Source organism: Calypte anna, chromosome Z, assembly GCF_003957555.1.
Source record: "Calypte anna isolate BGI_N300 chromosome Z, bCalAnn1_v1.p, whole genome shotgun sequence".
In the NCBI taxonomy this organism is placed as follows: domain Eukaryota; kingdom Metazoa; phylum Chordata; class Aves; order Apodiformes; family Trochilidae; genus Calypte; species Calypte anna.
This window is the reverse complement of record NC_044274.1, coordinates 66,227,087-66,299,175: the sequence shown is the minus strand read 5'-3', so window position 1 is coordinate 66,299,175 and position 72,089 is coordinate 66,227,087.

The following is a 72,089-nucleotide window of genomic DNA, read 5'->3' as shown; positions in this document are numbered from 1 at the left end:
ACACCATCATTGTTCAAGAAAAAAAGCATGATCCATTATTTCCTGAGCTCATACTGCAACCTCCCTTCCAGGAAGGAGGGAAAAGTCAGGGACCATTTGACAGAGATGACTTAATGGGGTGTATCTTAGGCTGTCAATACAATTGTCTGACATCTCTGCAAAGCCTCTTTATCACCTCTGAAAACCCATGGGGGTGATGGGAAGTTGCAGATGACTAGAAAAGTTTAATTGCCCAGCTATGAAAAAGCGAAAAATATATTGACTGAGACACTACAGCTCAGTCAGTCACCCTTCAGTCTGTGGCAAGGTTATGGAACAAGTCATTATGGAAGTTCTTTCCATTTGTGCCAAATAATCACAAGAAGAGTAGTGTAAGGGTATTTTTGTACTAATAATATAGAAGTATTTCTGGCTTTGAATATGAAACATGTAAAATATCCTGATAGCTGACAAAATTTAGTAAGAACAAAATAGCTAGAATGAGTTAGGATGAGCTTCTGGATTTATATCTTTTTTTAATATCTGCTATATATTTGTTTCTCATTCATTGTCCAACTAGTCTCTTTAATTACAATGAGAGAAAGCAACTCAGCTTCCCCCATTTGGAAACCTTATCAAGGCAGTTGGTGTTCCTGACAAAGCTTAATTTGCTTTGGTAAGGGCTCAGTGGAAGAAGGGGAAATATTTCTACTCTTGCTGTTGGAAACTCAGACTCTAGAAGTTCCTGAATTTAATGAAATTTTGGGTATGACTGGTCAAAGTGTTAAACAAGCCTCTTAACAACCAGATGAAAATGTATATTTTGATTTTTATTTAGTTTGCATCAGGTTGGTTCAAGAGCTGTTGTAGGGAGGTTTTCATGTTTGCTTGACGTATTTCATACAGAACTTGCTAGCTTTGAACTGCAGGAGGTGGCTCTATTTTCCCAGCCAAGAATGAGATACCTTGCTAAGTGAAAAGGCAGAGTGAACTGTCTTTGAGACAAGCACATAATGTGTTTGCTGGGATTAAATTCCTTCTGGGCCTCAGCAGGAGACCTTGACACTTTTCCCTGATATGACTCAGTCACCAGGAGGAATAAAACCCTATTTTTCCAAGTTTTTATCGAATGCAACTATTCAACCATACAGTCATTACTTTTATATCTTTTGAAGATGGAATCAGAGAACCATAGAATGATTTGGGTTCCAACCTACCTGCAATGGGAAGAGACACCTCCCACTAGACCAGGTTGCTCAAAACCCCATCTAATTTTGTCCCTAGCACTTGCAGGGAGGGGGAAGCCACGGCTCCTCCAGACTACCTGTGCCAGTGTTTCACCACCCTCATGATAATGAATTTATCTTAATGTTTACCAAAATCTACCCTCTTCCAGTTTGAAACCATTATCTTTTGTCTAAACACTGCATGCCCTTGAAAAAGTCCCTTCCCAGTTTTCTTGTAGGTCCTTCATGTACTGGAAGGCTTCTATAAGGTCTCCCTGGAGCCTTCTCTTCTCCAGGCTGCACAAACCCAACTGTCTCAACCTGTCTTTATAGGAGAGGTCCTCCAGTCCTCTGACCATCTTTGTTGTTCAGCTCTGTGCTCACTCTAACAGTTCCATGACCTTCTTATGTTGGCAGCTCCAGAACTAGACACTGCTCCAGGTGGGGTCTCACAAGAGTGAAGCACAGGTAGGGAATCACCTCCGTTGACTTGCTGACCATGCTTCTTTTGATGTGGCCTAGGAGATGGTTGTCTTTCTGAGCTGCAAGAGCACATTACTGGTTCATGTTGAGCTTCTCATCAGCCACTAATCCAAAGTCCAGTACCTTTGGGTAGCTCTTAATCCATTCTTCACCCAGACTGTATTTGTGGTTTTGGTTGCCCAAACCTAGGTGAAGAACCTTGCATTTGCCCCTATAGAACTTGATGAGGTTGACATGGGCCCACATCAGAAGCCTGTCCAGGGCCTTCTGGATGTCTCCCCTTCTCTCTAGAGTGTCAGCCACACACCTTCATGTTATCAGCATATTTGCTGTGGAGTCATTCAGTCCCACTCTCTGTGTCTCTGACAAAATTTTTAAACAGCTTCAGTCCCAGTACTGACACCTGAGGAACTCCACTCATCACTGTTCTTTTTTTGGACATGAAGCCATTGGCCATCCATTCATTTCCTTATCCACAAAGTAGTCCTTTCATCAAATCCAAATCTTTCTAATTTAGATAGAGACCATGATCTTGTGTGGGACAGTGTTGAATGCTTTGCACAAGTAGATGATTGGTGGTCAGTTGTCCACCAACACTGTAATCCCATTGAAAAAGATCACAAAATTTGCGTGACCAGGATGGAGACTCTAAAGTGTTTCTATGTGCATTAAGAATTAAGATACAAAATGCCCTCCACTTTTCCAGCAACACTACTGTGGTAGCTTTGAAATCCACATACTAGAGGTTTTTGGTTTACTGAGTGCACTGAAGTTTGCACCTTTCATACAACCTTGACTCAAAAGTCATCAGAAGTGCAAAGGAGTGGCAAACATCTTGAACTATCATTTATATGAAATCCTTGGTTGATAAGAGTTACTTGGGTATGGATGGGATTATCCCGAATTTGAATTTTTAGTTCAGTCTAATAGAGAGTGTTAGCTATCACAACCCAGGAACATGGGGTTCATCACTAATTAACTATAGATGAGACTCTTACAGAACAAAAATTAAAAACATAGGATTTTTAAAGAGGCATAAAAGTCTCCAGTGTTATTGCAATTTGGAAATACTTCAGAGGGTAATAATCTCAGGCATTTTAAACATCTGCGATTTAAGCATTGAAGTTGTGATTGCTGCTGCTTACTGACATTCACTGAAATTATTGAGCCTGTAGATAGAGAATATACTGTACAAGATGCTCACAACTGCAGACGTGATTTTAAATGAAATTGCAAGCCATTAGCAATTGCTAATGAAAACTGAGCTAGTGTATGGTGTCCATTTTATTGCTTTTTGTAGTCATTCTTAGAGGTGATGATTGTAAGTCGTATTGCAGAAGGAGATAAACCAGTACAATTTGGCATTCCTTATGTGCTCAGTGCAACTGGCTGACTATTTTTTTTAGTAGTCTTATAAAATTATGACAGTATTTAGAAACAAGGTATTCCAAAGTATTTAGGTTAGGAAGTTGAATGTGGGAATTTTTTATAGTGCAAATCTTAGAGGGAACTATTCCTGACTTAAGGAGTTCTTCAGATTTTTTTTTCAGGAATTATTTTGTTCCTGAAATAAATTGGTCTTTTAAAACATATTCATTACAACAGAAAATGAGAAAGAGTAAAATAAACTGAAAATTTAGCAGAATACTTTACTTGAGCTAAAAAGCCCCACACTTTAGCTTTAGCTGGTAATTTTATCTGATTGCTCAATTTCACCTTTTAATCCTGCCACTTGTTTGGCCAAGTACAGCTCAGAATAGCCTGGTATATATCTCCCATAATGTAGCTTTTAGTCTGTTTTAATGGAGTATCTTATCATTACTTCAGAGGATTTGGAAAAAGTGCATAGTTGTTATAGCACCTGCATGACCAAATAAACCTGTAAATACCTTGTTTGCCACCATTAAAATATTTGCAGAAAAATAACAGTGCAGTGAGGACCTTCCATTCCATACCTCTGATTATTACAGTGCAAATAATTTTCTTTTCTTCGGATTCTATGTTGTTGCAAACAGATGGGATCAAGTAAATCCAGTTTTCTTGAGGCAAAAACTCCTAATGTTTTTCATTTCTTCTCAGCAAAGTACTACTATCATGGATCTGACCTGAAGTCTTTACGTGTTCCCATTAGCTTTAAAGATGTTTCGAGCTGCAAAAGTGTTAAATTATGTTATTGAGTCAAGGTCCATAAGCACATGTAACTGGTGTTAACATCATTGTGAGTAAGATGTTCACACTCTATGTGACACTGAATTCTTTCTTGTGATCTATGATTAATTCAGATCAAATATTTATTAGGGCCAATGCTTCCTTGTGCCAAGAGTGAGTTATAACTGAAATTCTTTGAGGTATTTGTTAGGAATGTGTGAAGTAGAATTATAAATCATATGGTACTACTGAGCCTGGAAAGAACAAAAATCTCAAGGACCATTAAATACTAAATGGAATCTTCCAACCTTTAAAATGTCAGCCATAAGTTTTTCTGAAAGGGAATGGAAATATCTGGTTTTGGTGAAATCTTGTGAAGGAAGAGCTTTGTTTTCCAGTAGGAGGTTTTGTAATTTCTGTAATAAAGCCATAATTATTACTTATATAGCATTAAAGAGTCAATATTGTATACAGTTATTGCTTGCTTTCTTAATTAAGTAAATGCTGGTGAAAAGAAGGAGATATTTCTTGCTTTTAATGGTGCTGCAAATTAAGCAGATGTAAATTACTCAGACAAACTCATCATGTTTTAAGGTACCAAGACATAAAGGGAGAACATATTCCTTCCACCAATGTGAAGCAGAGACAAGTAATTGTCTAGGTAAATAATTGTTTATCTAGAAAGGCAAACACACACCTGATGAAGTGGAATAGCAATGTGCATATTGATGAGATGAGAAAAGGTCTTGCACTTCCTTCTCCACTGAATTGCTCCTGCTGTGTGTTTGGAGCTATAATCAATCTTACGGTAAAAACTTCTCTTGTTTATGCTTTCTGTTAATCTTTTCCTGTGTTTCATCATTCTCAGTATGAGCATAATGAGAGGATGATGAGTATTGGCTTCCCAGACCATTGTGTGGGTAATTACACTAGAGATGATGGAACACTTTCCTTAAAACTGTCATACAGAGATATTTCTGACTTCAGCCTGGGAAGATGATCAGCTGGAACAGCTTGTGGATCTGTAGCTAGAGTAAAGAGGAGACTCCAACGTGATCTGAAAAGAAAACAAAAATACTTGCTCCAAATTACTATAGCCTGAAAAATTTAGCTTGCAAATACTTAATCTTTAGAAGATGATGCAGTAGTAGGTAGACTTTTAAAGACTAAGAAATCACATTTGATCTTGAAAAAGTGTTGGTGATGGGTTATAGAAATGTCTATAGCAGGCTTCTCGTTGTCATAGAATCACAGATTTGCTCATGCAGGAAAAGACCTTCAGGATCATCAGATTCAAACATGTCTTAACTATTACCTTACTTCTGATAACTCACCATTATATGATGTCCCCAAGCACCACATCCAGATGACTCTTAAACACATTCAGGGATGGAGACTTAACCACAGAATCACAGAATCATCTGGGTTGGAAAGGACTTGTGGGATCATCAAGTCCAACCCTTGATCCACTGCCACTGTGTTTACCAGACCATGGCACTGAGTGCCACATCAGCCTCTTCTTAAAAACTTCCAGGGACAGAGAATCCACCACCTCCCTGGTAAGCCCATTCCAATGTCTGATCACCCTCTCTCTAAATATTTTTTTCCTAATATCGAACCTATTTTTGGGCCTCCTTCAGGGCCCACAGGTATTTTTTTTCAAATTTGAGAAATTCATATGCCAAGCCTGCTGGAAGTCAGAAAAATTTCCATCTCGGCTCAAATCTAGTAGCTTATCACTCTTCCTTACATAGAACCATTAAGCTGCATGTGTTTGTGTTAAGACATTGAAAGCCAAATGCAGTTCTGTATTTTGCATGAACTCTGCTGCTGTTCCTAACACCGCACAAGGCTGTGAATGTAGTGGGAAGGTGTAAAAGCATTTTCCTACATAACATGCTAGTTCAGACTAAGAATATCTGGAGATACCAACTTGAGTGGCAGCGTAACTAACATCTTTTTTCTGCAGCAGCATATATATTTCAGTAGAGATACAGCACAACCTCTGTAAATGCCATTTCAACTCTACAGAACACCAGAAGTATCCACATGAACAATTAATCAATGAGATACAAACAGTTTTGACATAAAGCTTCTTAGAAACCTTATTTGTCTCATAGAAATAGCCTCAGGAAAAAGGATATACACATACATTTTTATTGTATTGCTTTGTTAAAACATTTTACCAACTTGAATTTATTTTTTTCCATGGGATTGTTATTTTACATGTATTAAATGTCTTCACTGAAAAAAAGACTACACTAATAATTCTGTATTTCATAAATGCAAAGGGGTATATAAAATCTATTCCAAATTCTGAGATGTGGAAGCCATATTCCTGTGATTTTTTTCGTTTATTTTTTCATTTGATTTTTTTTATTTTACTTTTTTTTTGATAATTGAAGTAAAAAAGTTGATCCTTAACTTCCGTGCCGTCTATAATAACAATCATCCCTTCTGCTCAGTGATTTCACACACAGCCTCAGGATTAAACTCTATTTCACACATTCTTTTCATTATAGTCTCTTTTCAATACAGCATTTGAAAATCTGCTTTGTCACAACTATAAGCTCCCCTTAAAAATTAATCCTTTATTTGCTATGTTTCTATGTTTCTTAAATAAATATTCAGAATAGTATTAATAAAGCAATTAAAATTTAGGAAACTTTGTATGCCATTGTAACTCACATACATCCTGAGACGTCAGAAATCAGACAGACTCTGTCTGACGTTAGATGACCTACATTAAACTTCATTCTTTGAAAAATAAGTGGTATCTGATTTGTTCCTTCATCATGTGTTGTCACTGTTTTAGGAAAATACAATTTTTGTGATACAGTCTGCCTTTTATAGGAATATCTGACATTGTATCCCAGAGGCATAACTGACCTGCTCAGACATGTTTGCCACTGTTCAGCAAAAATGCATTTTTTTAACTTTCAGTCTGAAGAAATACAGCTTCATGCAAGTCAGAGGGTATCCAGCCTCAGGAGCTTATCAGACAGTGTCAATTACCTTGAAACTTATGTATTTTTAGGGTAACATATGCTCTTTGTTAAGGACACTGTGAGGTTAAAAAGCAAACACTGTTTAAACACAAGGCATTCAATCCATTTTTAAAAATAAACATATCTAAGACTAAGTAGTCTAAGGCTGGGTTTGCTGTAATTACAACCTTACAAAACCTTATTTTCTGTTAGACTACCTATACCCTGTCAGTTTTACTATAGAAGACAGTATTATTCTTAGTGGTGGCACTATATGGATTTTGTTTTGTGTGGAATAAAAGAGGAAAGAAATGTGGTTTTGATGGAGAAGTGTTCTTGTGACTCTGTACATCAGTACCTAACTTACACAAATTACGAGGAAATCCGTAAATTTGAGACTTTTCAGATGAGATTTTTCTTGGGGACATTTTGCCTTTTCTGTTCAGTGATGTGGCAGTCAGTGGAGGAGAACTCCAACCTCAAGTCCTTCACTGCCTCTGCAGGAGGGAATTAACAAGGATTCTGAGTGAACATGGATGTGCAGTCCAAGACAATGACATGCTTAGACAGGAGAGAAATAGGAGGTATAATCAGAAGTGTCAGCCCATATTCGAGTCTCGAACCAAGTCAGGTTTCACATACAGAAATATGTGAGAAAAATAACAAGTGGTACACAGAAGCAGGAAGAAGAGGGAGGAGAAGGAAAAGAAAACGAATAGGGAGCACAGAACTCTGCACTGCTAGCAATTGCTAGTCCTCTGCTGATATGTTCCCCACCTCATCCCAAGGATGATCAGAAGACTAACAAGAGTATTTCTATTTAGTCTTGCAGTGATACAAACCTGCAACCATTCAGCCAGAATACAAGCCTTTTTTGCAAAGCTGGTCCAAGATCTGATGAGGTACAGAAGCTTTGTAGGACGCTCAGGGTACAGGAGCTGCACAGGTATTGATCAAAGAGAGCTGCAGAGGATGGGGCAGGAAACCAGCCCTGACAGATACTTGTCAACATGGTCAGTCAGTGCACTACTTATATATCCGGAACTTGCATGATAGTGATTTTTTGAGGAGCTCAGGAATAGCCAGCAGGTGTTGAAACTCAGTTCTTAAGTCTGCTCAGTGATATCCTTACTGGATTGTATCAGTCCAATATCAAGGTGACCTATGTGCCTTTTGTATTCTCTGGACTCAAAACTCCAATAATAAAGAAATCCTGAAACACATAGCCAAGGAAATACCTCTGGCACTTGACTTTTAGAGTAGGGTTCTGGTCATAGCAGCCTGTTTGGGTGAGGGAAAGGACAGAGATTTATCTGACTTACTGGTTGGCACACTGTGGTCACAAAAATCCAGAGTGACTTGTATTTGTTTCACAGCTTGATGACAGGGAGTAAATGCTCTAGATAACATGAACATTGGCCAACAGGCTTCTGGAAGCTGTTGGCTAAGCAACTCTGCAGTGGTTGGTTAGCCTTCATCCTGCAAAGTGCTATGGACATTCCTGTCTGAAGCCCCCTGCCTCAAGGCCAATGGAACTACCTTTGCAAGGACAGGGTTCTGCTGCACTGCAGAGCCAGCATTGTTTCCTAGCTAATTTAAAATTAATCTTAATATCTCTGTTGTTTTCCTGTGGGAGAAAAAAGTTGGCAGGTAAAAAGCCTCATGCCTAATGTCTTTGCCATTATATTTTTCCAGGGAGATATATTAATATGTATTAGGAAATCTCTTGCACTGGCTGGTATAGCTAAGGGTCTGTCACGGTGTCCATAATTTTAGGAAATTATGACTTTTTCTAAACCATGAAAATTCACTTCAGGCTGCAATTTGGCATAGCAAGGTACTAAGCTAAGAACAAATTTATGAGCAAAAACTTAAAAATGACCAATTTCCCTGCTTTTGATTTACTTTTCTGAAGTAGAAAAGTAATATTCATACGTGTGTGAGTTCCTATATATTTACTGCTGCATTTTTGCAATTCATTCATTCAAATTTTGGTGGCGTATAATTCCATAATGGAGTCTAAATTACTTTTCTAGTTGAGTTTCATTAATTCTTTTCTTTCCAAGAACTGCAAGAATTTATAAATAGAAAGTATCTTATTTCTATGTGGCCATTGTCAACATTTATTCCTTCTAAAGCTCCAGAAAGAAAAAGGTAACTTCTCTGAAAACCACAACATATTAAACATAGTGCAGATCTGTAGTTGTCTAGGCACATAATCACATAGATTTTGTGGTTTTATTTTTTTAATGGGTTTTAGTCAAAAGCACATTGAAAGTAAAGGGAGGTTTCTCTTTGTCTCTTAAGGAGAGATGGTGGTTTTGTTTTATTGCTCTTCTCTTAGCTAGAATTCACCAGGTCCTCTAAACAAGCAGCAGAGTTTGTGAGACCAGTACCCTTAAATGAAACCTTGCTGCCTTAAACCTGTTACATGCTCAGGGATGTAACATCTTGGTTTTGTGTACTGATTAATTCTAATAGAAAAAGACAGTTTTTGGAGTTCAATAACAGATTTTTATCTATTCTGCATATGTAATCTGGATCACCCCACTCTTCCTTTCTTAAAACTACCTGTTTCCAATTAAAGTGATGATATTGATAATTTTTCTTCTTTTTTCAGCTACTCTTTTGGGAGCTGTTTTTTTCTTTTTTTTCATAGTTCTCTACTTGCTTTATGAAATTTCTAGAAAAGAATTAGTGATGGGGATTAATTTGGGACTCTTGCCAACTAAAGCAGAAGCCATATACTTAACTTGCTTAGTAAAATAAATTTTTCTTGAGGTATTCACAGCAACATCCATAACATACTGGATAATATAATTATACATAATGTATAAAAATACAAGTATTTTTCAGATGAAGGATGATAGAAAGAAGCCCACAGCACTCCTGGGGCACTGAAGATGGAGCTGGTCTTGATGTTATCAATAAAATGTCAGGTTTAATTCCATGAATGGTCATGACTACCACATTTATGTATATTGCTCAAATGACACATTTTACATGTATAATGTCTCTGCTTGAAATAACCCAGATTTTAACAATACTGAAAGACACAAATTCTCGCACTTGCAGTTCTATCATCAGAGAGCCCTGTAGGAATCGTTGGCTTCCTTTTCACTAAAACTGATGCACCAGCATTCATCAGCACTCTCGAGCTGCCAACATGGCTAATCCACCATTTCTTTATTCTCTCCAGCAGCCATGGAAGATGGTGGTATGCAATTAGAAATAAACTTTTAGAAATTATAAAGTCTTCTCTGATTAGTGGGAATTAATGTGAACTGAGAGCTTCAAGCTACTGAACAGATTCCAGTGAAAAATGTTCTTGAAGGGAACTTGGTACCTGACTGGAAAATGGACATGAATAGTGATGAGCCTTGGATTACCTCTGTGGGAAGTTTCTCCAGCCTCTGAGCTGTGGGAGGTGTCTGGTTTGTTTTCAGTCTTTCTCCAGAGTGTTCACACAGACTTTTGAGTGTTGCTTCCCAGACTGAGTCACACCTGGAAGACAGACATCATTTTGAGGATGGAGTCCTAGGGATGCTGGCTTGTCTGTGTGAGCATCCCTGCATTGTGGGCTTCCTGCAGTAGTGGGGGAGCAGTCCAGGGCTTGGCACAGGTGAGAGTGTAGGACTTAAGGTTTAGGTAAGCCCAAAAACTTGATCAACGGGACTAGAGTATTCCTTCCCTTCAGAAACCAAAGTACTGCATTGAGCACAAAACTTTTCACTCCAGACCTGTGTGTGGGAGCAAATCTTTCATCACATTTTGCTGTTCCTCTAGGTTCAGTTTCTGTGAGATATTTGTGTTGCACCACTAGACTCTGGTTCAGCTCACAGGTCACTAGAGAACCATGAAGTCAGCTGCTGACACTGCTCCTCCACTGGTTATTGTGGCAGAGCTTTTGTGAAAGTCGAGGGAACAGCAGGATTTCTTGGTATTTGCTGTACTTGCTGCCCTGTTGCAGTAGTTCTTGGACTCCATGTGTCACTGGACAACAGGAAGTCTGTATATAACCACAGCAATCTGTTTTAAAAATAAGTAGGTGGAAGAGTAATTATGAGACAGTGAAAATACTTCCTGAAAACACACCATCAAAGCAAACATTTCTCAGATGTTTTTAGTTTCTTTTGTTAATGAGGTTTCTGTCTGGTATTAATGTGCTCTCCTCAGCCTCGAGATGGCCCTGGAAAAGCTGCCGTTCACACAGGCCACATATGAGATTAAAGAAATTTATTATTGCCTTGCACCGAAGTTCCTGGAAAAAAATATTGCAAGGAAGTCAAGAGGGCCTAGACAAACCTTTGGGGAAGTACTTCCCAGAGCATTAGGCTTCTAGTGCTGTGGGCATTTTTCTTAAAAACTTTGTATTGCTCATCCAAAATCATGATCCTAAATTCTGCAGGACATTTTTTGTTTTGTTTTTCTCTTATTGGCAGATGAAGAGCTTGATGGGTCCTTAGACCTGCTACATGATTCACAGGTGCTGGTGGCTCTGGCTTGTGGAGCTGGTGGCAGCTTCTTTCCCTCCATGGGTGCACAGGACAAGAGTCAACCTAGGGGCTGAGGACCTGAGCCCCTGGCCCGTCAGCTTCTCCTCAGAGATGCCTTCTCCTTGCTCTGACTCCACACAGGATGGCAGACAGCTCAGCCTGGAACATGAAGGGCTGAGCTTCAGACTTACCAGGAGCTGAATGCTGCATGGATAGATAAGAGTTGGGGTCCCATCATGCCTGGTGCTTCCATGTTTCTGCTCCACCACCAGACCTACACATCCCTACCCAAGGAGAGCCCTTCTTCTTCCCACATCCCTTTTCTCTCTAACAGGGCTGTCCAGCTAGGTCTTAGCCAGCCCTCCTCTGAGCATCTCACTTCACATCACTTCTCACCGCTGGTGTAATTTCCCTTTGCTAGGCAACTGAGTGAATGGGACTAATGAGAAGTGCTTCCCCAAGGGAAAAAAAATCACCTTGAGTTATTCAGTTATTCTCATTTTTCTTCTTGTAGTTTTCTCTTATATAATTGGGGTTTTTTTTGTTTGTTTTCTTGCATTCTTCTTCTGCCAATTAACTAAGAAAAGACAAATAATATTCCATCCCAGTTGTTTACTTTTGCAATCATTTTTTCCCCCTTTTTTTGGTTTAAGGAAGAAAACATAAAATAATATTGAATTCCCAAAACTCTACCACAGAATCACAGAATCACAGAATCATCTGTGTTGGAAAGGACCTCTGAGGTCATCTGAGACCTTAAACCACTGCCACTGTGGTTCTCAGACCATGGTACTAAGTGCCACATTCAGTCTCTTCTTAAAAACCTCCAGGGACGGAGAATCCCCTACCTCCCTGGGCAGCCCATTTCAGTGCCTCATCACCCTCTCTGTAAAGAATTTTTTCATAATAACCAACCTAAACCTCCCCTGACAGAGCTTAAGTCCATGCCCTCTTGTCTTACTGATATCTGCCTGGGAGAAGAGCCCGACCCCCCCTGGCTCCAACCTCCTTTCAGGGAGTTCAGTTTCACTTCCCTGGACCTGTTGGCCACCCTGTTCCTGATCCAGGCCAGGATGCCATGGGTCTTCTTGGCCACCTGGGCACACTGCTGGCTCATGTTCAGCTTCCTGTCAATCCAGATTCCCAGGTTCCTTTCTGCCTGGCTGCTCTCAGCCACTCTGTGCCCAACTTGGAGCTTCCCATGGGGTTGTTGTGGCCAAAGTGCAGGACCCGGCACTTGGTCTTGTTGAACTTCATCCCATTGGAATCAGTCCAGCTCTCCAACCTGTCCTGGTCCCTCTGCAGAGTCCTCCTGCCTTCCAGCTGATCCACACTCCCCCTAACTTAGCGTCATCTACAAATTTCCTAATTGCGTATTCAATCCCCTCATCTAAATCATCTCTGAAGGTATTAAACAGAACTGGGCCCAGCACTGATCCCTGGGGACACCACTCATGAGTGGATGCCAATTGGATCTTCTGCAGTTAACAGCAAATAATTAAGGTGAAGAAAGTACAAAATGCAATTTATACATAATTAAAAGAAGCTATAGGCAAACACATTTGCATTAAAATATATAACATAGATATATGCAAATTATAATTTTAATTATGCAGGTGTGAGAGGTAAACTGAAAATGCCTCTGTTGATATCAAATGTCACATTACTTTTTTTATTGTGCCTATTTGTTTTACAATATGTGTGTCTCTGTGTGTTTAGATTTTTCACAGTTCTCAGCAACACATTACTAGCTACAGAAACACACATGCGTTTATCTTTGGTTTTATGGTATATTAATTGTTTTACTAAATGATGCATTTCATTAGTACATATAGAACAATGCTTGTGTTTCAATTTTCTTATACTTTAAATGTATTTTCTGCTTCCAGCTTCTGCCTTCTTTGAAGCAGAAAACTAGTCTCTAGAGGATACTCACTTAAAACAGATTAATGTACAGCAAGAGGAACAAAGCTATTTAATAAATTAATCATAAAAAGATGGTTAATAGTCAGATGATATTAAACAATATGTTTGATTTAGGACATTATTTCTCTGAGATTGTCACATTTTTTCGTTAAATATTTAAGTCCTTCTAGAAGAAGCAAAAGATCAAGGTCAGATTTAAAACTGCTTCAGACAAGATGCAAATGCTGTTTCACCTTTCTGTACACCCAGCTTCTATCAGCTAGTGGATTCACTTTCTTCCTCTTCTCCACTGGTTTTTAATAAGATTTACATTAAAAGACATCCATTAAGGGACAAACCATAGGCATGTTAAGGAAAGTAATGTTACATATCACATACACTGAAATTAGATATGTGGGAACTGTTTTACCTCATAAACTGATGACTTGCACTAGCAGCTTTGAACTTGGCCAGCAACTGGCAACTGCATTTTGCATTGCATATTAAAGGACATCAAAAACTACCTGCTGTGAGCTTTCTATTATTAGAAATAGCAGTCTCTCTACTCAAAAAGGATGACCACTGCTGTATTTTATAGAACATGCACCTTGAAAACCTATAGAGACCAATATGCTTCCATGCTATCTATAATTTTATAATTTTCGGTCACAGTATGGCCCATTCCTTGAAAAGATTTACTTTAAAATAGATCAGAAAGGTGTGATCACTTTAATTCCCAGGCAGTGCACCAGAGATGGCAAGATCAAGATGCAGTTTCAGGAGGATCAAGCTGTTCTGCTCAGTGCGTCTTTTCATCAGTTTCTCTTGGTCTCTAGACAACTGATGGTAAAGACAGTATCAGAAAGGTGCATAAATATTACTGCATTCACAAACTGGTTTAAAATGCTGAATTAAGGGGTACTTGGGCCCTTTATTTTGTTTGACATTATTTTCCACCTGCCTTCCATCCCACCACCACCATTTCTGTAGCACTATTGTTGCCTCTTTTGTCTTTTGTTTCACCTTTTCCCAGTGTTTTTATACTCCAGTTTTCTCCACATTCAAGGTCCCTTGTCTTCTGTGTCATTTGATTTTCACTCTCACTTTTTTTTTGTTAAGAAGTTTTTCTTTCTTAAAAACATCACGTCTCTGAAATTGAATGTGATTATATCTATATTTTATGATATATTGATGTATTGACATATTTACAGTAATGTATAAGGGTCTCCTGGTCCAGAAGAATATCATGTAACCTTTAGATCAGTTGGTATAGCAAATTTATGAGAAATCTTTTCTGAACTCCATGAAGGACTTAGTTCTCAGTCAATTCAGGGTAATACACTGTGAATGAAAACACTGTCATATACTGGATGCATGGGCGACTAGGCACTTCTCATCTCCCAAAACACAGGTTGGGGAGGAGGAGTGTCTTTTTTTCTTTCTTTTTTAAACTAAATGGGAATATAGCCAGTCTTGCTAGCTATTTTTCATTTTGTGTTACTCTATTGGGCCATCTTACACACCCATCATTGTTTCCAAATGCTGTTAAATTTCAAATTGGAAGGAAGGGCAGTTGTGGATAAAGTGTAAAATAAGTTCCCTGGCAGAATACTTAACATCTGTTAAAATCAAAAGTATTATGGAAGGCATATAAACATTTATCAGCTGTGAGGTTTGGAACCTGGCTTTACTCAAGCTGGGGAGGCCACATTTGCATGACTGCAGTTCTTCACCCCCACCTCTGGAATGGCTCATAGAGCAAAACGCAGGATAAAGAACATGGCAATGAAAGAGATACAGGGACCAGAAGATAAAAGATCTTTGCAAAAGCCAGAGATAGTACAGCAACTTGATGCTTCCTGAGAAAGTAGAAGATGCAGCAGAATCTCAATGAGGTAAGGGTGTGCAGATGCCTAAGCAGCTATAAAGCTGAAATAAACAAGTGCTAAATGAAGAATTTTTTTCCCTTTGCTGAAGTTTTATCACATAAATTCCAGGGGGATAAATAAAAAATGGCTTTTTTTGCAAATTTCTGTATCAGACCAGGTGAGATACTGTGTGTTTTCACATATTTTTCTACAATTAGTGCTGTGTCTGCCCATCTCACCAGGTCTTTCTGTTTTCCTTCCATTGCATCCAGGACTTGCTGTGGGTGAACCCCCACCTGCACAGTGCTCACTGCAGCACCCAGCACCAGAGAGGGTATGACAGGTAAGAGGATGCTGCAAATGCAACTGGGGAGCCAGAAAGTGAAATAAATACTCCTGAATTTGTCTTTTAGAAGCCTTTGATATTTCTGTCCTCAGTTATAGCAACCAAGTCCAAAGCTGCATCAAGGTTCTCTGTTGCTAAGTAGATCAGGTGAGAAACCTGCAGGCATTTTCTCCAGCGCTGTTTCTCAGCAATTAGAGCATACAATGCTATGTAACATAGACCCTTAAGTATATGTTACTATGTACATTTAATTACACTGTGTAAGTACTATGCACCCTAAATTATACATTACTGTGCACCACAGCCTTTCCCCTGGATGGACAGTGTCTGCTGTGGAGTCAGGACCATGAAGAGAGAATATGGCTGGGGGGACAGTAGACATCTCAGATCCATACATTGTACAGTTAGCTGCCAACAGGATCTACACAGTTTCCCATCCCAGCCTTGGGATACTGCTTCGTTCTTGCAACAATTCCAATGGAAGTGGCTGCAGAAACCCTCTTTAAAATGCGAGTGTAGTGTTACACGTGTTGCCTGAAAGACAGAATCAATGCAGACTTCAATTATAGTACAGGTATCTAACAGGGATCTTGTTGCAGGTGGTTTCTGGTTTTTATCCCAGTTCTGTAGCTAATTTTCCTTCTTATTCTCAGGTGTCTGCACAGATCTCCTTATTTACAACAGAAGTGACTTCGAGCCTGGTAACTTAAACATGTCATGTGAATGCCCAGTTTACCTGGCTTCCTGGGTATGCAGAAAAGAGAAGTATTTATCATCTCTGCTTGTGGCCTGATAAGGAAATTAAACTTCACTATCCTTTGGGATTTAGGCAAGTTATCATCTACAGATTTCTGGGCTTAAAGTGTTCTCCAAAGAACAAATCAAATCCTGGCCATGCCAGAGCACAGCCTGAGGTGAGGCACTCATTTCTGCATTAGAAACTTGCATGAGGTCAGGCTCAGCTCTGATTTTGAAGACATAGGCAGGCAAAACTAATAAGCCAGAGAGACTGCTGCAGTCTCAAAACAAATGGAGCAGAAACACAGCTGCAATGTGGCAATGCCAGTGCCAAAGTCAAGCATTTTCTTTCTCTTTGCAAAAGAGAAAGACTGTAGGTAACTGCTTTGATCATGGAGTTTTGCAGTTTAGTGGTCACCTCTCCAGTTTCTCTTGCCACAGCAATGTCTGAAGGATCAGGGAATTATTCCCTTTTCTGTGCTCCACCATTTTACTCCCTCAGCCAGAACCCTGTTGAATTATTGACACTGTCTGAATGGTAGCACTTCTTCTACCACAAATCACCACAAATCCATGTCTCTTCTCCCTTATATCAGTGTTTCTCATGGGCACTTCCAGCAGTCACTCCAGAGTAGACACAAAGTAATGGAGTGGAGAAATGCACTAGAAATTCTTTTTAATAGGATCCAATCAGATACATCACCAGGTTAGAGAATCAGGGTAGTGAACCTTCTGGGAGAAATATTACACAGGGAGTGATGAGATTATGAAAGATTCACCTGAAATTTGCAAGCATTCCTCAACAGCCTGGACCAGGGTCCTGGTTAAGGACCTGAAGGAAGGGCTTTTAGAAGGCTGTATTAATACTGGCTAGCTACTGGACTTTTTGTTGATATAGAGCTTTAATTTACTTTTATAATACCTTTTGGTGTTTTTTTGGGGGGGATGGAGCCTCAAAGTATTTGTGCAGCATTCAAATCCCTTCTCCCCTTAACTTGTAATTCTTTTTTGAAAAGAATCAAGTTTAAGTGCAGACTGAGGCAGCAAATATTGATGTTAAACCAGAAAGTTTCTATTTTCAGTGAGCTGACTGTATTTTAGAGCGTTTTGTCCTGCTCACCAGACACTGGTCTTGCAAGGTTGCATTCTCAGTAGCTTTCTACCACCACTCCCACTCTTAGTTGGTTTCAAAACACAGAAGACTGCATTTAGACTTCCTACACAGGGAACTGCATGTTGCAGATGTACATCTGCAGGGAGGTAAGTGATGCAGGTTCTTCCTGTTTAACTCACTTGATTGCTCAGTCAAGTTTGAATGCCTCCTGTATGGTGGGTTTCATGAGGGGTGAAGGGAATAAAGACCTTGGTAACTCTGAAACCAACAGAACTGAAAAAGTTTACTGGGAAAAGTGCAAAGAAAAGACTGTGACTTCACTGTTGAAGCCTCTGGTGTAGAGACCTCTGGGCTGACTCTTCTCACTGACAGCCTTACATAACCTGTGAGGTTATGACTTCAGGGGTCCCTCTCTGTCTGAGAGTTTCAGAGCTCAGCTGAGAGATAAGCAAGGACCAGGACTGACTCTTTACACCATAGTAAACAGGATTTCTCAAGCAACTCCCTTCTGTTTTACCTCTGGGCCCTTTTGTATAATCCACCTTTTACATGATCCAGCAAGGACAGTTGACCTCTCCTAGAGAAGAAATGAAAGTCAGGAGAACTTGTTCTTACATAGTATCAGGCATCACAGATGCTTTGTCCCACAAGATCCTCTTCTCTACAGGAAAAGAGAATAAGTCCTAAAGTTTTTCTTTGGACATATTCATTAAAATAGGTTTTGGCATATTGTACTTGTTTATTACATTTAATTTTCTGGCACGGTGTGATTAAAATAAGAACAAAATGATGGAAGGTTATCATGCCTCCACAGCATTCCTAGGTTTTGACTTTCAATATTGCAGTATAATCAGCCCTTTCCTAAAATGAGTGATAATTGCATGTTATTTTTCAGAATAATCTGTTGTTTAGAACACCTGCAATGTGAGCTTATTCTGGATATGGATGAGACAGGGTGGGAGGACAATTCATCTTCAATCACTTTTAAAAATTATCATAAATCAGTTAGGTGGAGAACCAAGCTTCCTACATGAGTGGTGCTAGCCTCTAAACATAACAGAAAGGGTTCAGGATCTAACATTATTGTTGATTTTGAAAGAATCACAAAAATTTCATAATCTAATCCCCCCAGTAGAACTGATAGCTAGGCAGGAAAATTGCAGTAAGGAATCCTTGAGCTGTAAGCATGTAGTTTTTTACAGTGGGAGTGAATGTGAATGGGAGCTCAATGTCTCTGTTGATAAAATGAGAAAAATGTATGGAAGCCCTTGAGTCTTATGAATTCCAGGAAAAGAAGTAGTCCAAAATAATGTTCCCAGAAGAATGGAATTGGGGTCATCCAACCTGACAAGTTTTTCCATTTAAGAATTTGAGTGGAAATTGTAGACCATGAGACACAAAGATAACAGTTTAGATGAGGTGGCACTATGTGAAGTCTTATTAAAATGGCAGTTAAAGTGTGAGGAAATATTCTGTTTCCCCCATTTATCCATGGTGATTCATGGGCGCAAGCCAGCACTTTGAGAGGAATGACTATAAAAGAATGTAGAGAACAATCTTTCTGAATGTTATCTAAAGAGCAAAAGGCTCAGATTGGCAGCTGGACGGAAAAAAAACCTGCAGTCTATAGGGTAAAAAATTCTGAATCATGAAATTCTTCAATTTCTGCATTTTTGTTGAGTTCTGGGTTAAAGACCCTTGCCTTTTCATGTTTGAAATTCACAGATAATATAAAATAATTATAACGGGATCACTCTTCTTTTGTTGAAGTGTTGCAGTCTAATATTAATGATGAAGAAAGATGTAAGATGTAGGGATATTTTGCTGAGAAGATGAGATTTTATTGAGATGAGGCATTTTAGGGACCACTGGAAATCTCTTCATAGACTGCCCTTCAAAAATACTTAGTAAGAAAGCCAACACATGTTGATAGATCAGATTTTTCCAGCAAAGTGGTCCTAAAGAGTTGTTTGTCTGAGCAGTTCTATGAACAGGGGCCACTGGGCACCTCCCTGGTCTCCAGATGAGGAACAAACAGTGGAACATAGGAGGAATTCCAGCTGCCATAATCATCTCTGGTGCCATGTAGCAGAAAATTCAGACCAGTTTAAATTGGTAAAAAGCCTGACTTTAATTTCTGTAAAGGCCTGGGGAGGCAGAATGGCTTCTTTAAAAAAATCTCCCCTTGACTGACCTCTTCAAAGGATGGTAGGCAGGGAACTGTAGAACAGGCTCTTCAGAAGGTCCCAATTTACAAACACTCACTTCTTTCTCACATAAATAACTGTGCAGAGCTGAAGAGACCTGAGCTTATATTGAAGCCAACACAAAGGAACTTTGAAGATGTTTCCAGTGTTCACTGGACTTAGAAAAGCTTGGTGGTGGTTGTTGTTGTTATAATGAAGCAGGGTGTGGGAAGTGGAACTAATGAAGCAAGGTTTCCAGTGACTGAGGGAATTTGACAAGAGACTGGCTGAGAGTTCTCCTGTGAGGGAGCAGTAGTGAAGCTTTTCTTCTCTGCCAGACCTTCTGGTTTCACAGCATTTTAGGGAGCTAAATTTGTGTGAGCTGTACCATCCAGCCAGGTTTGGCCCAACAAGTTTTGAAGTCATTAGGAAGAACAGAAGCAAAGACAGGAACAGGACCACAGAAGCCTGCAGGGTGCTACCAAGCAGCCTGGGCTCCTCACTCCCCTGCAGGCTGGGGATTGTGCTGGCCTCCAGAGATTGTGCTGGCATTAACACATCAGTCTTGGACTTCTTCAGGTGGAATAGCAAAAAGAGGTTCACTGTCAGCCCTTTGTACAACAAGCTTTACAAGTAAATAATTTATTTCCTTGTTCTCAGTGCTGAGTCTTGTCCCATTGGGATTTCCTCACTCCATCATCCCTCTGCCCTGCTCCTCCACATACCTCTGGGACTTCACACCCAAGCATCAAGCATCAAACGCCAGACTGGAGCTGCAGGGGAAGGTAACTGCTACTGGGTGGTTGAGGTAAAACCCAGAACTCTGCAGGACAACCGGGAGCAGTGTTCAGAGGCAGGGCTCTCTGTCTTCAGAAGGATTCAAACATGTATTTCATGAGACCTTCCGCCTGTCAAATGTGTAAGACACACAGAATTTTCCTTCTATGTTTCTACAAAGACTTGCAGACATGGCAACCTCTGCCTGGGTAAATTTTGTGGGTGAGGTTTTCAGGGCATGAGCAAGGGATGTGTTTTGCAAGGTCATAAATAGTTTTTAAGATGCCTCACACATCCATTTTGATATTGTTGTGTGAGAGCATTGTGCTGTTCTGTACTGGCAGCAATAGAAATTAATGAATAGTAGAAGACAGTTGCTCTGTCTCCAGTTGTTGTGAATCATCTTCACCTGTTCTTTCTTCAGATGAAATAAGTGTCTTAATTAAATGCAACCACACGGAAACAAAGGGTGTCTGATCAATACATCTGAGTTTTTCCCTCCTTTTTGCAAGTTTCTATAATGAAAATGTCCTTTTGCACAGCAGTGACTGTGAATTAATACTGTTGATCAACACCTGAAGAGGGGAAGGTTTGCCAGAGTGACCCAAATGGAAACTTGGGAGTTAGGTCTGGAACCATGGATTGGGTTTTATGGTCCTACAGTCCCATTTCTGTGACATTAGAAACTAAAGCTAGGAAAGATGCATACTATAAGAGAGCTGTAAAGCAGAAAGTTTTTAAGAAATGGATTTGATGACCTGAGTAAATTAGCTTGTTCCTATTTTATGGTCAAACTGTGCCACAGAAGATTTAATGAAAAGTAAAGGGCAGCCCTGGCATTTGTTGCTGCTTCATCTCTGTCCCCTTTCCATACCAGCAGGTCCACAGGCAAGTCTTCAATTTGTCTGTTGTCATGTGGGGGATTTGTGGTTTTGGGGTTTTTTTTCTTTTACATTTTCCTGAGATTACACAAAAGATTTGGAACAAGGTCCAGGGTAGACCTTAAATGCTCAGAGGTTTCTGGAAGCTGCTTCAGAACATGGGGAGAACCATGATGGAGCTGTTATCTGTGGGAGTGGGAGGGGCATTTACAACAGAGCAAATAAACTGGGAATAAAACCAGATACAAACCTTTGATTCAGATGTATCTTAGAAACAGTCATGCAGGGAGGAATAAAAAGTAACAGCAGGAAAACATCCACATACATTTGCTGTGGAGCTCCACAGCTGTGGAGCTTTCCTTGGCTTGTCCAGTAGCCGAATAGTTATAACACAGCACCTCTTCCTCCTGTGACATTCTGCTGGCCTTGGGCCTTGTGTTACAAAGGTAGTGATGCTTTTTTCATTATTTTGCTCTATGTGCAAAAAAGAGTTTTTAAGCAATTCTTGTTTTATTCGCTGTCAGAGCTTCTCCGTTGTGTTCAGCAACCTGAAACAAAAAAGTTGATAGTTTTTTATTTTTCAGTTAATTTTTTTTCTTTCTCTCTCCTAGGTGGGATGATGACACTGAAAGCCAAGAATTTTTAGGGACAGTGTTTTGGCAAAGTTATCTTCTTTTTTTGGGGTAATTAAATATCCTGAGAGTGGGACAGCATGAAGAATTTTAGGTAGATGGACCTCAATCTAGGAACCTGAAAAAGAAAAAAAAAAAAAGAAAAAAAATTTACTTTTTTTTAAAAAAAGAAACTGTATTCTCCATTTTAAAAAGCAGTTTATCAGATATGATGATTCCCAAGCTCTTTAATTTAAGTAAAAAAAGACAGTCCTTACAGTAAATACAGCTATGGTGACAAGAGTAATAAACTAAAGTAACTGTAAATGTAGATTGTTCAGGTCTATGATCAGTTCTTTTTAAAATAATAATTCATTAACAATCAGAGAAATTCTGAGTAATTTCTACTTGTTTTCATCCTGTTTTTTATTCTGGACAGACATAAGAGCTGCTAGCTATCATGCTTTTCCAGGATGAAATCTTACTAATAATGCTCAAAGGAACAATCAAAATCATCTTTGAATTTAGTATCTCTATATTGCAAGGAAAAAGCACAATGTTTCAGTGTGAGAAGCCTTCGGATTGCATTTTGCAACTGAAAACATTGTAAATTACAACAAGAAGATAAATACTGGCCTACTAAGCTGAGATTAATTTGAGTGTCTTTTTTTAGGATGTTTAAAAAGCTTCCAAGAAATAATGAAAATCTTTGGAGAAACTCTAAGCTCTCAGTAGCCCTATTGTACAAACCCTGTCTCTCCCTTTCCACTCAAGTGAGATCTTCCTTTTCTTTCATCTGATGTTCTCCCACCCACCCACATCTTAAGCAAAGGAAAATTTTGGCTGATTGAGGGTCGTCAGATTTTGTCCCAGCAGAATTAAAATTGCCTTTCATAAAGCATTAGAGTGTGTTCATATTTTGCTTGTTGTTTTAGTAATTTCAGAGTGATTTTCCAGAAAATATTTCTTCTATATCCTTGTATGAAGAAATATGTATAAAGGAAATGGATATTTAAAAAACAGCTTTTTCTCTCTTATTATGGAAATACACTTAGGACTTTTTAGTCCTCCCTTTTTAAGAACCAAATTTTGGCAATAGTCAGACAGAGGACAGCACAAATGTCAGTGCAGAAGAATGAGATGTCTGCAAGTATCATGTTCAGTTTACTGAGAATTCTGCATTCCTGAAAAATTAGGTTATGGTTTTTTGTTTAAATACCTGCCAGAACTGTTAATTTCTATATGTGCTTCTGTATGTGTATATGTACATATAATAACTGTGATTTAGCTTCATTGCTCACCACTATAATAAATGTGTGTTCATGACTGACCAAGCTCATGCAGCCCTCAGTCAGATCTAACACCTCCCTTCTTTTTATCCTCTCCAGAAGTTTTGTCCACTGAGAGAAGCCAACACCATTTCCTATCTAGGCAAGTCTTCAACTTGTTCTTTTGATAAGAGCCCAACTCTCCTGCTGGTGCAGAAATTTCTCTTTTACCCACTCCCTCATAATCCACTGCCTGTAAAACAGTTTTCCTGTTTCAGGTCTCTAAACGTTCTGAAGACACTTAGGTGATAAAGTTACTTGATAATTTTTGCATTTTTTTTTTCTCATCCCAGTTTCTAGAGCCTTTCCAGGAAATACTTTTTCCTCCAAGTCTCAATACTCATTTGAGTTTCCAGACTGAATGAGGAGGGTCAAGCAGGAGGTATATCTGCCACTCACACTGAGCACTTTTGAATTCTGGTCAGCTTGGAAGAAGTTCCTTTGTGAAATTCATGAAGCAAAGACTTCTCCTTTATCGGTCTCCTACATTAAAAATGTAAACTTGAGGATTATAGTTTTTTCATTTCACATTCATGTATTCATAAATACAAGCAGTTTCTGTTAGTTGCTGTTGGATCCAATGTTCCAACAGATGTGAAGCTTATGCTGCTCCTCCATCTGCAACCAACAATGAGGCTGAAGGTGCACTCCCAACAATTTGATTAATATCTTGTATGTTAAAAAAAATCCTTTGCTGATTTAAAACATGGATAATATAAGTGTTATATAAATTCAATTTACTCTTCGGTGAGTTCAAAAGAATGCAGAAGAAGAATAGAAAGTCAGTGTGAGTCGACAATGAGACCAGGAGGAAGAATAAGGCACAGTGGCCTAAGGCAGATGACGTATATACATAAAAATTAATTTTAGAAGTTTACATAGTTACTGAGGACCATAGTATATTTGGTCTAAAGAGGATATTAAAAGCCTCTTCCTTGAATTATGAGATATTTCTCCAACCAGCTTGTTGTCAGTTTTCTCTGCATAACAACCCTTCACTCCTGCATAAGGTGCTTCTGAGGAGTGTTCACACCAGTGTGAAATTCAGGAAATGAGCAGTGCCTGCAGATTTAATATCATCCATTTTTCTGTGCGGTGTAAAAACAGTTGTTTCATTTATACATACATGAATACTAATAAGTTTTATTAGATACCTGATTATGTTCCCAGTAAGATCAAAGCCCAGGATTTTATAGACAAAATGAAATTAATTTTCATGGCAGTTCAATCAGATTAGACAGGCTACATTTCTTCCTTGGGCATTTGCAAGTACTCTGTTCAGATAAGTATTTCTTTTTTTCTTCCATAACCAAACGCTGTGTTGTGACAGTTCAGACTGAGCCCCATGAGCCATAGAAATGCCAATGGAAAGATTGCCATTATTTTAAATTTTTTTTCTGCTCTCATCCAACAAAAATCAACTTGGGAAACAGCCTGCTGTTAAAAGACTGAAAAAGACTGTTGTTAAAATTTTACATGTGTTTTCTCACTAAATATTTTATTCCATATACAGAGGCAGGGTTCTTTGGAGGAATGATTCCTAACACTATAAATATGGATTCTTGTTTTCATTTTCCCCAAATAAAAAAAAAAATGAGACAAAGAGCATCTTTCAGTGTATAATGCTTCCTCAGAAAGAGCAATGGTTGTGCACTTGAAAAGAATATATTAATCTGTTCTCAAGTCTTACAGTTGTTAGAAATGGGCAAATATTGAAAAGTCATTTGATGATCAAAATGGTTTCTTTATGGCAGAATGAAAAAGCAAGTTTTAAGGTAGTGTTTAAGATGCATTTAGTTACTACTAGTACATATAATTTTTCAGATGTGGTCACCATGAGCTGTTCACAGTCAGCACTAGACATACACTGTACTTGTGAATGAGGGAGCTGAAATGGTAACATGAATAAAGAGTCACCTTATGTTGTGACACAAATTGCCTTTTAATATCTTCCTTTGGCATACAATAAATAACATTTTTTGTGTGAAAATAAATGTGATGGGAATTCCAGAAGTTTCAAAAAAGTAAGGCTTATAGAAAAACTTCATTTCATGGTGGCAAGCTACACCACATTGTAGACCAAACTGTGTATTAGATAATCTAAAAGCAAAAGGGAAAAATAAGCTGATTACATTTTTTTTCCTTTTATGCACCTCTACAAGTTGTATGTGAGTAAAACAGTGTCCAGGAAGAGAAAAAAAATCATGCCTGTGGTTAAAATAAGCATAAATGCAGATAAAAATCCTAAGTGAAAAAGCATTTCTCCCTTGCCTTGTAATAATTTACATGAAAGCCATGACAATCACTACCAGTAAATTGGTTTCCACTAAAAATGGAAAGAAAGGTTCCTGCCTTGCTGCTCCTGCTGAAGTGTGGTCTGGCCAAAGTTTGCCTCAGGAGGAGCAGCAGGGGCAGGAGAGCCAGCAGCTGAGGAGGGGTTCAGAAAAAAGGGAAATGCAGTCTCAGGACTGCTGTACATCCCTGATGTCCTTTTGGAGGGCCCTACCTCCAGGTTCATATTCATATTCTCTTGTTTTTCCTACCAGTGACTTCCGTTTTGACACCACCAAGATGTATAAGGCAGCAGTCTAAAGGGAAAAAAATTGATTGTTTATTTTTTTGAATTTCTTTATGTATGCTAATTTTGTTACATGCCCAGAAAACTTCAGAGGAGGGAACAACTCCTGGCCAGGAGAAAGGAACAAACACAACCAGACTTGGAAGGAGATCAAACTCAATCAGATTAGTCAATTTCCTGAGAAAAAGAAACTATGTGGCAAGACAGGGGGGTAGAATCAGTGAGCAAGATGACAAAAAGATCAACTCAACCAAGAGGAGCCCTGTGAGAGCTGTGGAGAGGGTAACACTGGGAGCAGTGGAGCCATCGGCTGATGCTCCTGAGATCCCTGGATCCCGAGATCATCCCAAGAAGGTTGGCACAGGTGTACATGCAGTGTGCTCATCAACTCACCTGTGCTGGGCTTCCATATCAAATGAACCTTTTCTGATGACACAGTTTCCTGCCTGATGCCACTGTTGGAGTTAACTCCACCTACACCTCCATTCAGAAAAATGAAAAAAATAATTCTCCTTAATAAAATTTTTTACTTCCTTTCATTTCCTGTAACTTCCTTTTCAGCCACCCACAATCTTGTCTTAAAGGAAATTCTTTAGTATCTCTGATTGCCACATAAAGCAGGGGAAATTTGGTGCCTGAAGCATAATATTAAATCCCAGGCAACATTGATTTTAGGGGAGAGACCCCTCTGGTACTGTACAGGTCAACTGCAACCTGGTTATTCTGGTTGCTCTTAATTCTTATCCAGATTATTCCCTTGTTTTTCCCAAAGCTCCAATCAGACATAGTGATCCAGAATGTATAACCATGAACTGAAACAACAGTTTGCTTTTCCAACTTTTCTACATTTACATGTGAGGGTGTTTTTGTGATGAATTCTGGCCCAATCAACAAGAATGACTTGAAAGGATTCCTGCAGCCTGCTGGGAGGCAGGTCAGTTGTGTCTGGATGGGCAGGAGAGGCAGCTGTGGCCTCGTATTTGAGTCTCCCCTGGACAATTCCCACTTTTCCCAGAGCTGGGTGGCTGGAAGGGGAATGGAAGGATCTCAGTGCCTGAAAGGAGCATTTCCCAAGCTTTGCTTCTTGTGCCCTTGGATTGGGGGCTGCAAACTCTGTGGCTCAGAAGTGGACAACAGTTCTCAGAAGGTCATCACTGCTTTTCTCTACTGGAGTGGAGCAGACATGGGTGTGTGATAATCCCTGCCCAGCTGCCCCAAATAATACTCCTATATGTCCCCTGGGTAGATGTTCTTCAGTTTCTTCTCTTCCCTTGCCACAAGTGCAGAGATCAAACTTTACCTTTGCAGACCATGAGAGTGCACAGTAAATGCTCAATGACTGATGCAAAATCCCACTGTTTCTAAAAAAAAAAAAATCAGTCATTTTGAGATTCTTAAATAGAGGCCTGTTTTTCAACAAATACTCAGACATTGAGATATGTAAAATAATAATGCATTTTTTTAAAATGTAAGCAGAAATACATTTGCAGATGTTGTCATATCAAAAATGACTGAAGTTAAACACTCCATTTAGTTAAGCAGTAGAAAGACACATGGAGGGAGAAAGATGACAGCTTTCATCTCTCCATGCAATGGAGACATAAGGCTCAGCAGCCCTACACCCAGGACATTGTTGTCTGAAACAAGGTGGCATCCAGCATTTTCTCCCACTGAAGCAGGACTCCAGTGTGTAATCAGTCTCATTACTGTACATAATGCCATGAGCAAACAAAGCCCTGCAGAGGAACAGGCAAGCCCTGAGATCCTGAAATAACTGCATCACATGAAATCAATGCAGAACAGTATTGACTCAGAGAGATTCTTGAACATAATGGCTTTAAAGTGATGCAGTGTGTCATCAGGCCCTGCTCTAGTGAGGTCCCCTAGAGCCGTTCCAATTAATCTAACTTCATTTAAAATTTCATTTCAGTTCATTTGATAATTAAATCAAACCCATTAAAATTCTTACAGTCAGTGTATGAACAGTGGGCTGGTTTTGAGCTTCAAGAACATCACTGTGAGGCCTTTTTTTGATAGCACCCCTCTGAACCCTCCTCAGAAAATGTAAATTTGTAGCTTTTGGAAAGAACTTAGTGTCTTTGTTAATATTTTCACAAATTTCTGTAGATGGCCAAAAGCAGTTGAAGGTTGGAATACAAGAGCCATGCACCGTAACACATGGTGGATTTATAATAATCACTCAAATATTTTTTGAGCTCAGCATTTTTTTATTAATTTTTTTAAATTTACTAATTGCTTGGCATAAGGATATTATGGGATTCATATCAAAGCATAAATCAGTTCATTATCATGTTTTCCATGGCAGAAGGATAATCTATCTTTTTTGGAGAAAAAATGAAGTTCAACAAAAAGTACATTTCTCCACAGAGTACATCCATGTATTGTTTACTTTATCCTTCAATGGCAAGTAACTTCTAACACTATTTTATTTTATATTTCCTTGGACTCATGGCTAGGCTCTATAGCATACAAAAATGTAAGATACAGACTATATGGCACAACCCATCTATTCATATTTTTAATCAATGGCTGAGAATTGTGGCTGGGTAATTCGGAGAGTGTACTGTGAAACCCCCCCTCTGAATAAAGACAAATTGAGTTGAACAGAACTGTTTAAGGTGGAGACAAAAAATTACCTCAGGGTTATTTAAATGTCAGTTGCTTTAACTTGGCACAAGCTTGCCTTCATAGCCTTGTCACATGTTGAGTAAGAGACTTCTCTATTGTGTTCTGGGTGAAAGCGTAGAGTTTCACGGACATTTCTCTATCAAAAAAAAGCTTCCTTCTTTCACAGTTGTGTTCTTCTGAAAACTGCCATTTAAACAGAAATGGGTACAGCCATTTCAACAGAAAAGTTACCTCTGAGGAGCAAATAAGAGACTCTTCTACTTCTCATCTCCATCTCCAGTGACAGATTTGCCCATGCTTTTTGAAATTACTTTATGTAATGATTGTTTTCAGGGCTTTTGGGATCCTGTCATTGTGTGACCAGGTGAAGAGGTACTCACTATTTTAGTAAGAGGTCCCTGTTGAGGTCCTCAGGAGCTGTTTGCAGAAGGAACTGGTAATCTCCAGCCTCACTCCTACAGCTGAGTTACAGCTCCTACAGCTGCAGACAAGACATTTGTGTGTGTCCCAGGAAGTAATGGAGGTGGATGTAAGGAAGCAGCAGCTCTGAGGGCACTGCACCTCCACACAGCAGATCTCCAAGGGCTTTGTCAGAAAAGTCTGCAGCAGGTGAAGGGGTCTGGCAGGCTCCTGTAGGCTGGTGTGCTCTGGAGGGAAGAGAGACCACATGCCCAGAGACCTGATAGAGGTATGAGTGGACTGAAATGCGTTTGGTTACTTCTCTTTCTGATGATTTCATCTGACTGTCCTGTAGCAATGAATGTTTCATGAAGCTGCATGCACACAGGCTCCTGGATGTAACAACACCATATAATCAGTAACTCAGCCAGATTCCACAATGCTATGGCGGTTGCCTACCCAAGGAATTGTTAGAAAATCCTGACAATAATACTCTCTCAGCACCCAAGCCAATTCCTACTCCTTAAACTCTCATGGAGTTCAGTACTCTCTCAATATGAAGGTGGCACTGTAGGGATTTTAAAACTTTTGGAATTATAGTTTACTGTGAGCCTAGGTCAGCAAAATAATTAAGCGTTGAGTAAAGGTTAAATACATGCTTACCATACTTTGCTGAAAAGGGTTCATGGTAAGGTTAAATTGGCAAAGCAAAACACGGTGAATAGTGGCAGAGGAACTGCTTTGTCTTCTCTTTACAAATGCATTTCTCACAGTAAAGAAAGATTTAAAGAAATCCCTTATGCACAGCTTCATCCCTGATGAAGTTCTTAACATTGACCTGAAGCAGCAGATGAAGCATTTTATTCTCTCCTTCCTGAGAAAGATGTCACAGGGACAAGACCTGAGGGCTCATTAACAGATCTAGATCTCCTCTCAATTCCAAAGCATGAAAAGTGGCTTGGTGATTTATTGGAAGACTAGAGATGAAGTATCATTTTTAGATAAAAGAAATACTTGTCCCTCAGATACCTGAACCAACAATAAGTGCAAAACTGTAGAAAGGTTTGTATTTGGCTGGGTAAAAAAGGCAAAATGGTCTCTGCCTATCCATTTTGGTATTCTGTTATTATACAATTGAGAAACCAGTTTGCTAATATATTCACTGGAAAGCAATCATATTCAAATGTTAATGTAAAAGGTCTTTTACTGTGAGCTCAAAGATCCTATTGGCTTTGTTAAAATGTAACCCAAGACACTTATTTGTGACTGACGATATTATTTGTCAGAAAGGAAAAAAGATTGAAAATATGCAAGTCTTTTTTTAATAAGCTGTAATGTGGCTTCAGTCATTGGTGTTTTCCAAAGACAGTGGTAATGTAATGAAAGGATGTTCTGCTTATTTGGATCCTGGACCTATTGGGACATCTTACTAGATAAATTAAGACTTGTAAATTTCTTGCCTTACTTAAGTTAAGCATTTATCTTACAGCACTTTGATAATCTAAAAATCACTGAACTCCCAGTCCCAGTTCTCTGCCATCCAGAGGGACTTTGAGTGGTTTGAGAAGTGGACACTTACAAACAACATAAAGTTCAACAAGGCCAAGTGCAAGGTTCTGCTCATGGGTCAAGGCAATATCATGCAGGACTAAAGTTTGGGAGAAGAAAGGATTGTGGGCTGAGGAGAAGGACTTGGGGGTGGTGGTGGACCAGAAGCTTAACATGAGCCATCACTGTGTGCTTGCAGCCCAGAAAGCCAATTGGGTCCTGGGCTGCACCAGAGAAGCACAGACAGTGGTCAAGGGAGGGGATTCTTCCCTTCTGCTCTGCTCTTGTGAGGCCCCACCTGGAGTATTGTGTCCAGTTCTGGAGTCCCCAGCATAAGAAAGACATAGAGCTCCTGGAACATGGCCAGAGGACAGCAACTAAAATGCTCAGGGGGCTGAGGCTCCTCCCCTGTGAAGTCAGGCTGAGGAAGTTGGGATTGTTCAGTCTAGAGAAGAGGAGGTCTGAGGTGACCTTATAGCAAACTTCCAACATCCAAAGGGGAGCGTACAGAAAAGCTGGGATAGGGCTTGTTACATGGATGTGTAGTGAGAGGACAAGGGGAAATGGTTACAAATTTGAAAAGGGGAGATTTAGGTTAGACATTAGGAAGAAATTCTTTCCTGTGAGGGTGATGAGACACTTGAACAGGTAGTCCAAGAAAGTTGTGGCTGCCCCTTTCCCGGTCAGTGTCCAAGGCCAGGTTGGATGGGGCCCTGAGCAACCTGGTCTGGTGGGAGGTGTCCCTGCCCATGCAGGGGGGTTGGAACTAGGTGATCTTTAAGGTGCCTTTCAACTGCAACCATACTATGATTAAATTATATATTTAAAATTTAAATCCAGCTCATGGGTGAGGTGTTAAAGTAAGAACTGAAAATGAAAACCAACTCCCAGTATTTAAAATAAATACTTTTTTTGTGAGAATAGCAAAAAACTAATTACAGATGATTGGTGCACTTTTATTCAGCACAGAATATGTTATCTGCTGTCCTCATTCACCTGCAGCAGTAGCCACTGCAAAAAACTGACACGTGGTGATAACCTGCACACATGCAGTCATGGAAGCACTGAATGCCTATGTATAGCAGTCCCTTTCAAAATATTTGATTGGTATCAGACAGAATAAAATCATGTTTTTTTCACCCAGGTGTCTCTTTTGAGTGTGACTGAGTAAATAATTAGGCTTAGATTTCTGTAAGGTTTGGTCTTGTGCTGTGCTATCCATCACACTTTTGCAGTTCTGTTCATGAACATCTGTATTTGAGACAATTTTCTGTGCATCATATTTCAGTGATGAATTAAACCAGTTATATACAGTTTGTGTATTCTTTTTCTTCTTCTTTCTTCAATATGTGGAGGACAGAGAAATCAGAATCTGTAAACACAAGATGGCTTTAAAGGACAGTGCTACTACAATGCAAAAATATTTTATTTACATCAAAAGGTAGAAAGGACTGAAGACTATTGTGGTGGTCCATATAATGTTTTGTACGATACCTCAAAGGATGAGAACACTTTCATTGGAGTCCTGACCTTGAAGCAGCTCCACCTGCTGCTTCTTCTGATCAGGAGTAGGAATGCTGTCAAAATACGTTTCTTTCTCAGATCTCCCATCGTATATATAAAGTTGATTTGAAGAAGGCTTTCATTATTCTGCCTGTTCACATATTTTAAGCAATGAATTTGTTTGTCCTCATGAGAAGTCTAATATAATCATGACAGATTGCTCAAAAATATTCCCTTTCTTTCTCACTCTTTCCAAGCAGACTCACGTAAGGAGTCCTGTTTCCAAAGCTGACCCTCACATCTTTCTTCACACCTATAGTTAGGACTTCAGAAGATTTCATAGGAAACACGAGAAGTATCTGATATATTTTGGCTAAAGTGCTTACCCCTCTGTGTGGTTATTTGGAATATCTGGGCTAAGACAAGAAAGTATTTTCTCTGTGTAATTTTCAGCAGAATTGTCTTGCTATAATTTATGTTGGGTTTTTTTTCCCCATCATACCAAGGTCTTTTGTTGCATAGTGTAATGTTACCTCAACTGAAGACTATTTTTTCATTAATAGTCATCTGAAGAGTTTCAAAATCTCAAAGAAGATGGGTTATTACTTGTTGAGTACTGCTAACACTTACTGCTAACTTGTAGAAATGAGGTCAGCTCCTGAATACTTGAGGCATGTAATGTATTTGAAAACTTTTTGACTCTGTGCTTCACTTTCCTTTTTCTATTTTTCTTTTTTCTTTTTCTTGGGTTTTTTTTTTTTTTGAGAAGATTGTATTACATCTTCACTTGTTCCCATAACTTTTTGCTTTCACAAATACAGTGTGAATAAGTATGTACATACCTATACATACAATTATACATATAGGCTAGGTCCTCAAGTAACATGGCTATATATGAAAGCCTCATGGCAATACTTTAAGGAAAACTTAAAAAAAAAACTTGAAAGCTTAAATATTGTGAGGAAACACAAAATGAGTCAGTACTGTGATTTGTACATTTCTATTACACATTTACTGGACAGAGTGGATACATGGAGGAAAGTTGCTGAAATATGCAGGAAATTTGAAGCCATTTCTTGAGAAACAAGAAAAAGAATGAAGAGCCTTTTCTCCAGTGGCTCACCAAAGCTATGCAGATGAACTTTTTCTCCAAGAGTGAAGGGGTATTTGTATCTTTTTTTTTTTCTGCAGCAAGTTTTGGGAAGGCTTGCAGGTAACATAAAACCTCTAGGCCTCTCCTATGTTTGTGAGTGCCCAAGCAGTTGAGAATATTTATATGTGAAAGGGAGTAATAGACTGGAAACATGACTGAAAATTCACTTAGCAAAAGCTGCACTGTCACAATACTTTGTCTCCTGAGACTTAGAGGAAGGCAATCCTGACAGTGTATGTTTTTTTTTCTCCCCATGAATATTTCAAGGTGTTAGCTTCCACTTTCTGAAATTTCTGGGTATGCTGACTCATGTTTGCTTCTTTGGAAAAGAGTGGGCTGTAAAACAGTGAAACCTGGCAGCTGCTATTTATACACAGACAAGAAAGATATTCAGATTTCAGGCAGAGACCAGATACTATGGGAATTATGGAAAAAAAAAAAAAGTGGGAGATTACAACACTTTAAAATAGAAATGGAAAGTCACAGAAACATAACATCAAAGAGGACAGCAGATAAGAGTGCCTGAAAGAGATTTCCAAGGCAAAAAGAGTGCAATGGATTTATGCTTTCCTGTAGGCTCAATGGCTGTTGACTATCTAAGCATTTTTTATTTTGCCACTATTAAGGTGCCTGTGCTGGATGAATTAATGAGGCCAGATTAGTCCCAACCCACTAAGAATACAATCTCTTGAAAAAAAAAAGGATTAAAAAGAGTTTTTCATTCCAGACAATGCCCATAAGGTAGCATAGACTTCTGCTGTTCTTGGCTTGCTGCCCAGGGAAGGCTTCTCATACAAGTAAGTTATCTGTACCCCTCAGAAAGCAGGGCAAGAAATGACTGCTCGAAGAGAAACACTTGAGCAGTGCCAGGGCCTTGGTGAACATGATTCTTTGAGCTGCTGTTTGTTCTTTCTTTTCCCTTTGTTTTCTGCTGGGAGTTTTGCTGATTCAGCAATATATTCTGCATGGGCCTCAGCAAGTTTCCCTCTACAAGAGTGGTGCTGGGCACCAGTGGGACCTCATTGCCATTTTCTACACCCCTTGGCCTGTAGATATTAAAGCAGCTACTGATCCCTATATCTAACTGTCCTAGAGAGACCTGCAAAGCCCTCACTTTCCTCTATGTTGTTAAAAGTTTATTTCAGGGGGGCTGAGCAATTCACACTTGTGGAAATTCTGCCTGAACTGCAGTGAGCATCACCTTTATCATGAGTTTTCAAAGAGCCTGAGTTCAATGGGCTGCAAAAGGTAACATTTGGCTTCTCTTTGAGGAACTGCTTGTATATGTATAGTAAGGAGTCCTGGAAAATACACAAACCAGGAAACTTTGTTACATTCTCAACAGAAAGAAAGCTCTTCCCTATGCAATGGAAAAAAAAGAAATTTCCACACCATTTCCTAGACCCTAGCATTTCAAAGCAATTAACTCAGTTATGAATTAATGAAACAATACCTGACATCAACAGCTAGGCACCAGTGTATTGGGTTCTAAACAAGACTTGGAAGGAACCGGACCTTTCCATGGCACAGGCACAGTTGGATTTCACAGACAGACTGAGCCCTAGCGACAAGCACTGAGTCTGAAACCTCCTTCTGCAGCCATGAGAGACCACAGAAAGCCACAGGGATGCCCTTCAAGCTGATGGCTGAGGTGCTAAGTCTTAGATTAAATCTGACAGATTGGCACTCTTTCCTATTTTTTTAACAGTCCCTGTGAGAAAATGCATGTTTTCAATGAGAACTTTTTAGCCTGAGAAGAAGAAATTGCACTGGGAAAGGAATATTCCCCAGACAAGTGAGATGTCATCTGATTAAAATATCCAGTAACCACTTGTGATTTTTGTGCATGCAGTGCATGAAGAGTTGCTCAAACACATCCCAGCCAGCTTTATATCGGTTTCAGGTACCATTCAGCTGATACACTAGCTACTGATATTTGAGGCAGGATGACCTGCTGAGTTTGTGTTCTCCGTGTTGGTCACACTTTGCAGTCCCTGCTGAGCTTTGTAACTGTAATCCAGGCAGCAGTCAATGCACAAAATTACCTACATGACATTGCCTTTGAGTAAGGACATGCTTACTTGGTGCTTCTGAATTTTGTTCTATAATATCTAAAGTGCATAAAGTACCTGACATAATGAGGGGCAAGGAAAGGAAACAAGTTTTCTCTTTTTTATTGCTTTGGTTCCTTAAACACAAAAGACACTGACCTTTGGGCATCTCTTTAACTCTATTTCCAGCTAAAAATCTCAAATCATTTGGTGTGAGAGGTGACAGAAGTGCTTGTGACAATGACTGAGTGCCATTTCAGTATGACATAGGCTTAAACCACAGACATTTCTGATCACTACTAGAAATAAAACAGAACAATGTAAGAGTAGCAAGTATTGAAAGGTTGTTTTGCTTTTTTTTCCCCAGGTCCTGCATGTACACAGCTCAAAAGCTATTGCAGCAGTTGCTATAGGAAGCTGTGCAATATCACTCTGGTGACCTTATGTGTGTATATGTGTGGACACCTGTGCCCTTGCCATGTCCCCATCACTCAGATACTGATCCATGTACAGATGAGTTGTCTCAGACCAGTCTGGCACATCCTTCCATGGAAATGAGGAAAGTCTGTGCTCTTAACCCACCTCACTTTGGTCTGGAAGAAGAACAGGAGCCATTCAGCCACACATTTGCCTTCAGCAGGTAGCTGAGGGCTGTCGCTACACCTCTGGGGAAATCAGAACAAAGTATTCTTGTTTATTTGTAACTTGACATGTCCATCTTGGATTTGAGTCACTGAGTTTCTGATACAAACTGAAGGTGCAGGTCCCAAATCTCCACCAAGCTGCTTACCCTGTGAGCTATGAGAAGCTCACATACAAAGAAGTAAAACTTCTGTACCTGTGGGCAAGATCCAAGCCAAAGGGAGATCTGAAGCAATTCCCTCATCATGTGTGTCTACTTCATTTGCCTTTCTTGTCTGTATTCAATTTATACCTCTAAGACTGAGAATGTAGTCTTTGATTTACAAGTTATTACAATTATACTGTAAAAAGAGTTCTGGCAGATGTTTTACTGAAGATAAATGAATTTTTTAATGATGTTTTGTTTTGCTTGTTTTATTTCTTTATTTTAATTTCCTTAGAACTTTTGTGGGAATTTAATTGAGTGCACTGTGTATCAGGTTGCAATTTATTTTGGGACTTTTGTCTTTAATATGCTCATTGACGACTTGGATGAGGGGATTGAGCATGCGTAAATTTGATTGAGTGTGAGTAAATTTGCAAATGACACCAAACCAGGTGGCTGTGTGGATCTGCTGGAGGGTAGGGAAGCCTTACAGTGGGACTGAAACAGGTTGGACCAATGGGCCAAGGTTAATTGTATGAAGTTTAACAAGGCCAAATGCCAGGTCTTTCACCTGGGTCATAACAACCCCATGGTGAGCTACAGACCTGGGGAAGTGTGGTTAGAAGTGAGTTGGAAAGGGACCTGGGGTATTGGTTGACAGTCGACTTAATCTTAGTCAGCAGTGTGTGCAGGTGGCCAAGAAGGCCAATGGCATCCTGGCTTGTGTTAGGAACACTGTGGCCAGCAGGAACAGGGAGGTGATCATCTCTCTGTACTCAGCTCTGGTGAGGCTGCATCTTGAGTGCTGTGTTCTTGGAGGTCTCTTCCCACCTAAAATATCCTGTGATTATTTCTGGCTTTTGAACTTGTGTGTCTGTTTTACAATCGTTGATGATATATCTCCAGTCTAAATATCAGTCTGAGCTTCTAAAACCTCAGGGACAATGTACTACATAGCATTGTGTAGATATATTATGGTTAATGAACATCCAAAGCAAATGCAAAGGAAATAGGCACTTTCCCATCCTGAATGTGCACAAAGAAAATAAATTGTATCTGCTAAGGGAATAATTCCAGTGAATTTTCAGACGACCATTGGTCTCAGTTATGAATTAGCACATAACATTGGCATTACTTTCTGAGCAAAATATATGCTAAAATATTTATTTGGCCTATGACCTTATAATACCTCTTTTTAAAAGACTGGGGAATTGTTGATATTTTGCTCCTATAACTGCACAAATTTTATTTTTGCAGTTGCCATAACAGCACTTAAAGTTTGGATCTCTAAATTCCCAGTATGCCTACCTAGTCAAATTGCATGGGAATATGTGAATTTCCATGCCCTTTTCAAAAAAATTAGAGTAGTTTATAAATGAGCTGAGCTTGAGGTTTGAATTCCAATATTGAGAAAACACTGTCTTAGCATACCATGCTGCTCACTGTTGTGTTTCCCAGCCTTTGGCACAACCAGGTAGCTCACACTTACTTTACACCTGGTAGTGCCCAGGAGAGGAGGAAACTTCTGCTACCTCAGCCCTTACTGAGGACTGAGATTGTGTGAGACACCAACAGAAAATAATCACTGCTGCTACCCAGTGCAGAGCAAGCCACATAAATGAGATGTGGAGAAACCAGCTTTGATCTGCTCTCGGCCACTGCAAGAGCAATAGCAAATGCACATCTTCTGGGCTTTATTTCACATTTTTTAACAAATCATAACCATTACAAAATAACTTGGCTATTTATATTTAATGACTTTTCTGCAGCAAGAAAATTTCCAAACCGTACTTTGTCTCACAAAAGGTAAAGGACCTCCCTCATCCTGCAAATTATGTAGAATAATTTAATTTTATTTTACATCAGTAATATAATGATGCTGATTTTTACATCTCTCTTTTGGGGCTGCAGTGTGTTTTGTACTTGAAATGGTATTTTTGTGAATGATAAGTGTTTTTATGCTCTGTTGGTTGTTAATAGGCATCCATTTCAGTTGAAAACAAAGGTTTTTCTAAGATGCAGATGCAGACAATAAGGAATGTATTAAATATTCAATATTCAATAGAGAGTTTCACCAGCAAAAATGCAAGGCATAGCTGAGAATATACTGCATGCTTTCCAAATGTCAGGCTGCCTGTAAACCCTACATCAGCTGTTTGCTTGAGGTTCATATTTTTATTCTTTTTGAAAAAAATATCAGTGAAATGAGAGAAACATTTTATGTGTCAGAAATTTATAGCTCCTTTTTTTCATCCAGTTAAAAACTAGTTCTATCACCTTGCTGTTTACAATTATCTTTTCTTGTTTCTCTGGGTCTCTAACTAAAAAGAATTGATTCTCCATGTGCATTTTAGATTGTTAGTGAACTCTAAGATGTTATCTAGTCATTTTCTTTTCGTGATTAGCGGATGCCAGGGTTAACATAAGGGCATAATGGCAACCTACATCTTTGCTAAGCAGGCTCCTGGTTCCATTCTGCTCTTCTTAGAACAATCTTGATTTGCAGTAATTTTGGTCTTAGTGCTGAAATTTGGGCACACTGTGACAAAAGTTCAGTTCAGTACTGAGGAAAAAGCATAAGTGTTGGAGCTGTGAAAAATGCAGGAATCTGACTCTTCCTGTACGAGACAAGAGTGATTTGAACCCTTGGCTTCAGCAGGGTGCCAGCTCCTGCTGTGTCTCCCGATGTGGTTTAAAAAGCCATCCAACAGAAGGAGGAGTGAACCTGCAAAGACAAGGAAAGTAGAGAATGTAGCATGAGATCCTTGCTCTCACATTAACCTGATGCTTGCCACTTGTTTGAGAAAGGAATAATGGCAATAACTTGTCACACCAACCTACTGCAGATGGATACATTTCTTAGGGTAGAGCTGTGAGGATTCTTCTATGAAACCAACAAAGATGGACAGATTTGGTTCATGCCTAGAGCAGCCAAGACTTCAGTAGAGCTCTGAGGGAAAAATCCAGTTCTGTCACTAGTTCATCTGTCTAAAATCTATGGATTTAGGACCATTGCACACACCAGATACATTGTTATTTATGGTCCCTTTTTGCAAGAGCTTGTAGTAATAGGACAAGGGGTAATATTTCTAAACTGGAAGAGGTTAGATGTAGGTTGGATGTTAGGAAGACATTCTTTAGTATGAGTGTGATGAGACACTGTAACATGTTGCCTGGACAAGCTGTGGATGTCCCATCCCTGGAAATATTTCAGGCCAGGCTGGATGGGGCTTGGAGCAATGTGTTCTAGTGGGAGCTGTCCCTGCCCATTCAGGGAGTTGTTCCAGTCAATCTTTAAGATCCCTTCAAAACCAAATTATTCTATGAGTCTATGATTTTGTCAACTAGACTGGGTGCACTCTAAGGAAACTTCTTTTGAAAAAGTTGGAATTCCGTTGCGTGAGAACAGGAAGCTCATGTTCAGCTTCAAGTTTTCTGTGAGATGTTTTTCATACTTTAAATTAAATTACATTTACCTGCTTGTGTTTATGGAAGTATTTGTATTTTTTTGTAGCTTTATCTGAACAAGTGAGCGGAAACTGCCATTTACATACCATGTCCTATACCTGGAAGACAAAATGTGACTTTCACCATTCAGCGTCACACAAAATGGAAATCAGACATGTCTGTAGTTCTGTCAGTCACAGAAGTTCTTCCCATTGTGCTTCCCATGGGGATTAGAGAAGGGCAGCACAGCTCTGCATCCCCTCGGTGGCATCTTCATCTTTCACTCCTTCTCCTCACTCCCAATAGGGTTTCCCCACTCTGCCCTCAGCCCCCAGCCTGGCTTCAGGCACTGGCCACAGGTGCAGGAGTTCTGGTCCCTCCTCATCCCTCCCCTGCCCTCATCATCCCTCCCCTGTCCTCATCATTCTTTCCCTGCCCTCATCAACCCTTCCCTGGAATCATCATTCCTTCCCTGCCCACACCACGGAAGCCATCGAGCAGTGGGGCTGGAGGGGCAGCTGATCACTGTCCCCATCCTGCTGTGCCCATCTGGTGTGAAGGGGCTGTGCAAGGTCCTTGTGCACTCCCAGTCATGTCATGAGCATGAGTTTATATTCTCATTACTCCCTCTTCTATAAGCAGTCTGTATCCATCTTATTTTTTCTGCAGTGGCCCCAGTCTTCCTGATTTGAGACCCGTGTTTGGTAACTCCGTCTTTGCTCACTGAGCCCAAAAAGCCAGAACTAAAAATTTCTCCCAGTGTCACTCACCCTGACACTCCCTCTCCTCTACTTTTAATACACAGTAACGTCTGCTGGGGCTGTTTTATCCCTGAAGCCCAAACTGGGATAGATGAACCACCTTCCCGCTCTCTTCTGTCCTGCTCTGACACTTCCTGCACCAGCGAGCGCAGCACCAGGCGAGGGCTGAGCCTCCTGCAGGCAACGCTCTCCTCACCCAGTGCCTGGGGGGAAGGTTCTCTGACTGCACAAAAAGAATATTATTTCCTCTCTGAGGCCCAAAAGTCTTTGAAATTGTGCTTTAAAATTTTCATGCTGCTCATGGAGGGCTGTAGAGCAGTTCTGAAGTTCTTTGTCCTTTAGACCATTTTGTTTATTTTGGAAACTGCTTGTGAGCATCTCTTCAACCTGTGGAAAAAAAACAAGTTCATGTTTGTTTTGACATCAGAGCAGTTTAATTCCTAGAAACATTTTATGTTAGTTGTTATTAGCACTGCATGTAAAAGACAGATTGCACTTTTTGCTCTCAAAGTGGAAATTTTGCTTCTCTTGAAACTGTAGGGTAACAAATAAACTACTGCATATGGTCGATAATAAAAAAGAAATGCCACAAGGTCTGCCCAGATATTTCCCTGGTAGAAACATTTTGTTTCCCACATATTTTTACAGAAAAAACCCAGACACTTCACAGAGATCTTTATCAATATAAGTAAATCAACCACAAGTGGCAAAACTGGAAACACTGTAGGATTTGAAAGAGAAAACATTTCTTTTCCAGTACTCTGCCATCTTTGCTGTACTGAGATGAGCAAACAGAATCTGATTTTTATTTTATACATTTTACGGGTATGATGCAGAAAACATCAGAGCAGTGAATTTACTAGATGGCTTTCAAAAAATGATATAATTATTGGTTCTCTTTAAATATGAAAGTTTAAAAGTACCTACTTTTCTGATTAACTCCTTCAGTCTACAAAGAAGTGCACATCAAAAAGAGGACCCAATCAAGTTTGCTTTGCTTAATATCATCACAAATGACAGATCTTGAAAACATAACCTTTCATTTCTTTATGTGTTTCAACATCTCAGTTCATAACTAATATGTAGGTCAGTGCTTTATATATTGAATTCTGTATACTTCTCATTTTCCATTACCAGCAGACACTTCAGACCTCCCCAGGACAAATAAAACATTGTGTTTCTGCAGACTTCAAACAAATTAGAAAATATTTCTACAGAAGCAGAAAAATCTATTTCCTTTTTGCTATAAGAGGAAACAAAACAATCCATGGTGTATGGTACACTGAAGTTGAAATTAAATATCCCATTGTACAGAGTAATAAGGGAATTGTTTCATTTCTAACTGTGGTAAAGCAGTGGAAATTAGTAGCTTGGTTTTGAGCATAATTTTTCAAAGCAGCTGGGGCAGCAGAAGGAGGAAAATAGGCAAGTTACTCACTTTAGATCTTAAAAATCTAGTACCATTTTTTACTGTACCTTATGACTCTTTACACCAAATACCTTTGGATGCATTTTAATATCATTTTTTAGGATATTATAAACAGGTTCAAGAAATGAAGGCACATTTGAGTTGAAAAGGATCAAAAGTTCTGCCCTGTCTGCAAGTTCCCATGCTCCTCAGAAACATTTTAATTGCAGCATCTGAACATGACCACCAGGTAATTAATAAGCAGGATCTAGAAAATTGAGCACTTCTTCAGATCAGCAGCAGACTGTGCAATTCAATCTTCTTCTTTCAGCTTGTTGGACATAAAATTCATTAATGGAACAGTGGATTTCAATTGCCTTTTCTGTTGCTACTTGTGCTGGACTGTCCCTGCGGCCCTCAAGAAAAGGGTAATTTTAAAGACTGACACCCTCACCACAGCTGAGAGAGGAAGTCTGTGTTGTACATCTTCAGAATCATTAGTCCATGCTGATTTTTCCTTCCCCTGAGCAGTGCAGTCCCAGCACAAAGCTGTTTGTCCTGCACCCTCCCCAAGTGTGGGGAGCTGCCTTCTGCTCCCACCTGGGACACCTCTACCTGGTCATCTTGTCTGGCTGGGCACATCCTCTGGACAGGTGTGGTTACATGTGCAGAGCAGCAGGGAAAGCTGGTAATTTCCCTCTGCAGGGTCTGAAAAGCAGTTGGAAGAAATACATGCTGTGCTTCCCTGGAGTTAAGGATATACAGCAACCCATTCATGGGTGAATGTATACAGGAAATTAGTAGTTCCTCTGAGCTCTACTGGCTGTTGTATTTCTAGCTTGGGGTGAGTATTAGTTCATCTTAAAGGCTGTTCTCCTTTCAGTCATCTCTCTATCATGAGTTACCCCTTACCAAACTTCCAGAGGCCTGTCCAGCCCTCTTTCTATCTCGCCACTTCTGAGCACCTTCTGCATATTTTTTCCCTTCTATTTCCACACCATTCCCTTTTTTTAGTTGAAAACAACTTAATGCTTTTCATTTCAAGAGGTTCATTTGAATTATAAGGAATAGAGGTTAACACACTTTTTTCTAAGGCCATGTGGTATGCAATAGGACACAAGTTATCAACTTCTATTCAGCACTGCAGTGTCTGTACTACATATAATTTTGACAGGTGTATGAGATTAAAAACAAGTCATTGGAGCACACATGATATTTTTGGCACTGACTGATGGCTTTGCTTGCAGGCATTTTAGAAATTCTATTGATATATGAGAAAATACTTTTAGTAGAGAGTAAATGACATTGGTCTTCTGGCAAAATCGAGTTAGGTGTTCATGCTGTGGGTGGTGAATGGTAAGAAAAGAGAAGGCAGTGCAGATCTATCACTCTTATCTAGCTTTTGGCTTAGTTTCCCCAGCAGTGCCTGGTTTAGCTTTTAGAAATGATTTTGGGTTTTAAAATTTTCTGTGATGCCTATTTCTAGCTGAAACACAGGAATAATCTGATGAGTGATAATTGAGTTCAGCTCTACTGGTCCCATTGGTGTAATTATGTTACTTGCTAAACTAACTTTTCCAGAGTTTTGTGCAGGGAAAAACTTCTACCAGTTGATGATTTTTTGTTGAATACATTTTGTTTCATAAATGTCTGTTTGCTATTTGGGTTTCTTTAAGGACAAAGCCACACCAAGGAATTCCCTAACTTTTCTTGGGATGTCATCTCTTCTGTTTCTCACTGCCTGTAACAGGCTACATCTCACCCCTTTTCACTCTTCAAAAGAAAGGCAAATTTTTGCAACAACAAAAATTGGTGCTTATTTGTAAAATAAATACCAGGCCATGGTAGCATTCAGCATTAAGAGGGCATATGAAGCATTTCTACAGGGACTTAAAGGACAGAGATCCATTTTCCATACCTGAGAGGGCTGTCAGCTAGAGCAGTGATGAGGATCACCTGTGTTCCTGAATTGATTTATCCTCTCACAGCACTTCTAATGTCATTAAATGTGGTACCATATGAATATGATTTGCCACATCAAGTTACCATGAATATCACTCTTCCTGGAATTAAAAAAAAAAAAAAAAAGCCAAACATTTCTTTCTGCATTTTAGAAGATTCTAACTTTCAGTTCTCATTAATTGTGCCCTTTCTAGAGTAAGTAGAGCACATCCTTTTTGCAAATTTCTCTTTCATTCACATTAAATCCTTTCTTAATCATTTTCAGATCTGAAGGAAATCTTGTATGTCCAAAAGCTCACTTACTTCCTTACACAGCCATTGCAATCACAGTGATACTTCAGCAGAGAAAAGTGTCTGAAAGGTGACAGAAAAAAAATTGTCACTTAAAAGCTTCTGGAAAATATCTCTGATTAATATGAGAAAATAACATGGATGGGTATTTTAAACTAAACCAACTTCATAGTCTGAGTAGAGGTGCACCTTCTAAGAGCATACATTCTGCAGTGGTAATAGCAGTGAGCACCCTGTGGTGCTGTGAAGTCTCTGACATCAACCAATTGTTTTAATTATATCAAATTTTACTATATTGATATTATGCAGGTGTGTGGATTTTGTGTTTTTGTTAAGTCATAAGATGTCTGTGAATGACTCTTCATCATCAGGAAAACAGGCAGATCCTCATTTTCTTTACATGGAAGAAGCAATAAAATATGTAGACTGGCATAGAAACCGAAGTGCCTCTTCCTTTTCACTCCACCCCAAAAGAAAGAAGTGTGGTTCCACACCGTTATTATTATAATAGTATAATAAACTATAATAAACATATTATCAATTTAATAATAGTAAACAAGCAAACAAAAAGGCTCAGTACACATTTATTTAGCTTTACTGGGACAAGAGAGTGACAGCTGAGATTATTGCTGCAAGCTCCTATTCAAATGCTTCTCAGGAAGATTTAATTCCATAGGTTTTGGATTTGTGATGAGGTCAAGTCTCAAATGAGATTCTATATACCCAGAGCTGTTAAATTATTATGGGGTAGGTTCAAAATGGATTTTTGGGAAAAGAAGTCTAAAAAATCTTTTCTTCTCTTGGTGAATCATAACTGCTGTCAGCAAGGAAAAGGGGAAGCACAGAAAAGGGCACTACTGTGTCTGCACAAAGGTGTCCAGGGCACTGCAAAGAGAAGTTACCCTGATCTGCAGGACATTCAGTGATACTCGTGTCACCTTCTGTAGACATTGATATCTCAGCTATCAAGCAGAGCATTTGGTTCATGTGAGTTTAGGTTCATATTTTTACTACATGCATTGAAATATTCTAGCTTTAGTTGTCTTTTTAATACGAGGAGGATTAGCAGTATGGAAGTCTGAGTATTTAAGCTGTAGTCTATTTTGGGGGATTTCTAAAGTAAAATAGTCAGACCATTCTTAACAACCAGCATGCATTTCTGGAAATATTTCTTTCTGTTTCCTTATTTGCTCAGCAGTGTGTGTGTGGCAGACCTGTGGCAGTGGTGCAGCTCAGCTGAGAATGCAGCTTACTCACCACTCACACTTACTCTGAAAATGGTTTAAAGGTTCACCAGATAAAATAAAAGCAGTTAGGCTGAGCTCATGCTACAAATGATAGATTATCTGGGCACACCCAATAGCACAGGCACATTTCTCCCTCAGTTCTAGTTGACAGAAAAGGTCCTCACCACAAAGACAAGGGGAGAACAACTAGCTGATATTCCTGAGCCTCCTTTAGGTCTGTACACCGTGGCCAAGTGACTGGGATAAGTGCTTCTTGGGACCAGTGAAGAAGTCTTGTCCTTACCATGTCACTGAGCTCCTTTTGAGGTCAAAGACTGCAGTTAGGAGTTTGAAATGTTTTGATCCTAAAATAATGGCAGGCACAGACATATAAAACGGAAGTTACAAAAATTATCATTTCCTGATGTCAGCTTTACTTCTGCTGACAGTAGAGGTGTTTCACATCTGTTGCATATTTATTTGCTATTATTTCTCTCTATTGGCAAATATCTTTATGTCTCTGGTGTTACTCAAGAAGATTCTTTCAGCCGTTCTTGGTCTGTAGAAGGTAGATATGCCTATGTAAAGAACAGGAATACACTCATTTTAGCAACAGGGAAAAAAAAACATTTAATTTTCATTACAGTTTTACTAAAGAGCATTTACAACTAAGTTTGTAATGAGAGCTATAAATGTGAATCTTGAGTCTCTAGATGCAGAAACTGAAGGTTCAGGTGTTTTTCTTACTGTCTGTGACATCTGAGAATTCTCATTGTTCAGTGTTGATACTCAACTTCAGATGGAAATGGCCATCCTATGAAATTTTGCCTCTTGCCATGAAACAGCAGGAGCTAAGCTGTCTGCAGGAAGAATGAGGCAGTGTTTTCATAGCTTCTTGTAGGAGTGTCATTCCCATGAAATGGGCTGGCCTTTTGCTAGTGAAAAAGTGACTTTGAGATGCTCACTCCAAACAGCACAAGTGCATACACCACCTGATAACAATTGTTGAATGACCCATTTAATTGCCACCCATTTATCCAGTGATGTAGAACAAGTCTGTGAATTCATATCTTGGCTCTGGTGGAGCAGAGAATTTAATCATACTATAACCACTGTGCGGGGCACATCTGTGGGAAATGATGCAAATGCTAATTCCTTAGCTCCCAGGCAGCCTGGAAGGGGCTCGTTTTGGTTTCTAGTGAAATGTCATCGTTCTTCATTTTTCAGGGAAAACTAGGCTGTTCTGCTAGTCAGGAAATTCCTTCAAAATCACTTGAAAGGGCACAGAAAGCTGAAGTCAGAGTCTTTAAAAATAACCTCTTCCAGCATCTTGTCTGAAAGCACCGAATATCATCAGCATTTGACCTTGACTCTTGCAGCCTCCCTGCTGCTATTCAGCTTCTTGCCCAGCACAGAGATCAAGCACAGAGGCAGCCAGTGCCTCATGTGTTTCCACACCCTGGTATGGATGGAGATGCAGCAGAGCCACTGCTGGCAGTGCTCAAGGGGTGGCGGAGCACTCCGGGACACACAGAACACATCAGCTTTGAGTCCTTGCACTCCTCATACCATGTGAGATGAACCCAGCCAGATGAACCAGTGCAGAAAGTCAGTGTGGGATTTACTGCTTTACACCAACAGCTGTGGGGGCAAGACCAGGGAGAAGGTGGATCCCAAAGTTCCTGAGCATTGCCCAGGGGTGATGCAGAGCCAGGCAGAGCTGTGACAGCTGCAGTGACAACAGACACTGAATGCTGAGCTCTGCTCCCCTGGGAGATGCTGTTATTCACAGCCCCTCTGCTGTTATGAGGCCAGACTTTCCCGTGATGTTTTAGGCATCTTTGATCCTGTTCCACTGCAGGGGCTGGAGTCTAAGTGATCTCCTGAGATCCCCTTCAACAGAGCTTTCCCCAGAGGCAGAGCAAGGTCACTCTCTGCACTTGTGCTGACCCACATGCAGCCTCCTGTGCTCCCTCTCAGTCTGCACTCTATGATTCCAGGTGGCTACCTGAGACATTTTCAGGCTGGCAAAGAAAGACATCTAGAGATTATTAATGATTATCACTTTTTCCCTTTCCCTGAGATATTTCCCCACTTCTGTCCGCTGCAGCAAACACAACAGAGCATCTTGACTTTAAATTAACCCCAGTGGGGCTCCCTGTGCTCTACTTGACAGCAGTCACAAAGCCTTGTTCTGCACAAAATACAGAGAGAGAATTTTTCTATTAGAAATATCTTTATGTCACTTGGGAGGAATACAGGACTGTCGTCAGAGGATGTAGGGAGGCAATTAGGAAAGCTAAGGCCTCCTTGGAACTTAACCTTGCAAGTCAGGTTAAGGATAATAGAAAGGGCTTTTTCAAATACATAGCTAGTAAAACTAACACTAGAGGCAATATTGGCCCACTAAGGGATGAGATGGGAGCCCTGGTGACAGAGGATATAAAGAAGGCAGAGGTGCTGAACGCCTTCTTTGCCTCTGTCTTTACTCCTGCAGGGTTTCCACATGAGCCCCAGATTCATTTAGCCCCAGAAGTAGTCAAGATAGATAAGGAATTTGACGTAGTAGATGAGGATTGGGTTAGGGATCAGCTGAGTAATCTGGACATCCATAAGTCGATGGGTCCAGATGGAATGCATCCAAGGGTGCTGAGGGAGCTGGCAGAGGTCATTGCTAGGCCACTCTCCATCATCTTCAGTAAGTCATGGGTAACAGGAGAGGTGCCTGAGGACTGGAGAATAGCAAATGTCACCCCAGTCTACAAGAAGGGCAAGAAGGAGGACCCGGGTAACTATAGACCGGTCAGCCTCACCTCCATCCCTGGAAAGGTGATGGAACAACTTGTTCTTGTCACTATCTCCAGGCATATCAAGGACATGGGGGTCATCAAGAGCAGTCAGCATGGTTTTATCAAGGGTAAATCATGTTTGACTAACCTCATAGCCTTCTATGAGGAAATTACTAGGTGGATAGATGATGGTGGAGCGGTAGATGTGGTTTATCTTGATTTCAGTAAAGCATTTGACACCGTCTCTCACAGCATCCTTGTAGATAAGTTGACCAAGTATGGGTTTGGTGATCAGGTAGTGAGGTGGATCAGGATCTGGTTGAAAGGAAGGAGTCAGAGAGTTGTAGTCAATGGGGCAGAATCTGGTTGGAGGTGTGTGACTAGTGGAGTCCCTCAGGGGTCGGTACTGGGACCGGTGTTGTTCAATATCTTCATCAACGACTTGGATGAGGGTATAGAGTGTACCCTCAGCAAGTTTGCTGATGACACTAAGCTGGGAGGAGTGGCTGACACACGAGAAGGCTGTGCTGCCATTCAGAGAGACTTAGACAGGCTGGAGAGTTGGGCAGAGAGAAACATGATGAAGTTCAACAAGGGGAAGTGTAGAGTTTTGCATTTGGGGAAGAACAACACAATGTTTCAGTATAGGTTGGGGGCTGACCTGCTGGAGAGTAGTGTAGGTGAAAGAGACCTGGGGGTCCTGGTAGACAAGAGGATGACCATGAGCCAGCAATGTGCCCTTGTGGCCAAGAAGGCCAATGGCATCCTGGGGTGCATTAGAAAGGGTGTGGTTAGTAGGTCAAGAGAGGTTCTCCTCCCCCTCTATTCTGCATTGGTGAGGCCGCACCTGGAGTATTGTGTCCAGTTCTGGGCCCCTCAGTTCAAGAAGGACAGGGAAGTGCTTGAAAGAGTCCAGCGCAGAGCTACTAAGATGTTTAAGGGAGTGGAACATCTCCCTTATGAGGAAAGGCTGAGGGAGCTGGGTCTCTTTAGTTTGGAGAAAAGGAGACTGAGGGGTGACCTCATCAATGTTTTCAAATATGTAAGGGGTGAGTGTCAGGGAGATGGAGTTAGGCTCTTCTCAGTGGTGACCAGTGATAGGACAAGGGGTAATGGGTGTAAATTGGAGCACAGGAGGTTCAAGTTGAATATTCGAAAAAATTTTTTTACTGTAAGGGTGACAGAGCCCTGGAACAGGCTGCCCAGGGGGGTCGTGGAGTCTCCTTCACTGGAGACATTCAAAACCCGCTTGGACACGTTCCTGCACGATGTACTCTAGGTGGCCCTGCTCTGGCAGGGGGGGTTGGACTAGATGATCTTTCGAGGTCCCTTCTAACCCCTAGGATTCTATGATTCTATGATTCTATGAAAGCATCAAAACTCTGATTCAGCAGCTAAAGAGAGTATCTTTACTACAGTGAAAGCCAAGCTAAAAGTCTGGTTTATTCTTCTTTTGAGAGACATTTTCTCTTCTCTTGCTTTCTCTTCCTTTCTTTGCTGTATTTAAACATGACAAGCTGAAGCCCTCAATTTTTGACCCCATCTTGACACAAATGTGTGTAAGCTCACCACAGTACTTTATCTCCATGTAGAGGCTGATGTAGGGCTAGGAGAACAACTCTAGAAGCCAGCCCTATCCATTTTTGCTTATTTGCTGTTGTCTTCATGTAGAGCTGACATCCAGACACACCAGCTGTATTTTCCCTCTGTCTATGACAATATCCAACAAGAGAAGCAGCTCAGCCTCTCCTTCTGTGGTCCTGTCAGACTCAGATCCTTCCCTCTGGACCTCTACCTTGTGTCAGTGGTGTAACAGGACCCTGGGCTCCAGCAGGAGCTCCAAGCATCCTTCTCCTGGGCTCTCACCTCCAGATCGTTCCTGTGGGACCCACAACTGAGAGGTCTCTGGCAGCACATCAGCTTGTCTCTTACAAGCCCTCTTAACCATTCACACTTGTATTTCTTCACTTATTTAGGCCTTTCCCTGCTGTGTTCCACACCTTCTTTTCCTTCTCTCCACATTTCATAAACAGAAAAGGAGATTTGTGGGGGTTTAATTTTGTATAATTAAAAGGTATAACTCCCTCCTTACATAATACAAGTGCATGCCTGCTCTACTTGGGCTTCCTCAAACCCAGGGAGAAATTAACTTCATTTTTTTCCACTGGCTGCATTGCCTACTGTTACATTTATAATTCCCAGTTCTGGTACCCGAGCACATTATCTAGCAACTTAAACAAAGTGCTTGGAAATACTGCCTGAAAGCACACGATTTTCTACAACAAAGGAGGATTATATTCCCAGCTTCACTCACTGCTTTGCCAGCTGCCTCTCACACCAGAATTGGAAGCAGAGGTAGAAAAACAAGATTTACTCACAGCAGTGGAAAGAGGCAAAGAGTAGGAGTGATACTGTCTTGGGAAGCAGATGTTTTTGGCAAGTGATCAAAGCTTGTTCACACAGCACAGAGTTCCTTACAGTTTCACTGGACTAAAAGCTTCCTCTCCTGTTTCTAGCCCAGCCACCACAACAACCTCTTCCTGCTGTTTATAGGTACTGGCAGTCCTGCCCTGGGCAGCTTCCCTGCATTGTAATTGTACCTCAGGCCTAAGGGAGTGAAGCTCAGCAATCCCAAGATCAATGCTCTGTGGGATGGCGCCATCCTTTCCTCCTCTTCTCACAATAGAGCCTTTTCTTGCTCTATTGACACATTGTTAAGTCTCTTCTTTCCCAGAACTGGGTCAGAAAACCTCCCTGGGTGGCTCCTGGGCTTCAAGAGTAAGGAGGGGGAGAGGAGGTGCTGTTGGTCTGTGCTGACGGCCACCATCAGGGTTGTCTCCCCTGGGCTGCTGTTACCTTCAGCAGCTGGATTAAAACCAGCATCAGAGGTGTGGCACCTCCACTGGGCTGTGCTGGCCCTCCTGATGAGGGGAAGACAAAGTTCATTATTTTGAGAGGTTCTGTCCTGTGAAGGATAGGAAACAGTCATTTACAGGTAAATGACTTTCTCCATGCCACCAGTAGCTCAGTAGTGGCAGAACTGGAACAGGATTCAGCTTTTCACTGTCTGTCTCTAGGCTCATTTGCAATGCAATGCAATGTGCCTTGCAGATGGTACAGATATTGTACGGGAATTTGAAGGAGATAAAATCTTCTGATTTCATCAGGGCCATATATAGTACCTGTATAGGAAAGCTTTGTATGTTAATACTATCTGCTATGTGATTATGAGTTGAAATTATAATAATTCTGGTTTTAGTTTAACTTTGGGTTTTAATCAAGTTTTAAAAACTTCTTTTCATAATTTAAATTCAGGTTGAAAGTTAGCATAAGATCAAACTCTACAAAATCATAATAACTTTTGACCTCTAATTGCCCCATTTGAAAATAGTGAATTGACCATAGAATCATTGAATCATAAAAAGGTTTGGGTTGGAAGAGACATTAAAGATAAACCAGTTCCAACTCCTCTGCATTGGCAGGGATACCTCCCACCAGGCCAAGCTGCTCAAAGCCCCACTCAACCTGGCCTTGAACACTTCCAGGGATGGAGCATCCACAACTCCTACACAACCTGTTCTAGTATCTCACCAGTAAAGAATTTGTTCCTAATGTTTAATACAAACCTACATATAGAATCACACAGAATCACAGAATAGGCATGGTTGGAAAGAACTTCTGAGATCACTGAGTCCAACCATCAGCACACAAAAAAGCCACCAAAACCCAAACCCAAACACCACGCACTCTTCCATTTTAAAACATTATTACTTGCCCTATCACTATGTGCTCTTGTAAAAAGTCTCTCTCCAAGGGCCCCTTCAGGTGCTGGAAGTATTCTATAAGGTCTTGCTAGAGCCTTCTCATTAGTGTCTGTACCAAATATGGTGTTACTGTTGAAGTTTTGATTGCGTTTCCTTTTTTCCTTACTATTTCTTCCAAACTTTTACACCTTGATCATCCCAGATAGAAAAAATAAAAAACAACAAGAAAAGCAGAATCAAGGAAAAAGAGAAAAAAAAACAGTATGTGGCACATTAGGAGAGTAATCTTATCTGCTACAGAAACATATTACAAGATCCTTTCTTCTCCATTTTTCTCTGTAGTCATTGATAGAACAAATTGGGAATTAAACTGCCTCTGTGAAGATGTAGAATTTGTGGAGTGTTTTTCATTAAGGAGATTTACATTTTAAAATATAAATCAACATGTTTCCCTTCATTCAAAATTTAGGCATATTTGTCAAGATTTTGTATTGCTGGGTGTTTTTTTAGTGAATTATATTGATGACTTCTTAAGGATGGTTCCAATTCAATCCATTTAAGGATGGTTCCCATTCAATCCATTTAACCACACCTAAATCTTCATACATGAAGATTTTAATCTGTGCTGCATTGCAAGCCTGTTCAGCTTGTGGAAGTCACAAGCTTTTAAAGGCTCATGCAGGCCAGTGAGGAGCAGAGGAACTGACAGAAATGTTGGAAGACACAACATGTAAAATAAATATTTATTGCTGGCAGCCAACCCTAAAGGCACTTCACTCAGTTCAAATCAAATGTTTGTGATCTCCAGCTGTCATTCAGACTGAAGATGCACACACTTACTGAGGGAGATGGGAAGAGGTTAAGTGCAGTGGTACCCTGATGCATTGCTGTTTTCAGAGATGTCTGTGGAAGAAGTCTAAGAAGGATGTGTGTGTAATATTTATCTGAAAGCAGTAAAAGCCAAATTGTCACAGATGACAAAAAAAGCAGGATCTTAGAGCCTGCCAGGTTTCACTGACTTTCTCCTTTCATTTCAGTGTTGCCTCTCACTGAAAATGTAGTTTTCTTTTGGTTGTATGAGCTTCTACCTGAGATATTATTTGGACAGACAATACTGGAATGAGACATGAGCCTGCCAGCTGCTTCTCATGGGTGGAAGAACCCAGAAAAAAGCTCTTCTGGGTTCATTAACAAAGGCTCTCTGCAGTCACAATAAGAGCTTGTCATGACCCACAAAGTTGGTGCAGCTCTGTCACATCTCACAAAATGAGCACAGCTCTTCAGAAATGGGCCCCAAACAGACTATTTTGTCCCACTGAGTGTGCATGGGTAGAGTTCCCCAGAGCAGGGGTTGACCCAGAAAGATTTGGACTGGACCCCCTTGACACCTAAGCTCCTTTAGAGAGGAGCCTAGGTGCAGCTGGCCCAGTCCTCTTCCTCTAATTAATATCTTTTAACAATTCACTGGGCAAAATTAAGTTCTGGAATTCTCTGAGTGGTACTATAGGAGTGCTTGGAAGTGTTCAGAGCCCCAGACAGCACTCAGTGTCTTGACATGTGAGTCCCACTGTAGCTGTAGAAGGTGTGAATCACCTGTGCCCTGTTATGCAAAGAGAAGGGTACTCTGATTTTTTTCATTCTTATTCCACTGGCAGAGCCCTGTGCTGCACAGAACAGGCCACATAGCCAATGTCTGGTCTGAGAAGACTGCACAAGGAGGAAACTGCACAAGACTGAAGATTGGAAGTTGATCCTTAGTATGATTCTCTGTTGTAAAGGTCTTTCCCTTCAAGGTCTTTCCCCAAAGCATGTCTTTATTTTCTATTTGGAAGAAATATATGCTCTACTGTATCCATTTTGTCAATGGCAGCTGCTGTGTTCAAACATCTGTTTTTTGTTAATATGTGCCACATTTCCCATTGTTGCATTTACTCTTGTATGCACATTCCTGGAATTCTTTCTGTTAAGGACTTGCTTAACAAGAGTAGTAGGTGGACTTTTCCCTTAAATAATATTCTTCTACTGTTTATACCTGGCTTTGATTCCTTTTGGCAGATTCCTTTTTAAATTTCAGAGAGCTATACAGTTATTGAAATGTTATCTTGCATTTCTTTTCTGTCCATAACTGTAAAATGACATCATGATTCAAGATCTGTACTTTGTGCTTTACAAATTAAATCACACAAAGACTTTCTTCACTATTACTGTATTCTTGCTGATGGTGATATCTTTGACCATCATCTGCCTCTCTTTCCTCCTTGCATGTTTTTCCCCAGTTTCTTACTCCTGTTCAAGGAGCTCTGATTAAAATGGGAAGAATGAATAAAGGAACAACAAACTTCTTAGAGCCATCTACTCTCAGTGTTCACAAATGCTCAGGTCTTGGATCTGCCCTTTGACACTTCAGCACATGGCAAACAAGCTGTGAAATGGCATGATGGAAGCATGTCCTTCTCCTCCTGTATGCAGAGACAACAGGTTTTGCTACATCTGAACTTACTACTGATGGCCAGCTCTGCACAGCAGCAGGGTGTAGACATTTTTTGTGGTTGCCTGAGAACTGAAAATAGTCAGGAAGCTGCAGAAAGGCTGCCTGATAAACCCCTTTATTCCAGAAGGAACTAAGGCAGGACACAGAATGTCCCAACATCAGTGTGCAGATACTCACAGCACAAGGGGTGCCACAGCGTGCTGCACTTCATGATGCTGCTCAGGTTCCCAAGGCTGAAGCTCACAGTGTTACAGACTTTGCCACCAGAAAAAAGAAAAACCCATAACAACAGCTGCCTGATATTACAATTGTCAGTGCAGTGTAGAGTTTTCTTTGAATATAAGAAATAAATTGTCATATTATTTTACTAAACTATTGGCTTGATTGCTGATAATAACTTAAGAAATATCTCTCAGGGACAAGCAGCAGAGTCTCAAGTAAAGATTTATGGCAAGAATAGCCTCATTTCACTTCTCTAAAAGACTGGTAACAAGAATGATGAAATTACTTTCTATGCTAATCAGTGTATTCTAGAGAGGTTTGTTGAATTTTTTGTTTGGGCTGGTTTGTTTCTTTTTTTCTCCCTGACTCAAGACATCAGTGTAATACATGGCTTTTATTTGCACTGTTAATTTTGGGACAAATGGAACTAATTTTATGACCAAGAACTGTTCACCTGGCTGCAGAATTGGACTTGCATTTGCTGATAGTCACACTAAATGTTGAATTTTAAGCTTTTCTGCATTATTATATTCCACTCTGGGATATTGAATACTGAAAAGATAATGCTAATTCCAAATACAGTCAATTGGAAATTTGTCTTTGCTCTAGATTGGACCTTACTTTCAGAGCACTGTATAGGTTATAGTCTGATTCAAATGCTGTCTTCTGAATTTCTCTCTATCAGCTGTGAGAAACAGCTTTGCTATCCTGCTACCTGAAAGTGCCCAGGAAAGATAACATCTAGAAAGTACAATTTTTCAAGGCCACTAGTAAGTCTGGATGGATCCCTTACTGAGTAACCAACTTGCAATCCCTGAAGGAGGTTCAATCAAATAATTCAAGTTCTGTCTCCATAGAAAACTGACTGTTTAAGCACCTAAAATCAGGCACCTAAATTGCTGTTTGTACTGTGAATATTTTTTTGTCTTGTGAGAAAGTTGTTATTGTCAGGGTTCATACAAGAACAAGCAAGAGTAACAGCTCAGAAACAGGAACCACAATGATACTTAATGGAAATCTAAGACAGACACATATGATTCCAGATGTCCTCAGGACTAAGTGCTGAAACTTCAAAACTTTCACAACTTCCTGGTGTTTACTAGGAAGGGCGAACAGTTACAGCTACAGAAGTATTACCATCCAGAAAGAAAAGTTGACTTTTCCTAAAAAAAAAAAAAAAAAAAAAATTGGAAAAACTATTTGTGTTTATCTTGTGTAAAGTGCTGTGAGATCTATTGATGCACAACATTCAAGCACTGTATCCTTGTATTGATTTTCGTTATTTTTCCTAATGACAAAAACTTTTACTTTAACAACTATAAGAATTGTGGTCTGACCTCATTCTTCAGAAGACGGATATCATTGATCCTGCAAAAAAGCATGAAAAAAGTTGTTGAGATCAAGGAAATACATTCACAATGCTCAATGCTCAAATTTAAGCAGCTGTGTTAGGTAGGAAAGGTAAAGTGAAAGATTCTCCCTTCTTTGCTTCTTCCCTCCTGTGCTGATCACATAAGACTGATGCCACAGGCAACTAAACCTCACTCCTTTTTCAGTAGCTCTAACCACTCCTTATATTTCTGATTGACAGAGGGGTTTGACACTCAGCCACATTTTCCCAACATCATGATTTCTCTGACCTCCCCCTGAAGCATCTGGAATGGGCAATTGACAGGGATGTGACACTGGACTCGATGAACTTCTGCTCTGATCCCATGTGTCAGGTCCTGTCTTTTGGTTTCTCTCTTGCTGATGATCTTGACCCTGCAGCTGGCAGAAGCACTGCTTGAACTGTCATCTGTAGCATCCCAGGCCAGTCTTAGCAGGGGGAAGAAAGCAGGCAGGGCATTTTTTACTTGGGGACCTCAGACAGTAGTAAGAACAGTCTGAAACAATCAGAGCTGAGATGCCATCCTGCCAGTGCCCTGCAGCTCCCTCACCAGCCTCTCCTGCTCACACTCCCATCTTGCAGAGGTTTTTGTCATTGGTGTCTGGCTCAGCTGAGCAGGATGATCTGGCTGATGACTGAATGCTGGTAATTCCTTTGGACTCCTTAAGAAAACCTCCTGGGGATACCAGCAGGTTTCTAATTAGGCTCAGTTACATCAACAGCAGAAGCAGAGATGCAGGGACCCTCCCACTGCCTGCTCTGCAGCAACAGGAGCTCAGTGATGGTTTAGGTTATTGCATGAATATTTACCAAGTGAAGGTTTGCAATGAAAGGGTCTGTATCTGTGCTCTGCTCTTCAGTCGTTTGCTTTTAAACCCCTGTGCACTAAATTTCTTCTGCAGACTAATTAGAAGAGAGAGAAAGAAAGTCTGGGAAGACCTTCCTTGTTGACATTTGACATTAATTGCTTTAAATCAGTCTGCAATGAGCCTTAGACAGAAGGAAAAGCACTGAGGTACACAAAGGAGCTCATTTACAGCTTTGTAATAAAAAGCCTAGTATGCATTACTAAATATGTGATTCAATTGCCTTGTCATAACTCCTAAGAAAATAGAAAAGGAAAATAAGTGGTAATCTTTTATTAAGAACAGGCTTGTCTGTGATTCTGCTCTATCAAAACTAGCATCCACTTTATTAGCAATGTCTCACTTCAGAAAATAGAGTCTCTAAAGTGAGGCAGGATTCATTTTTATTGTTAAAACTTTTAGAGCTAAAACCTAAAATTTATGAAAAACACAAGATTTCATAAATTCCACTTCATTTCCTTAATTATTTCCAGGAAAAAAAAAGTGTTTAAAATACAATCTAAATCTTTTGTAAAAGTTAAAGGATTAAATTTTTTTGAAAGTAAAACTATTTAGAATAGGTTTCAGTTTAGTTTTGCATACAGAAGATTGAAGAGTTTTAAAAATATGGAATGCAACTCAATATTTTTTAAACAAATTTTAAGCATGAAAAGCCCTTGTAAAACCATTAATTTTTATTTTACCAAATATTTCAAGGGTGCAAAAAAATTTTAGTGACAGCTCCGTCTTCTCTTAATTGGAACAGATAAGCTTTGTGTTTAGAGGACTTTTCTGCATGTCATTATATACCTGTAGCTCCACTTTCTATTCTAGGTTTCATTTCACATGAAACTTGACCATTTCTACCATTTCTCTAGTAATAAGAAACAAATTAATCACACATGTAAACCTGTCATAAAACAAAGTTATCCAATATAACATTTTAGGATGTAAATTTCAAATGTCTACTGGGCATTTATATGTGACAATTACATTTGTGATTGAAGGATGCACCTGTACATCACAATGACAATGATCTGCTGAGATGACAACCATTTCTTTTTCTGAAGAGTTGACCAGCATTACATTATAAACTAATTTTAAATTTATTTATTACCAGGAATTTCCAAGATTTAGAGGGAGAAATTGCATAATTAACTGATTCTGTCAAACCGAATCTTGATCAAAATGTGGTTTCTCTTTGTAATTATGTTGAACACTGTACAAGGTACTTAGACTTTCTATACCATGGGAAACCCAAAACAGTGAGAGTAAATGTTTATAGACTATGAAAAACACCATGTGCTGCACAGAATTATTGAATGTTTTGGGTTGGAGAAGACGTTTAAAAATAATCTACTCCAAATCCCTACTGCAAGTGGGGACACCTTTCACTAGGTAAGGTTGCTCAAAGTCCTGTTCAGCCTGACCTTGAGTACTCTCAGTGGTGGGGCCTCCACAATTTCTCTGTGCAATCCATTCTCATGTCTCACCGTCAACACTGTAAAAAAATGTCTTTGTATGAAATACAAATGTACCCTCTTTCAATTTAAAACCATTGCCCCTGTCCCATAACTGCTGACCTTGGTAAAAAATATCTCCCTATACCTCTTATACCACTTTCATACACTGAAAGACCTAAGTGAGATCTCCCTGGAGCCCTCTCTTCACCATGCTAATAATCTTATATCTCTCAGCCTGAATTCATATAGGAGGTGCTCCAGTCCTTATTCATGGCCTCCTCAGGAGCTGTTTCTAAAGGTCCAAATCCTTCTTGTGCTGGTACTCCAGAGCTGGACACAAATCCTGGGTAGGATCTCAATAGAGAGGATTAGGAGAGCAAAATGACCTCCCTCAACCTTTCACATTTCTCTTCATCAAAATAATCACACTGGCATTTAATACTTACCACTGTGTTAAAAGCAATATTTTCAGAAACACTAACTTTTTGTACTCTAAGGTGGCAGTGAGATACAATAGCAAAGACTCCCTAATTAAAAAATGGTATTGTACAGACACAGTGTTATCTACATAAGAGATGGAGAAGATACTGTATATTTTTCTTCCTATTTTCTTATCCATCCCAGTAGACAGCCAGATCTTTTTGTCTTCTTGGCTATTACTCACACAGCTTTTTTTTTATGCATTTGCCGTTTTAGGTATTGCTTGTTCTGGCTGTTCACTTCTCACACTTAGGCCTGAGCTTTAGCTGTACTTGTCTGCAACCAATAAGGAGAAGCAGGTTCATATTTTTTATGAGGGAGGGACTTTATGTAGAGATTATGGTACACAGCCATGAAGATTTACAGTTTTATCTGCCTTGAAGTTCAATAGCTCAAGTTTTATGATGTTCTGATTTGAGCCATGACAAAAACAATGCTCTTTTTAGTGATGTCATTTCTCAGTTAAGCCTCTCCTAAGTATCTGCACTTTCTGAAATTAACAGCAAGTTTTCCAGTCAGTGTCTGCTTCTAGGACTGATAATGCTTGATGGTTTTATTTATTGCCGGAGAATGGTGTGTAGAAAGGCTCTTGGTTATTCCATTAGGAACCAAGGTCACTTCTTGGTTCTACCGAACATCTTACACACTAGAAAAGAAAAGAAAGATAACAGGTCACACCTGAGACCCTCCTATTGGGAGGAGTGAACCAAATAGGTGATCAAAACTGATCAAAGTATACCATCCTGTAAGCATCATATTCAGTACAAATTTGAGGGATCACCAGGGTCAAGTTCTTCTTTGCTCATGGCCAGTGTCCTGGGAGGATTCCCTCCATTATTCTGCCTGTGGTCCCAATCTAAATTCTCCTGAATCCATGTGTTCCTGCCTCCAGCTCCTGACTGTCACTGACTCCAGCAGCCCAGACCGGAATTTTATTAGGGCTCTCTGCAGCCTCTGAGTATGTGAGCACTACTGGGGAGAAGGTGACATTGGTTCTGTATATAGTTGTATATGTACATATTTCCTTATTCCCTTTTTAAACACCACTGTTTCATTAAAGCTGTGTAGTTTAGCTTCCAATCCATGTCTCTTATTCTCTTTCCTTTATCTTCCTGGGAAGTGAGAGAGGTTAACAGAGAGAATCTGTCTTTCATTTAATTGCTAACCCAGTGTCAAACCTTGACATAAGAATCCAGCTTCCAGAAGATTTTTGCAGTACTTTTACAGAATTTAAAAGACTGTAGATTTCATTGAGTGTGTGTTTTTTGACCTCAAATCCTTTTCTGACTTATTATCTAGCACTAATGGAAGTGCTTAAACTAAAATTGATACCTAAAATCTTGTCCAGAGAAATTCAGTGTCTCTCTGTATGCAGCTCATGAAAATGAAGAAGGAAGAGTCTAAGGGACTGAGTATTTTTTGTTGTCTCAAGTGACAAGAACACTTACAAAAATTATTAAGTGCCTTCTTTTGTTTCCTGATATGTCGTATGTCTGTCAGAAACAGTCAGTGCCTGTCCTGTGGTGGCCATGGATTTAAAACAGAATTCAGTTACAGAAGCATACATTTCTTTGTCCTCTATGAAATGTTAAAGACCAGCTCTAATTTTAACATCAACATGACTGATATCTCATGTATCATTTATAATATGTCCTTTCAGCTCTGGTGTCTCCCTTCATTCTTACTGACAGATTCCCCTGTTCAACACAGTGTTGGGCTTTGACTTACAATATGACCACAGCAAAAATCTTCAAGAAGGTTGCTGCTGTTTTCCTTCCTGAAAATAGCCTCTGCCTTTCCCAGGTAATTACTGTCATTTTCTTTTGAAATGCCTTGAAAGGTCAAGTGCCCAAGGACCCCTGGGGTCAGCAGACTAATGGAGTGACTGTTTTGAGAGAAATGTCTGTCTGTGTTTGGCTAAGTCTAAAGCAACACAAATGAATCCAGAGCCAGGAGTTGCTGCCAGATGATCCCACTGCAGCTGTTCCTCTAAGCAAGCAGCTCATCAGTGGGCCTGCCTTTAAGCCACTGAGTTTTTCCATTTATTTAAATGAAAGGGTTGTGGTGACTGGGACACACAACTACTGAAAGAAAACATCTGAGAGTAGGGGCTCCCATATCCAGAAAGTAAAGATTTCTTTTTGCTTTTTTCCCTGTTTACTTGTGTAGAATCTCTGAGAAACAGTGTAGTCAGAGCATTCATGCTGATACCTTCTGGGCTTCTTGTCTCCATTAAATCTTTGCATTTCCAGCTGTCAGTGGAGGAGAAGCAATGCTGGAGAGCCACGCACTGCCTCAGAGCTCTCTGAATCCCAGGGAAGATCTCACAGGTCAGATATAAGTAAATTCTGCAACCAAGTTTCCCTTTGATATCAGCAACACAACGACAGCAACAGCCCTTTTGTTTAGTAAAATAACTCTTAAAGGAGTTTGGAGTGGAGAAAGGGTTTCTTCATCTTCAATGCAGAGCAAGAACAAGCAGACTTTAGCCCTCTCTTTGCAACATGACAAGGCAAGCAGAGGAAATATGGAACCTCTCTCATTGGCCCCAGGCCCTGCAGATGAGGGTGCCCATGTAGGACTGGCAGATACAAGAGAGGACCTACAGAAGACCCAGATGTGCAGCTGCAGCCTCTATCCCACGCTCCTGAGATGGCAGCAGGGTTTTGCACAGTTCTTTGCACTCCCTTTGCAGGCACAGTGCACTCCTGCCTCAGCCCCTGCTCATGCTCACCTATGGTCAGTGTGCACAGCCTAATAAGCATTAATTATTTCTGTGTGTTGCTCTTTTAATAGTAACAATGGAGTTTTTCCATTTTACACACGAGAGAAGAGGTTGATGACCTGGAATTTCACAAGCACTGTGTCATAATTATATCAGTCATTAAATCTTTAATGGTATTTTTAAAAAATGGGAGAGATAAATGCTTGTCTTGCTGTTCCTCCTGCTCCAAGTTGCTCGGCAGCTTTTTGTATTTGCTGAACTCAGTAGAAGCTAAGGATGTTAAATTCCATTTAGAAATGAGATTGGCAAATCAGTGATGTGTTTTATCTCATATCCTGCCTCTGAAATTAGCTCAATTTGTTGGGAGAATTAGGGTGGTATCTGAAGAGTGGCCTGGCTGGTGAGTGAGGAGATGTTGGGCTCCATTCTTCTCCATCAGTGGTTGGTTCCTGTGGAAATGCCACTTCAGTCTTTCATGTCTTTATTTCTTCCATCATTCAGCTCCTTTATTCACTGGAACTGAATGCATTTCAACATGAAAAGTATTATGTTCAGGAACAAGACCCCAGCTATGCTGCTGTAATAACAATAATAATTAATAATAATAATAATAATAGTAATAAACAACTGCAAATCCAAAGAGGTGACCATTTAATGACAACATTGTTGTGGTGTGGGTGACTGGATATATTTTTCATTTTATGATGATCATAAAACTACTGAAGGCATGCATAAGTTTTGTGAAAAAGCATAAGAATTATAAACTCAAGTTGTTTCTATCAGTGTTCTTGCTTAACATTCTCACTCACACAATTAAAGGAGCATTTCTGTAACTACAAAAAAGGACATTTACTCTCTGGAGTAACTTCCATCACAAGCCATTGGAGATAAGTTTCAGGAGATCAGATATTTCTGAAAATATTTTGGATAAAACCTCAAAGTGAACTACTGTGAAGTGAAAAAAAGGAAGGATTTTTAAGGCAAACCATTTGATTTGTTGGTTGTTTTCTAAAGAAATCTGAATGCCCATGAGGTGGTGTTGGTTTCATTTCTGGGTTGGAGTCCACTCACTTTATTCATGTGTTCATGTTGCTGGATTGTCAGATGCACTGGTTCCTTCCAGGCAGGAGTTCCAGAGTCCAGTTGCCCAGGATAAAAAAACATTATTTTCATTGGTGAGCCTTGAGCTCTGTAATATTTCACTGAGTCAAGAAGACCTCTCTCCAACTTTAATATTCAGTTTCCTGATATTTTTAATAACACCACCTAATTCATTCTTTGAGATTAAAACCTTGATTTCTCTCTTTTTTCAGAGACCTCTCTGTATCCCCTTTAATACCATAATTTTCCTCTAAACAGCTAGTTCCAACTTCTGTACTGTAAACCACCGCACTCGAAATTTGTACTGTCTTTAAAATATTTATGATGAATATTTAATAAATAATATTTATTTATGAATATTTAATTCTTTCAATTAAAAAGAATTATCATGAAAAACCTTTAAAATGCATGAGAATTAATATTTTCTTGTTTTCCATGTAACATATGGAAAGAAATAACTAAATACATTGCTGTGAGCTCATCACTGATGACTAAGAAATGGTGTAACTCCATCACCCTTTGCCTGGTGTTGGAGTCTTTTAGTCTCTATAAATCTTTCTGCTTTGGGCTCCATTCTTCTTTAATGTTCATCATTCATTTGAGAAGTCTATTGGTGTAACAAAACCAACTTGCATTTTCTTTTCCTTCCTCAGCTTCACTATTCCCACTTAGTCCTCAGAAAAATGTTCTTCCCTATTTATCTCCTCTTACCCATCTGCTTCCATAAGCACAGTCCTGGTTTCATTTTATAATTGGAAAAAAAAAATACATTTCCAAGTATTAAAATATTCTTCTGTCTTTTTAACTATTTTCATGAAGCGTTATCTAGCTGATTAATAGCATAACTGGAACTATATTATGGATAGACTAGAAAGTTTTAAAAAAAAGCAAGCTATTACAGAAACAGTGGCATTTCTTCTATAAGATTTCCTATTTCTTTCAGAAATATGAGCAGGGTATATTTTACAAGACAGAAAAAAATGCTGGATTTCTGACAACTCTGCTTCTTATGGAAAGCTGAGTGCTTTAGGTCCATTAGAGAACAATTTTCTGCTTTTCCCTGAGATTTTCCTCTTAGAGCACTCTGAAATTCCAAGGTTTTTGTTATTTATGACATGTATGTACAATTTGAGATTAGCAACCTATTTGCCGGTATTATTTTCATTTTATACAGATAAGAATCTGTGAGCTTTCAATGGTATTTTAATTTTTGTTTTTCTTTTGGTGTACAGCTTTCTTTGAAATTTATTTGTAAAATTATAAATTAAAAAATTGGCAACAAGCAATTTGCATTGCATAGGGTAGCTACTTTCACCCTATTAAGCTCGTTAATGGGATATTTTCTAAAGCTAATTGGATATCCTTGTTTAGCTGCAAAAATCTTCTAAAGACAAAAATATTTTATAATTCCATATTCATTATTTTGATTGAATTTATCATCCAATAGAAAAGAGAAGCCATGTGACCTATTTCTGCCATCTGTAGTTCAGAGAAAACTCTTTGTGCAATTAGGTGTTGAATGATTACTGTTGCTCAGCACCATGTGTCTAAACCCTGTCTGTTTACAATGAATTTCATAAACAGGATTCTGCTAAGGAAGGAGCATGAAAGAAGTGAATACTCAAGATTTTTTCTCCATTAAAGATAAAGAAAATTGAGTAAAACTAGTATCCTTCTGCATTAAGCATGTGTGTTAAGTCTCTGAGGTTAAGAGCTGTGATTACCATCTTATGTTCCCACAAATGTATAATCAAAAGGGAAAATAGTCTAATGATGCCTCCAATTCAAGCACAAAACAAGTGAAGAAACAGTCCTCTGATTTAAATAGATGGTAAAATTATCACAAATTTTGTGCTTTTCTGAAGAATTCTCAATCGTAATTAGGATCTGTGTTGTTGTTACACAGTGTAGAGCAGCTCCTGAACTGCATTACAGAGAAGGGGAACAAAAACGTTCCTTTTGGAAGTGAGCATTTAAATGAGTAGGACAAAACTCCTCAATATACAAATGGCAGTTTGTAAATGTAGCTTAGTCTAGATTCAGAGAGAGTAAGAATTACCTCTAGTGCACTGTGTGATTTTCCTGATCAACTTCTATTCCTAAACTAAGATTGTTTCATTTCTCCTAGCTTTCGCCTTGTGGAAAAGCATTTTTCTGCTCAGTCTCATCAGCTGAAGAGCAATTGACTTTTTGGATATGTTTGATAGCAAGTCTGCTCTAAAAATTACATTTTCCTCTTGGATTTGATAATATGACGTGCTTTTGATAGCAAAGTTGTTCTGCTGGATATTTAATTAGAAGACGTCTGGAAGTGTTATTTACATTTAATTCTGTGCTTGATATTGAGCATTCTCTTTGTTTTATGTGAGACTTACAATATAACCTCCATGCTGTTGAGAATCAATTTAACTTATAAGTAATTTACTTAATTAATTTACCTGATGAGCCTCCCTGCCTCCTTTCATGGCTCTGTTTTCAACCAAGCTGGTGAAATCTAATAGCACTGAGAGCATGCTCAGCAATATTAAAAGACTTTGGCAGTGGTGTCCGTGCCCCAAGGTGGGTGTGACAGATCACACATCTTCTCTGCAGTGTTTGATGGATGATGATGTGTCACACATGCTTCATAAAGTTTAACTGCTTGCAGGGAAAGCATTAACCTTAAGCACCAGTACAACAACAAGTTCTAGGCTTGAGTTGTTCGTATCTCTCAAAAAAGCTCCTGGGATATGATCCTGGGTTTCCTGGCCCATAGACTTGAGCTGCCGTGGTCAGCCCTGCATTCCCTTGGCTCTCTCCAAGTGTTGTGGGATTGCTCTAAAGAGGAGCTCTGCCCTGCAAGCAGTGCCAGGGCCTGAGCAATCTGCACCACCAGGAAACAGAGGCAGAGAAAACAGCAAAGAGGAAATTCAGGCAAGCAGCTCAGTCAATTCAACTGAGGAAAAAAAAGAAAAAACCACCTCACAGTATCTTCTTTACTTTTTTATGATTTATGTCAGCTGCATTAAAGGAAAAAGAAAATAAATAAAACAAAGTTTTTTCCTTAAGGTGTTAACTTGTAATTTGACATTTGAAAATTTATGCTTAAGAGAACTTTCTGGACTAGTTGTCCTTTGTTTGTTACAAAGGCTGGTAGATATTTTGTTTATCAGCCAGGGCTTTTTTAAACTACTTTCATGGCAATTGTTTTCTCCTTCAGACATTTGCTGGAGGGCATCATCCAGACTTTGTGAGAGGAGTCAAAGAGGATATTTGGAGACAAGTCTAGACAGAATTTCAGCCTTTTCATAACAACTTTTTCAGCCTTTCTCTTGCTTCCAGCTCTCTGCTGGCTCATATTGCTGAAAATCTGGTTTGAGCTTCACTGTGCAGCAGAGGGGACAATGTCTGTGCAGAGCTGGTGCTCTGCATCCTTGCAAGGGTAACAGCTCTCGTTACAAAGGGACATTCAAAAACATTTTCATTGTGTTGAGGTATCAGAACTCACAGTGCTCCCTCTGCACAAAGCACTACCAGCTGGAAAATTCCTCTCTCCCACCCAGCCCTCATCCCTGATGCCTTCCCTGACACCTTGAGGTCCATGATGGGTGAGGTCAGCTCCTTTAGGAGAAAGGTTCAATGAAAGCAAAACATTTCAAACCACCCTCGTTTATATTCATCCTGTTTGTCAAAGGGCTTTATGTCTCCTAAAGTGTCAGAAAGAATATTTCCCAGGAGAGCAAGGGAGGAAGGGAAGCTTTGCATGAGGCACCAGCAGGTCAGTTGCCTTCAGACAGCCACAATGGGAACTGTCCCCACAGCAGCCACCCCAGCATGTCCCAGGAAAGAGCTGCCTGGTTTCACAGCTGGGAAGCAGGGTGGTACAGGGACTTGTGAGCAATGCAGGAAAATAATAAAAGTAATAATCACTTACCCAGGCAGGTAGAAAACAATAAACTGGCTTAGATGCCAAGCATTTGTCACAGGAGGGAACTGTTTCACACCCTTGAGCTGATTTAGAATATTTAGTTTGAAAATGCCTTGGAAGGAAAGCTGAAGGAACGACTGAAAAAGCCCCAACCATGACCAAACAGTTTCACCACTGTGGGCATTTTATCCAGCACAACAGAACTGGGGCAATCTCCTCACCTCTGATCAGGCTGAGGGAAACACCTGGAAACAACCTCACCATCATTTCACCAAGACACTGACACTGGCACCAGGTGTGACAGGATGCACAGTCACAGGTTGCCCAAAGGGCTCCTGCTTTGCTACCAGCACACTGTGAAACCCAGTCCGCAGCACGTCTGGGAGAAAGAGAAGGATGGAGGGGAAGTCACCTCCATGGGGGAAGATGCTGCTGTCCTGGTCCCCAAGCAGCTTGGTGTGATGGGGAGCCTGGGAGAAGCAGCATCACACAGTGTATGCACCTACCCAGGTATGGAGCAGATAAACATTGCCTGAGAGGCCTTTGCAGGTGCCTGAAAGCCAGACAGGCTGTGTGAAAATAAAGAAGCTGTAGCTTTGCATTTCACTTAATCTTGCTGTGCTTTTCTGCTTGTCTTGTTCAGTCTGCTCAGTTAGAAAAAAATGAGACTGCAAGCAAGGGAGGGACACTCAATGTACATATGGGCAGGGCTACCATCCAGAGAGAGGGACAGGAGGAGGAAAGGGCCAACGGGGCCCCATGTTATTCAGGCACGAGTAATGGGCAGTTTGGTGAACTCTTGAGAAATGGGAAAGAACAGGGCAGAAAATTCAGAAAGGTTTCTGACAGATTCTTCCTGTACACTCAGAAGTATTTAAAAGAGGTTGAGATTTTTCTATTAAAAATATGAAGGTATTAAATCTATTATCAGACAAAAATATAAATCTAAAGGATTTATTTCAAAACCATAATAAAGTGAATACACTTCTTCTTCAAAAGTACAGCTTTAGAATCTCACTTTTGTTTTAACGTTTTACTTCAAATTAAGAAGATTTTGCATAATCAGTCTATTCAGAAATAAAAGCAATTTGGGTTATTAAGAATGGTCTTGAAAGTAAATATACATTTCTCTCTTCGAAAAGAAATATTATATCTATTCCTGTCCCTCCTCCACAGTGCTTAACTTTGATGAGAAAGCTGGAAAAAAAGCAGCATTTAGTTGTTCTGTGAAGAAACTTTTCTTAAGAGATTCAGGTGGAAAAGATTTCTGCTCAGCTAAACATGAGTATTTTGAACATACTCAAAGAAACGACCAATCTTTTATGAAGGGAATTAATTTCTGTAATTTGTTGACAGCATCTTATTGGTTGTTAATTCATTTAAAAGGTCACTTGAGAGATAATCAACTGGCCTGACTACAAAGATAAAATTTATTATGTGTATCGCAAGATGAGGAAGACTGCAAAGAAAAATAATGTTAGTGTGCCCAGAGAATTCTTGAAATAAACGGCTTCTCTTATTGCCCCAATCTAAGTATCACTCTGTATTTTAATCACCTGCAGAAGGTGCTTTTTTTTTCTTGGCCTCCTCTGTCATAAACATCCCTCTTATGTAGGTTGTGTGTGAGATTTGTGCGGTGGATGAAGCTGCAAGTCACCTCATTGCTGTTTCTCACTACACATCAATAGAATTAAAAAAGAAATAAATAAATTTTTAAAAGCACTTGAGAGAGCCTTCTTATGCTGCCATGATGAATGTTCAAAAGCTCCTTTATATAATATCAGACTCAATGTATATATAAAAATGAAAAACTGAAAACTAAGTAGGTTGAACCAAGCACGAACGGACAGATAAACATAACATTTTTTTTCATGAGGGAAAAGGTTTCCTTAGTTTTTCCTTTGTTTCCTTTCTGTGCTGCTATGGAAGATATTGGAAGTATGGCTTCCAATGGCTAAGTAGTGAAGTAGTGAAGTAACAGCAGACAATCACTTTATCCTGTAAAAAGCTGCTCCCATATTTTATCAGGTACACTTTCAGGTGTCCAAAGGAGCTGGACCTTCTCCCCTCCAGTAGGGATGCCTGCAAGTCCACAAGAGAAGCAAAGGGACACCACCAGGCTGTGGCCACAGAAGGGTAAGAAGTATCAGATCCCTATATATGAATTCTATCTATGAATTCTTAACTTTAATACTTTAGGATACTTTTAAAGACTATAGTCGATATATCATTATATTGCCTATAGCTATCATTTCAATCATTGTTCTAGATCTGAGTCCTATCAGTAAGTTGCTAGCACTCAAACAATTAGCCTTGTGTAACAGTTACCTAGATATTTGAGTATTTGCATCCTCTATTGTTAAGGTACCTTCTTATCTGTTACCTTAACACCTTGTTTTGTTACCCTAATATCCTAACACTCATATAATCTGATTTATATCTTTTTAGTCTAATTTTAAAGACTATTTGTTACTTAAAATAAATATATAAATATATTTATAAATATACATCTTATCTGCTGTCTTGCCCCATACAGGACAGATGCTAATCTTCAGTCAAGCACCATGTTGTCCCAAACATTCTGATCCTCTCTAATTAGGGGTGATTCTTTGTCAGTACTTCATCTGTCTGGAGGTTAACATTCAAGGGAGATGGATGTTTCAATATTCTCTGTGTCTAAGATCACCTTGTTCTCTGCTACTCAGGCTTGGCGGTGCTGATTGATGATACTTTAGTTATTGGAGCACTGATCAGATCTTCCTGTTGTTATCAACTTTTAACTTGTCTTGGATATGGGAAACATGGAGATACAGGCACATGATCAGAATCTGATTTTTAAAGTGGGTTTTATACCAGAAACTGAGAAATGAATAATTGCTCTTGTTGCTAAGAAACCAATAAAATACTATTTTTTTTTTTTATCGTTTTGGCAAAATAGTAAAAAAATAAAGCATGATAACTAGAAGCAATGAAACAAGAGAGGCAGGAAAAAGAGATTTGTAAAGGAAAATAAATCTGGAGCAAAACCAAAGACATTGGCTAGATATGGAATATCTGGTCATTGGTCATTCAGTAGCAACAAGGTAAAAAGAAAAGGAAAAAGGCAGATTTTTGGTCCAGCACACTGGTGGTATTGGAAGAGATTTAGATTATATTGTGGAGCAAAAAAACTCTAAGGAGACATCTTGCTGCCTCATAATGAGTTAATCTACAAAAGTAGAGAGAACCTAGAGATAGGTCTGGAAAACCAACAAGTAAATGTGAGAACAGCCTGAAATGTTCCTAAGAGACACCCAGCAAACAGGGTTCTTCCCTCTCTTTCTTCTTTCTCTGAGTCATTGTAGAGCCACATGTGGTCTCTACTTCTCTGTCATAATAATGTGTAAAAGTCACCTGTTGGTATCTTAAAGTTCTGCCTCAGCTGTAGAGAACAGCAAACTCTAGCCTCTTGTGTTACCTAAAGCTTCTGATTTTCATGTGAAAATCAGACACTGCAGTGTCCCACATTGCTCACCCAAAGAAACCCAAATAACCAAATGAAAACAAAAAGCACCCAAGAACCCCACAGCTTCCTTTTATCAATGAACCATGTGTTTGCATTAGAAGATACAGCAAATGTAACAGCAATTGTCCTCTATATTTTCTCCAATATAGTCATTATTATTTTCAGAAATCAATCAAATAAAGGCCACCTTCCATTGCATTGTGATCTGCTGAAGAAATGCTGGCCTCCTTTACCTCTCAAAGCCATGTGCCTCATGCCTGTGAAAGGCAAAGGAGGAGAGCACCCTCCTGTGGCTGAGCTGCTCACTTGCCACTCAGAGCATCGCTGCAAGTGGGGAGCAAAACTGTACAAGAGGCCAGATACTTTCAAGAGGAAAAGCAAACCCCCTGTCCTGCTTTGGCACAACTGATTTCTCTCATGACAAGTCCTCTGCAGCTGAACACTTCAGGTGTGTATGTTTTACAATCAATTACTTTTGCCAGTTATTTCACCAGAAGCTCTTAAGATGCCACCTGGCTTGCCTGCTTGTGAGAGTGGTGGAGTGTCTGGTTCTGATCCTCCTGCACTTTTGGGAAGGGATAAATCAAAGGCAAATTGGATCAATTTGCTCTGGGCTTGATTGCTGTTGTACTACTCATCTTCAGCAGCATGAGCAGTGTCCTCAGCTACGGGGACACTTTTGATAGTTTTGGGGCTGGGAAGTTTTTATTTCTAAGGCCTGAAGATAGGACAGGAGCTGTTCTATCAGGAAAAAACAAAAACAAACCAACAAACAAAAAGAAAAACAAACAAATAGCTCCCTCATCCCCTCCCCCAGCAAATAAAACAAAACAGTTTGTGGTTTTGGGACCAGAAGAAGCAGGCACGAAACACAAACCCAGAGATGATAGAGGTGAAAGTTTTCCACTATGAGGACAGACAAGCATGGGAGAAGGTTCTGCAGGAGGCTGGGTCATGGCTGCTGTTGGAATCCCTGCAGTGGACACAGCCCTGAGTAATCTCTTTGATCTTACAGATGATCCAATTTTGAGCAGGACGTTGGACACCAACCTGAATCCTTCTCTTTCTTCTTTTTCTCTTGTTTCACAGAACAGAGCTATAGCAGAATAAATATTGATTATTCAGAAGGTCAGGAATATCCCTGTACTCAGTATCAAGGTCCTCACTGGTGGGTGGATGAAGGTTCAGCATTTCCCAGTGCCTGAGATCACACAGGCTCACAGATTGTCTCACCACCTGGCCATGGAGGTTGTTGGGAGCAAGGCTGTTTTCTACAGTGTCAGTGAAACCACCTTTATTTGGCATAGCCCTGTGTCCCAGCGAGGGAAACAGTCTGATTCTCTTGCACTGAGAAAGCATTTCCCTGTGATCCCCTGACTCATGGCAGAGGTTTGTTTTGCTGAAATCCTTACAGGGATCTGCCTTGACTTGGGAGCTCAGTTCCAGATGAATTCCTTTATGAGATGGACCTTCCTTATTAGCCCATGTCAGAAGGACCTGGGCTAATATATCTCTGCCAGACTGCCAAACTACTGTTAGCTTTATTGCAAGCATGTTTTAATTGCTTTTGAAGAAAGGCAACACTTTGATTTATATGCCATGCCAGAAGATTATGCTATTTCAACTGACCAAATTGCCTCATTCAACAAGGCAGGAGAGTAGTTTTCGGATTATTCATTAGAGATAGATATGTCAATTGTGTATTAAAATTGCAAGAGAGGAAAATTTTTCTTGTCACAGTGCCAGCAGGCTCCTCAAAGCAGAGAGGAGTGTCTTCTAGATAGTTTCAGATGTGTCATGGTCAGACTGCCCCGTGGCAAACCCTGTATGTGTGCACAGGGACAGAGAGACAGTCAGCACTTTATCAGACAGGAATGACATCTCACTGCCTTATGTCTTGTGTGATGCTTTGGTACCCTGCTGCAGTCCCAGGCATGATGCAGAGGAAGGCTGTCCCTGCTCTGGGGACGGTGTGACCAAAATGAAGGCAGCCACCACCAGAAAAACACTCCTGGGGTTCAGCTAAAGGTGATGGAGAATGAACAAGGGGAGAGGCACGAGTCCTGATGGTTCCTCAGTGATCTCTTGGTGTCACCTGTTCCTAAAAACAAGGGTATTATGAGACGAAAAATTTCTCTTCGAAAAATGATTATTTCATCTCAGATTTGTAGAATGGATCCCAAAATTTAACCTGTACCTAAGATTTGTCTTTCATCAGTTTTTTCCAGATTCAGAATTTTCAATATGAAAAGAAAAAAAAAGAGGAACTTATTCAAACCCTGTTAGTTCAGAATAATTCCCTACTATTACAGGTGAGAAGCACAGTCTCCAAACGTTATTTTCTGTTCATTTTGTGATTTATCTGTCTAACTGAAAAGGGTGTTCTCTGTTTTGGAGCCCATGAGTGAGTCTGAGTTCCTCCAGAAGGTCATTCAGAACATCTGAACTACGCAGTGCTGCACACATGGTCTCTCTGAGCTCTGTACAATTTCTTACTAAATATCACCTCAGCTGCATTTTCCCATTAAAATGGAGCATATGTTCAACTGTAGCAAACTAGCTTGATCCAAC